At 44.7% G+C, this 72089-nt stretch overlaps 1 protein-coding gene across 1 annotated transcript; it reads right to left on the reverse strand.

Annotated features, from left to right (window-relative positions):
* Positions 1-701: 701 nt before the first annotated feature.
* Positions 702-51697, reverse strand: AHCY (adenosylhomocysteinase). The gene is made up of 10 exons (XM_054980910.1): positions 51582-51697; positions 47273-47463; positions 44936-45011; positions 41046-41198; positions 31293-31405; positions 24438-24645; positions 23480-23567; positions 22133-22250; positions 4047-4241; positions 702-1758 (listed from the first exon to the last, which is right to left on the reverse strand). Exons 1-10 carry the CDS (start codon positions 51607-51609, stop codon positions 1627-1629), a joined length of 1302 nt encoding a protein of 433 aa, XP_054836885.1. The 5' UTR covers positions 51610-51697; the 3' UTR covers positions 702-1626.
* Between the last annotated feature and the right edge of the window lie 20392 nt (positions 51698-72089).

Here is a 72089-nt window from a genome sequence, read left to right on the forward strand (position 1 = left end):
GAATTCAAAAGGGGGAAGTACCCCCTACCTTCAAGGGAGGGGTAGAATTTGTAGTCTTTACCTGCAACTGAGAGGATAGTTGCATACAGGGAATTTTGTAGCTGCACTGGAAGATGCTAACGCTGCAACAGAGAATTTGAGTATGAAGCACAAGAACCTATGCCCAGATCCTTGGTATTTTATTTTTTTATCTCGCTTTTCTTCTGTGGAACTGAAGGTGGCATATTTAATATTTCCAGACAGTCTTTCATGCAGGCAGTGATCTGACCTAGATTGCTTTAGCGTAGTAAGGTTGCTGTACCATGTGCTGCCAAGACCATGTCAGTGGGTACCCAGCAGCTAAGATTAATGTGTAGGTTTGTTTTTTCAAATCCATATTTTGTGGGGATGAGCACTTTCTTGCAAGAAAGCAAAATACCCAGTCTCTGCCAAATTAGTCAATGCCTGACTTGAACAATTTAGTGTAATAATCCCCATATGGTCACTCTTTAGAATTCATAGCTACAGGGTACAATTTTAAGGGAACAGAACAACTGGTTTCATATATTCATAAAATGTTACTGGGTACTGTACACACTCAGGATGTATATCCACCAGCCAAGAGAGCCCTTGAACAGTTGCATGATACAGAAGACACAGCATAACGATAAAACACTTCTTCCCAAAATGGTTCTCATAATAAAAACAAGGTTACCAGTGCAGATTTTTAACAAACTCAATTTATGACATTAGGACAAGGTACAAGATACAAAAGCTAGGCCACAAAGCTAGGCCACAACAGACATTCCCCACTGGTATGTTCAGAGAACTAACATTACGTAAGTGTTTCCCCACCTCCAACCTGTCCCTTGGCTTTTGGAACCAGTCTCATTACACATGAAGAAGTTGCTGCCAGAGATTATCTTTTGAGATACTTCTACAGATGTTCTTACTAGGATGAGCAAGCCAAAGTGGAACCGCATTGCAACAAAAACTAGCATGCAATGTCTACAATTAGGTATATACAGTGATTTATTAAGATGTTCCCAGCTGAGGTGGATTTAGGGGTGCAAGGTCCCCTTACTGTCCTGGGAACCTGGGGCTTACCTTTGTTGTGTCCCCAGCATGATTCACCCCCGCGCAATGACATCACGTCCAGGTGACATCATCTTGCAGGAGCACATGCACACTTTGCAACAGGCCAATTTGGGCTTCAAACTGGCCCCATTGGGGACCCAAATTGACCCGCTGCAAAGCACGCGTGCACTCTCAGGGCAGCATCATGCCACCCCCTGGGAGCATGCCAGAGAGGCCCGTTCCCATGCCCTTCTCCCTCGCTGACCAGGTGAGTGGTGGTGGGAGGTGGAGGGTGAAAGCAGACTTCTCCCATCCCCACCAGGGAAATGGGATTGCTAGGTGGATTTGACCTGGCACCATGATGAGAATAATCTAGATTGAGGCGTACAGAAATACACAGTCCTTGCCCCCCATGTGGAGGGGAGGGGGAGAGACCTGTGGCAAAGAGAAGTGCTATGAAGTGTGCCTACACATGACAAGGGGAGGAGCTGTTCTCTGAACCCCAGCGGGGAAGCAAGTACTTCGGATTTCTGTCTCTGCATCTTGAGATCTTTGGTCCCCACTAGCTGCTCAGTATCTGTAATGCTCTGGTTTGAAGGGACCATCCTTTGGTAGACCCAGGTACTTGGCCTGCTTATCACTCAGTTTTGTCAGTTTCACACACAACTTATCCAGATGAGCAGCGGCTACAGCTTCATCCAGCTAAAAGAAAAGAATAGGGGGGAAATTAAAACCATTCATAGTTCATTAAAGGAAATCATAGTTCATTAGACCCATTCAGTATAACCGATTAAAAACTGATTAAATTAGTACATATATGCACATAAACAGAATATAGTTGTAGGAAAGACACTTTTAATGCAGCAGGTGCCATCTTAGAACAGGCATTACCTCTTGGGCAAGAGAAAAGCAACACAGTTTTCTAAACCGCCTTTTACCACCCAGACTTTTCCCAAGCCACTGATTTTTTTAAAAAAAAGATGCTGCATAATTGACCACAAGAATTTATTTTAACCCCAAGGCTTTTAATTGATAAAAAAATTAAGACTAGGGAGAAAAACAGTTAAGCCAAAGTAATAGCAAGAAATAGCAAGAACGCTGGTTTGCAATGCTGTGCTCTATGAGCCTGGACTGTATGCATCCTGTAAGAGCCCTGCAAAAGCTCATAAAACATTACTTGATGCAAAGTTCAGTATCGTGAGAGTATCAGCTTGCTTTTTTTTTCTTTCAAAAAAGGGGAGTTTTCAATACTAAATTCTAAACTGTTCTTCTAAAATTCTTAGAAGTCTTTCATTCTACAAAGTCAGCCACAAAAGTAATACCTAAGCCACGAAAGTAACATCTAAGAGAAGTCTCAGAAGCTTGAAATGGGCAGGAAAGTAGAAGTGTAGGGCAGGTGAGCGGAGTAAAGATGGAGTCTCGCTGCTTCATGGTTTAAGTGAGCAAAAAGCAATTTGAAAACACAGCTCCTGAATCACACAGCCTTCCTGTAGAAACAGACCTGTTCCTCAGTGTGTAGGACTATCCCCCCATGAATGTCTGCCATCGTGTAACAACTCAACACACACACCAGGGGAAGTTGCACCAGCTCTTATCAAATCTTGCCAGGCTTCAGGGCTTTTCTATTTTTAACAAAAGGCACTAGAAGCTGAAAAGCCGTTCAAGCAAGTACATGTAATATAGTTCCGCTCAGGTTTATCCTACTTCCTACGATCATTTCTGAATCTGGCCAAATTTCAAAGAACAGTGAAGCACCGCTTGAGCATTAAACAATTACTATCTTGTTGAATTTATTGGCTTGTTTTGGAAAATTGAGAACAGATGACTTCAAAAAAAATTATGACATTTCTCTTCTGTCTCCAGAACAAAGAATCCACTTTTATTTCTCATAATTAAGGAGAACAATAAAGGAAATATAGAGCAAAAGTAAGTCAAGTTTAGAGATTTTGCAGATACACGCTAGACACCTGAACAATTAGGAACAGATTGTGACTGGCTTTGCTCAGATGTTCAAGGACTGGTACAATCTCTCTGAGGTCCTTGCACTGGGGGCAAGCCTCAGTCAGGCTCCAAAAGGACTGTGAAAGGAAGGTGCACACTGGAGCCACATCACTCCTCTCTTTCATTTGACACACAAGAAAAATGTTCCTGGAAACAATTCCCCAGAAAAGTACAAACCACAGAAGTGTTATGTGTCTCACAAAAGCAGAGTAACCTCAAAAGCAAAAATAAATCTTATAAGCAGCCCTTCAAAATGCTGAAGGCTAGGTAGTCCAAGATTAATCCATCCATAGGATCACGTCCATTAAGGCATAAACTGGACCACAAGGCTAGTTCCACCAATGCAGGTACAAGATTTGTCAGATAATTTACTTTTTCTATGGGTACTCAATGCATAAGGGTAGCCAGCAAAGACATGCCGCATAAACAGCCTTTCCAGGTAACCCAAAACATTTTATTCTTAGGGTAAAATGGAACATCAATGATTGGATGCCACAATGTGCAATTTAGCCTCAAAAAACAAACAAGGGAAACATATTTAGATTTGGGCAGTAGCACTAAGTAATAAGAGAGAGAGACTCTTTTGTCTCACTATACTACTTCCCAATTAGAAAATAGAGTCTCTTCTAGGTTGCTAGTTAAAAAACAAACTAGAAAAGGCACACAATATGTTCCTGTTGGGGCTAAAACAAACCTCAGGAGAAAGGTAATTTTCAAAGAATTGGCATGGGATGGAGAATGGTTCATTTTAATTTTATTTACTCCATTTATACTTTGCCTTTCTCCCCAGTCAGGACCCAAAGCTGCTTAACATGGTTCTCTCCTCCATTTTATCCTCACAAAAACACTGTGTGGTAGGTTAGGCTGAGAGTGTGTGACTGGCCCAAGGTCCCCCAGCAATCTTCCACAGCACAGAGGGGATTTGAACCCTGATCTCCAACACTAACCATTACAACATGCTGACTCTCCAATCCTTTAGTGCAACTCACCTTTTTCGGCAGGATATGGACACCTACTGCATATTTGCCAGGATTTGTCCAAAGCTCTATCTGTGCCAGCACCTGGTTGGTAAATGAGTTGCTCATGACAAAGCTAGGATGACCCATGGCACACCCCAAGTTCACCAGCCTGCCTTCTGCGAGAAGTATGATGTGGCGGCCATTTTTCAGTGTATAGCGGTCCACCTGAAAGGAAATAAAAATGAGACCTTTGTAATGTCTAAATAGTGAGTCAAGTAAAGGTGCCAGCAGGATTACTAAACTTCCAGCTGATGGGCATAACAAGGGATAACTTCTGAGAACAGCGATGGGACTAACAGGCATAATCCTTTAATAATTTTTTAAATTAAACTTCTGCAGTACATGGAACATACTCCTGGAAAACGTCTTCAAATGATTTTATTTATTTAGTACATTTGTATCCCACCCTTCCTCCAAGGAGCACTGGGTAGCATACATCATTGTCCTTTCCTCAGTTTTACTCTCACAACAATCCTGTGAAATAAGTTAGGTTGAGAGGTGACTGGCCCAAAGTCATCCAGAGTGTAGTCTAACATGCTAACCACTGCACCACACTGGCATATATCATATATATAAATATAATACACACACACATAATGCTCCTGCAACCTCACCCGTTACTGACAGAAACCAAGGCATGAAGGCTGCTAATATTTTGTCGTTGCCTAGCAATGGCCACTGAGATGGCATATGTATTTAAAGCTACAGGTGCTGCTTCTATTGTTGGGGGTGGGGTTTAAAACTCCTAATTTTTTTTTAAAGATTTCAGAGTTTGCTGCAATCTTAGGGCTTTTTAAAGATTTGTCTTATCTGTTCATGGCTCCAATCTCCAGATTTAAGCATCTACAGATTAGGCAACATTGAGAATTAGATATATTAATGGAACATCACAGCACAAGACCATACGGCCTGCCAGTGCCATATGGGAGAAAAAGCAAATGGTTGCAGAAAAGATTTTCCTTCCTGTGCATAGTCCCTCAAATGTAAGAGCAAAATTCTCAGTGCAGCTTAACTCAAGACAAGTGCAATTTTAAAAAAGCTCTCTCTTCAAAAGGGAGAGATAGACTTCTGATATAGGCGTTCACTTGTTACTGGGGGAAAAAAGTTAATCAGCTCACAAGACTAAGAGGGGACCTCATCAGGCAGAAACTGAAAAATCATTCCACATGTTACAACCCATGCTTCAAAAGAATCCTAGAAATTATCTCTGAAAAAGTCAGCTTATTTCTAATTGAATGGATCCTGGCCAGAACTACAGTATAACAAATGGATGGAAGACTAAACTCACAGAACCCTAGTGAAACTACTAGAGGAAGCATGGGGAGACATGGGACTTGATGGTTTAGATCCTGCAGAGTGAAAAAAACACCTTTCCTTGACAAGAGAAACAGTCCATTCTTATGAAGATCTTGCACTGGACAGTGCATTGGAGAAAATCAGTCAGAAGCCCCACAGTGGTGTTGTAGCTTTTAGCGTTTCATCTTTCCTTCATTGACATGTGCTACCCACAAGGAGGTAAGAAAAATATTTTGATCTTCAACCCATAGGACAATTAATGTGATGGAAAAAGAATCTATGCCTATGGACAGCCCAGTGGAGGCAATATAGCCACTATGGCAATGACAGTCTGTGTGGTACAGTGGTTACAGCATCACATTAGGACTGGGGTGAAATCCCTACTTTGGTTCAATGTTACTATATGAATTTCCTGGGGATCACCACCTTACAGCACAGCCAACATATTCTGGTGGTCTCTGGCCCCAAGGACATTCTGCTACCCTCAACTAGGGCCAGGACCTTTTCTATCCTGGTACCAGCCTGATGGAACTCCCTCTCTGATGAGACCAGGGCCCTGCAGGACTTATTACAGTTCCACCGGATCTGTAATACAGAGTGTATGGCCTACCTGGTCGGCCTCTAAGCTGCGGCCTTGGTCCGCTGTTTATCTGAAACGTCTATGACCTGCCTGCCCTACCCCCTCTGAATGCTGAATAGATGTACAGTATAATATATTCACTACTGTTGGATATGGTTTTAAATTGTGTTTTGTACATGCAATGTATTGTTAATTTTGTGCTATCTTTATTGTTATTGTAGTCTAACAATGTTGTTACCTGCCCTGAGGCTGTTCACGGGAAGGGTGGATTAGAAATTTAATAAATTAAATTTAATTAATTAAATTAAAGACCAGCAAGATTGTCAGGGTATAAGCTTTTGTGAGTCAAAGCTCCTTTTGTCAGATAAAAGAAGGAATGGAGACTCCCAGGCCTTTATAAAGGCTATATAAAGGGATATGCCCTGACCAGGATGCCCAGGCTAGCCCAGTCTCATCAGATCTAGGAAGCTAAGTAGAGTCAGCACTGGTTAGTATTTGGATGGGAGATCAGCAATGAAGACCAGGGTCACTATGCAGAGGGAGGCAATGGCAAACCACCTCCGTTAGTCCTTTGCCTTGAAAATCCCAGCAGGGGTTGCCATAAATTGGCTGCAACTTGACAACACTTTACACACACATAAAGGGATATTAAGGCTCAGGGATCTAGTCCTACTTATATCTAATGAAGAAAGCTTTGACTCTCAAATGCTTATACCGTGAAAATCTTGTTTATCTTTAAGGTGCTACTGTTTTGTAGGCGGTGCTTCATAATCATGATACTATGATAACCATCCAATACAGATGGTTTGGTAAACAATGTACATATCCTGGGTTGTAAGAACAGTTCCTGTTACTTTTGTTAATCTGTTTATGATTAATTTTGCCTTAGTCCTACTGGTAAAAGTCCAAATATTCTGATTAAAGATAAAATGAAGTAAACAATAAATCTGTCCATTGGCGTCTATATATGTACTAAACCAGGTGCTGTGAAAATGCTATATAGAGTTGCTTGCACAGCTAGACATGTTCAGAGATGGGAAAAGTAGATGTAATCTTAGCAGGGGGTTGCAGTGCAGTAATGGATCCCAGCAGACCAGATGGACCACAAAAAAGGCGGGGGGACAGATCATGCATAACAAAGGCTAATTAAATCCGTGAGACTGAGCAGACAGGCAGGTTTAGCAGATTAATGGGAAAATTTTAATCTAGAAGAGTTTTACTTTCTATTCAATCTCTGGAAACAAAAATAGCATTCAAAAATTAATTACACCCTCACTTGTATTTGCATTGAAAATAGAGCCACAGGCCAAGCTATTCACCTGAATCAGCAATAGAGGGGCTGGATAATGGCAACATACAGCAATAGGGTTTGTAGCCCCCATCAACAACAAAAAAAGAGCATTTGAAGCTAAAAAATATGATCCATCAGGTTCGGCTTTGCATCTGGATGCCATCTGTGGCTCAAATTATTCTCCATTTTTGTTGGTGCATCATCAGCGCTCCCTTTGGGAAAAACAGACCATGCTGCAATAGGAACTCTCCAGTTAAATTACTGAGGCTATACTTCATAAGTGTCTGCCTTTGAAAAATGTTCAGACATTGTAACTGGTTTAAAAGGGGCCAAACTACACACTCAATCATTACTTTCCCAAAGGTTAAAGCTCTGGTTTCCAGATTGAACTTAACCAAGGAACTTACAGAATCCTTCTCCACGTCATGTACACATTCTACAACTATCTATGGATGTCTTGTGCAAAATGACACCGGCAAACTGAACTATGGTTCCATCCACATAGCAATGATTCCATGTTGTGTAATCAATGGCACTGCAGAGGTATTTGCAGTGGCCATACAGCATCCACACAGGGTGTTTTCTCTATGCTTTCCTCGGTCATCCCCTCACTCTCTCCCATTCTCCACACTCCCATTTCCCATCCTCCCAGAGGGCTTTAAAGCTGGCAAAAACTCTTTTGGTGGTGGTGCAGGGGAGGGGAATGGAGGGTGTGATCAGAAGACAACAAGAAAATGGTGCCAATATGGACAAAGAATTTGAAAGTGTGCACCTTCCCATCTACAGTGTGTGCAAGCCCAATTTTACTACAACCTTTCAGGAAAGACTGGCATAAAGCAAGTTTGGGAAACAGCAAAGCCAAGCAGAGGGAAAATCTGAAAGGTGGACAACATCATATAAACATGCCAAAAAATCCTGCTCTAGCTTGCATGCCAAACCAGAGCAAAACCCTTTTGAGAAAGCAACCTATGTACTGTAGCTGAAGCTGAGTTAGGACTGGAGGAAAGAGTAAATGGGGGCTTTTCCCAGCTAGGAAGAACGTCATCGGAACATAAATATCCCGCTTCTCTTCTGACGGCTCCTCCTTTTCCAACTCATCCCATGATTTTTATCTCCTGCTTTATTAGAGAAGTAGCAAAAAGGTTTATGCGGAAAGAAGGCAGAGAGCTTCCGTGAGAAAGAGACAAGTGATCTCTGGGTGTCTCAAATATTTTTATTATTATTATGAAGCTCGGATTAATATGGTAGATTTGAGGTCTGATTTGTTGCTGGGGCTTTAAACAGTGCAATCCTAAACAGAGTTACTCCAGTCTAAGACCATTGAAATCCTCTGCTTAGGATTGCAATGTAAGTTTAGTTAAGGACAACAGTTTTAAATCTGAATGGGACAGGTTACTGGAAGATAAGCTGATGTGTTCAATGTCACCGCTGATGCATTAAACATACTAGGGAGCTGAGATTACAATTGCTTGATTAAAAGGCATCTGAAAGAGCTAGATTATAATAGTACACTTATAAGATCTTGTAGGGCTTGTTCATCCTTTGCCATTGGAACATGACCTTCTTAAAGATGCCAGAGTATTTCTGGATTCTGACTGTACTGATATACAGAAGGGCTTTTATGTTGGCCCATCAGAATGCTTTTCCTTCAGGATTTATGACAGGAAGATGCTCTAATACATCATTCACTGATAGGCTATGTGCTTGCGAACTAGAGAAAATTGATTCTATTGACCACATCCTTGAACATCCTCAGTTTTCAGATGCCAGAAATGAGTTGATATTTCCTTCGATTGGAGAGAATCTTGTTTCTGTGGAGGCTACCCTCTCATGGTTGTTAAGTAGCTGGGTACAACAAATCATGCTGCAGGTTGCAAAATATTTGATAGTAGTGATAGCTCATAGGACTTCTAAACCCCTTTAGGAGTCTACTTGTGTTTTATGTTCTGTTTCTGTGGTTGAATGAACAGTAATGCAAGTAAGTAATATGGTAGATTGAAAACCACAGGATAAATCTCAGGCAACTTTGCAGCTGCAGCACTGTGAGAATATTGTTTCTTTCCAGCTTTTGGAACATAAAAGAACAGGATTGTAGTTAATTTCCTCTGAAAATGTGAGCAGTTTTCTTTTTTCCTCCCCCTTTCATACTCGATTGTTTATTAGACATTATACCATCTTTATTTCATTACTCTTTAATTTTGCAATCTAATTTTTATTTCATGGTTCTCTAATTGTGTATGTGGAGAAATGTGTTCCATTTTGGGTCTACAAAAACCCCACCTTCATTTATTGGAGTATCTCTGCCAGCACAAGGATAGGAAAGATGGCTGTGGTTCTGAAGCATCTCCAGTCCATTGATGGCTCCTCCCAAAGCACCCAACACTGAATATGTCAATAGTCTGGGCTAGAAGAAAACAGTCAAACGTCCATCTCACACCAGGAATGTGCCACTTTGGAGGGGACAGAAACTTGGGGGTGCCAAATAATATTTCTTCCTGATAAGGACAGGGAAAGAAGGAATGACTTGAGGGGGGTGGGGTAGTCTGAGAGAGGTAATAAATTCCCCAAACAGGGTGTGTGGGGGTTTCATTTTGGCTGATAACTGGAGAAAGGCGCTTGCTCGCCAGAGCTCCATCTTGATGGCTGCCATTGCCTCATGAAGCTAACAAATGGCTGGCAGCCCAGACAAAGACTCCAATGTAATGGAAAGCTGTTAAAATTCTATTAACTTCTAGGTTTAAAGAGCCCGCTTTAGAATAAGTCCAGCTAGGGCAAGAGAAAGAGGTAGGGTATAAATGAAGTAGACAAATAATAAAACTAAAGACAGAGGGAGCAGATAAAAGGAAAGTTGGTTTGGTGAGTGCAAAGGTGAGAAAGAAGCAGAGAACGAGGAGAGGATGTGGGAGTTACCAGGAGGAAAAAGAAAATAGTATGAGGAAGGCCATACGGGGGGAAATAAAGCAGCCCCCACAAGTCAAAGGCCAAACCATGCCTTGATGTTACATGAATAAGCTTTGAAGAAATTTCAGGTTTGGTTGCATAATGCCTCTTTACTTATTCTATCTTCCTGTCTTACTTTGGGCACATTTCTTGCTTTGGCTTTAACAGGACACCATAGTTTGTCTTTGTAATCAAACCTCTGAACTACGTTTGGTGCTTTCCCTGAAAATCTGGATTCTAACCTATGGTTTGTTCCCTGTGTGTCAGTTCACATATAACAGCAAACTGGTTTGCCATGAACGCAAACTAGTAAATTAGCTCTGTATGCCCAAGCAGATGAAGGTAGGCAAGAGAAAGATTGTCCAAGCCTGAAACTTCTTCATGCAATGCTAAACCATGGTTTGATCTTACCTATTAAAACAGGCCAGTGGGCTTAAGAGGTGTCATTTCAAAACTTAGGGGATTTAAAATGGGGGGGCTGTCATACATGCAGAACTGTAGAAAAATGGTAAGATACTTAGTATCAAAATATTTTATTTAAGTGTACTGACTATAGAAATGTCTCATAAAAATTATAAGCAGATGGCAGTCTACACTGGCAATAATTAAATATCTGTGTAAAAATGATAAATGTTTGGGAAATGTAAGGACCAAGAAATTCTTTTCACATGTGGTAGTCTTACAAATATATAGAACTTGGGGGTGGGGGAGAGTGACAGATTGCACTTTGTAAAAGCTTAGAAGTGCTATACAAACAGCTGTAGGACTGTGAAGGGTTAATGCTTCACAGAAACAGAGAGCCTTGAGTGACAGGCTACTCCAAGGAATCTGGTTGGGTAGCATGATCTGAACAGATAAAGACTTCTGAACTGGATGCTGGGGAAAAGGGAGTCTGATTTCAGCTGTAGCTGAGAGGAGACGAGTACTGACAGTTTGGAGATTCAGCCCTGATTGGGAGTCATTGAACATAGACCTGAGAACTGGGGGAAAGTTGGCAAGGAAGTCTGGGAAGTAGGCACAGACTCCCATATGGGCCAAAGAAAAAGGATAGATCTTCTAGAGAGAGGAGAATTTCCCTACCCAGTCAAACAGGGAGTTAGCTCTGAAGAGTGAACAGATGCCTGGTCTGGTGTGGTTAGAAACTGCCTGTGAAGACCTTAAGAGTCAGTTAAAAACTCAAGATGAGTACTGGTGTTTCAAGAGAAGGGTTTTTTTGGGTATTGGAAAGAGAGTAAGAAACTCTCATTAGTCTGAAACGTAAGAACTAAAGTCTGTGCACGTACTGATTTTACCTCAGGGTTATCTATATTGAGTTGCCTCAGGAATTTTCAACCCCTGATTTCACCTGACCTTTCCCCTCTAAGTTAAATAAAATATTTTGTTATTTTTGAATTTAACAACGCCTCTAGTGTTATTTAAGTCGCTTAAATCAAAATGGGGTGCCTCATAGGGGAAAATGGTGTTGATCAGATAACAGAGTATGAGAGATGCCCTTTGGTCTATAACTTCAGTGGGGCTGGAAAGGAGTTGAAAAACTAGCATTGCTAGAATGAATTACCCATTTGTTGATTTCCACTAAATTATACTTAGGTAGGTGGATTCCTACCTAAGAGGCATCTAAAGGACAATGTAAGAACAGTATTGGATATTCTGAATATTTAAAAAAACATAAAAGACAAGTTGCTTTGATTTTCCTAGACGCCGAGAAGGCCTTTGACAACTTAAACTGGAATTTTTTGTTAAAGATATTGGAAGATATGGACTTTAGGGACAATTTTATTAAATGGACTAAGTCACTTTACACAACCCAGACTGCCTGGATAGTCATGAATGGAGAGTCAACCAAACCATGTGGAATACAAAGAGGCACAAGACAAGGTTGCACATTGTCACCTTTGTTATTTATACTGATGTTTGAAGTTTTGAATAGGGACATAAGACAAGATGAGAGGATTCGAGGTGTTAAGGAGAAACAGGAGAACTACAAACTGAGAGCCTTTGTAGATGATTTGGTGTTGATTTTGGAGGACCCTTTGAAAGGAATTGAAACTCTAATGACAAAATTGAAAGAATTTGGTGCAGTGACCGGTTTTAAGGTTAATAAGCAGAAAACCAAAGTCTTAACTGAAAATATGAAAATACAAGATCAAATGAAACTTGAGAGCAAAACAAGGTTTAAAGTTGAGAAAGGTAAAATACTTGGGTATTACTTTGTCAAATATGAATTGTATGTTATTCCAAAATAACTATATTAAGACTTGGAAAGAAATTAAAAGGCATATGCTAAGATGGGATAAAATTCAATTATCACTGTTGGGAAGAATAGCTACAAAATGAATGTCTTACTTAGAATGTTATTTCTAATTCAGACAATTTCTGTACTGACAACAGAGGTACCATTTAAGCAGTGGCAGAAGGATATATCGAGATTTATATGGCAAGGCAAAAAGCCAAGGGTTAAATTTAAGGTTCTACAGGATGCAAAAGAAAGAGGAGGTTTGGGCCTCCCAGATTTGAGATTTTATTTTGCGGCTAACTGTTTGGTTTGGATGAAGGAATGGATACTGATAAAAAATAGATTACTAGTGGACCTGGAAGGGCATGATCTAAAATTTGGGTGGCATGGGTATTTATGGTATAACAAAGTTAAAACCAATGCAGAGTTTAATAATCATTATGTAAGGCATGCAATCCTGAGAGTATAGAATAAATACAAATTTAGGTTTTGTTCAAAAATACCTCTCTGGCTGTCATCGCAAGAAGCTCATTTTAGAAGGGAAATGGTTAGTCCACCTAAATGGTTAACTTATCAGGATTTATTGGAATTCTCTCAGGACCAAGTTAAAATTAAATCAAGAGAGGACTTAGCAGCAGAAGGGCACGCCTGTCAGTGGTTTCCATATATGCAAATTTTGGAGAGATTCAAACTAGACAAGAGTCATTATGACTTTGAGAAAACTAAAACTGAATTTGAAATAGCCCTTTGTACAAATGATGAACATGTTATTTCTAAAATGTATAAACTTTTGTTGAGGTTTGAAATGGAAGAAGAGCAAGTAAAAGAATGTATTATTAAATGGGCGAAAAACTGTGAACATGATTAGACATGGGTGCAAATCCAAGACATTTAACGAACCAGCGGTTCGCGGTTCGGTGCTGATGACGATCCCGAGATCGCGAACCGCAACGAGCATTTCCCGTTACCGAACCGGTTCGCGGTTCGCAGTTCGTTGGGCACAGAACAGCCCTCGGGGCACTTACAGAGCCCATATTCTTGAGGAGTCTTTTGCAGGCTCTCCCCTACAGCCATCACCCAAGTTTGGACAAGATTGCAAAAGGGATCTTGGAGTTATACCCTCTCCAATCCAAGGCCCCCAGGAAACTCCCACTCGACACAATTACAGCCACCGGTTGACGTTGGCCCAGTGTACAGAAGGTGGGTAGCGGGCACAGGGAGGCGGCAACGAGCCATCTCCCCTTTAGGGGGCGGGGGGTCTGGCTTCTCTCTGGCGGCACCCCCCGTGTGCCTGCCCAACAGGCCAAAGAGGAGCGTGCTGATATTCCCGGCATGTGTGGGAGAGGACATGTCATTCGGACGCGGGCCTGATCCCCCAGCAAGCGACGTTCCTCACTCGAGGGTCCCACTGAGGAACAGTGCGGCAGCAGCTGACAGCACACACCTTCCTGCCTTGCTGGGAAGGACGGGAGGGAGAGGAGATGTCTTTTGGAGGGGAAGTGGGAAGATCCACCAACAGCAGCGAGGCCTCCTCCGAAGCTCCCACTGAGCTACTCTGTGGCGGCAGCCGACAGTACCCACCTTCCTGCCTTGCCAGAAAGGACGGGAGAGGAGATGTCGTTTGGAGGGGTCGGAGTGCTCCAGAAAGGGACAGGTCGAAAGAGGGTCTGTGAAGTCAGAAGATCCTAACAGCTGCGAGGCCTCCTCCGAGGATCCCACTGAGGAACTCTGCAGCAGCAGCCAGCATCAACCACCTTCTTGCCTTTGCGGAAAGGATGGATTAGGACAGGACTGGAGAGGTTGTTGGGAGGGGACTCAGTGTTCCGCAGAGGGCAAGGTGAGAAGAGAGACCGTGTACTTGTGTGGGAGAGGAGGGCTGAGGCCAAGGCTTCCTGGCCGCATTGCGCAGCAGGACCGGGACGGAGGGATCCCACATCCACCCTGAAGGAGTGTGCAGACTGTTGTGGCAGAGGCTTGTCCGCTCCCCCGTGTCACAGTGAAGGCTGTCGCCAGCATCACTCACCTTCCTGCCTTCGCAGAAAGGATGTGAATGGTTGTGGCAGCATTACCCATTCACCCCTGCCCAGAGGGGATCACCGCTGCTGTTGGCAGGGGCCACTGTGACATACAATTTTATGTGCAACAGCAGTTGATCTGTCCCTCGTGGCCCAAAGCCGAAGCATCATACAGCACCCACCGTCCGGCCTTCATGGAAAGGGTGTGACGGCGAGGGACCCATTCCCCCCTGCTCAGAGGGGGCAGCAGGTGCCCATGGAAAGGGGGGGGTACCGTGCAGTGCCATGCTAACACCAGCAACAGCAGCAGAGCTGCCCCTCGTGCCCAAAAGCAGCAGCGGCAGACCTCAACCAGATCCATAGAGGGAGAGGTGTGAAGAGGGAACGGGAACTTGTCTGGGAGAGGAGGGCAAAGGGTAACCAGCCATGGAAGCAGCCCCGAGAACTGAGGGAGGTTTGAGCCTGGTGTGGATGAGCTGGGCCAGCTACAACCCCAGGGTGGCTCAAAGTCCGGGTAGGTCCAGGTCCACGGGAGGGTGCCCCTGTAGGTTGAGGTTCACCTTGATGAACGTCAACATGTCCACCAGGTCCGGGTGCAGACGTGCGCATCTGGGACGGAGGAGGTCTCACAGGTGGGAGAACAACCGCTCGCTCTGCACGCTGGTGGGAGGGCAGGACAGGATGTTTGTTGCCACAATGGACAGATCCGGCCATCGGTCAGATTTCCTTGCCCAATACTGCAACAGGTTGGCAGGGGACGGCTCGGTGGGCTCAGAAAGGTACTCGCGCACCATGGCCCCCGCCGAGTCCTCCACTGAGAGGGACGCACCCGCTGTGCAGCAGCCAACCATGCAGCCCACCGACGAGGTGCAGAGATCGAATGTGTCCATTGGGGTGGCTCTTCCCTGGCATGGCTCTCTTCCCACCTCCTCCCCCTCCCCCTCCTCCACTGCCTGCCCCTCACTTCTGCCCAGTTCCTTCTCCCCGTCCTCTGTCTCTGGAAACAGACCACCGCTCTGTGGAGCTCCTTTTTCCAGGGCTACATCTGACCTGCCTGCATGGCAATGCTGCCCTTGATGCGGGGGTCACAGAGGGAGGCAAGTTGGTATGGTGCCTCCCAGCGTAGAGGATGCAGGCATTCAGCAACGCAGGCCTGGATCCTCCGGACAAATTCCCGGACCCTGGGGAGCAGCTCTTGCCCTTGCTCTTGTTGTGGGGGTAATAATAACACTTTGTAAGCCGCTCTGAGTGGGCATTAAGTTGTCCTGAAGGGCGGTATATAAATCGAATGTTGTTGTTGTTGTTGTTGTTGTTGCTGCTGCTGCTGCTGCTGGAGCTCCTGGGCCAGAAACTGGTCTACACCGGGGATCAGAGGGAGGAACTGACCCAGGCTGGCCTGGTAGGAGCACAAGAGCTCAGTGGCATCCTTGAAGGGTTTCAGGATCTGGGACATCTGGGCAAGGACTCTCTAGTCCATGGAGCTGAGGCTCAACCCCTCTCCCCTCCTCAGCACATCTGAAGAGGACTGGATGTCTTGCAATCCTTCTGCTCCACCAGATGACAACATGTCGTAGGTGGAGTTCCAGCGGGTTGACAGGTCCTGGAAGAGTTGGTGCTCGGGGTCCCCTGCTTCCCCCCGCCTCTGGATCAGCTCACAGAAGAGTTTATGCTGCAGGAGAAGTGGGAAGTGATGTGACGGCAGCTGTCCAGCAGATTGCGCGGCCACAAGGTTCCCTTGTCCCAGCTGTCCCTCAGCTTGCTCCCCAGCCCGAGTACGTCCCGCATCACAAGGTGCAGCTTGTGCGCCATGCACACCAGGCCCGGGAGGGATGCCTCTTTCAGGGCTGCCAACATGTTGGCTCCCGCGTCCGTGACCATGAAGCCATGGACAAACCCTTCCACCTCAGATGTCCACTCCCTCAGAGCCGCCTTGATGGTGGCGGCGATGTTCTTCCCGGTGTGGATCTCGTCCATCCTCCAGGCCTGAAGAAGAACTGCCCTGTAGCCCGGTGTCAAGCTGGGCACCTTTTTACAGCTGACAAATCTTGGCCTCGGGAGGCAGAGGTCCTCTGGTTGCCACCAGCGGGCGGTGATGGCAAGGTACCCGTGATGGCAGCCGCTCCACAGGTCAGCCATGAAGTGCACTGTTTTGCCTTGGGCGGCCAACAGGTCTCTGCGCACCATGTCTCGCACTGCCTTGTACAGGGTGGGCACGACTCGATGCCCAACAGTGTGCCGTGACGGCATGGTGAACCATGGGGCAAAGTGCTGGAGCAGCAGTTGGAAGCCCACGCCGTCCACAACAAATAGGGGAAGCCTTGCAGGGCAATCGTCTAAGCCACCACACGAACACCCGCCTGCTGAGCCCTTGACCTCACCCTTTTCAGCAGAGCCACCCCCGACCCCAATGGAACAACTTCCCCCAGGGCGGCCTGCCTGACCCTTCTGCTCCCACCAGCCGCACCCTCGAGGCAAGGCTTCTTGCTCGGGGTGCATTCCGGAGACCCTCCCATCGATCCCAGATCAGACGAGCTGGTGGCCCTCGGTCTCCCCCTGACGGATGTTACGCTGGCTGAGGACGGAGACCACAGGCTCGGGTGGTGCCTCTTCAGGGCCGAAGATGACAGTTGCTTCAGGTCATTTCCCCTGCGCACCAGGCCCTCTCACACACACAGCACCGCACCACGCGGGAGTCAGTACGAAGGGACTGAAAGTGCCTCCAAACACTGAGGTTGAACCGTGGCCCACTAACGGTTCCAGGGGAGGGAGGACGAAGGGTTGCTGCTGGATGTGCCACAGAGCTGGCAATGGAAGACGGAGTGATGGGTGGACTGCAGGCAAGGACAGCACCACCGGTAGTTTGGGATGGGGATGGGCTGGATGTTTCTTCAAACCCCAACCATTCCTCCAAGGATCCCTGGACCTCCTCCTCCCCCAAAATTTTCAGGAGCTCCTCTTCCGCTGCCGGCAAGACCTCTTTGGACTCCTCCACAGCCGCAACTGGTGATTTTGGGGGAGAAGGAGTCTCTGCTGCTCCAAAGTCCTGCACAGCACTGCTTCCTGTGCTGCAATCGGGACAATCTCTGCACTTCCCCCCACGACCACTCTTGCCCCCCACCCGAAGCCTCGTCGTGACAGCAAACAACAATTGAGAAGAACGGAGATGACACTGTGAAACCTCAGCCGAGGTGCCCACCGAGCTTGGCCCCAGGGCCTGGCAGCAGCCCTGGCACCAGAGGGAGGGAGGAACTAGAGCCCTAGCCCACCACTCCCACAGACCTGAACAGATCAGGTACTGATCAAAAATCAATGTGAGCCCTCAGCCGAGGTGCCCACTGAGCTTGGCCCCAGAGCCAGGCAGCAGCCCTGGAACCAGAGGAGATACATCCCTATCCCCCAAATCCAAGCTGAATTAGTCTCTCTTCCCAAAGGCTAGCAAGTGGCAAGCAAGAGCTATGTCCCACTCCACTGCTCGCTGAAAGTGAAACCCAGCCTGGTAGCCCACGGCTATTTATAACCACAGGTCCCATTGAACAACGCAGGAGGTCTGTGTTTGGCCGTCAGAGCTGCCTATCAGGGTTTGCAGGGATGAGATTGGAGTGCCTGTGGCTACAGGACACCCCCTTCCCCCCCGGGTGTCTTCTCTCAACTTGTAACCGCTTTGCAGCTCCGTGGTTGGAAGGAAGACCTGCTGATAAAGGTAAGCTGGGCTTCCATTCGGGTTTCCAGGGCGACAGAAGGACCGCAGACAGAGTTCAGGTATTCCCCCGGCTCCGTTGCCAGGGGAATTGATTGCTGGCGCCTGAGTGTCTGCCTTCTCGAACTGCAGCCAAACACACCAAACCAGGCTTTTACCAACCACTGGTGCGTTGGCCGTGGCCGATAGCGAACCGCCGGATCGCGTTCGCGCCATTGCCATTTTCGTGGGTTTTTGAAGTTCGTAATGTGGTTCTTGCCCATCTCTATACATGATATATTAATGGAGCAATGGGAAAATATGTGAACAAGAGGGCTGAAATTTACATTAAGCTCCATTATTAAAGACATTTTTTTACAAAAGGATGTATCATTGGTATATGACTCCTGAAAAATTGGTTAGAATGTATAAGGGGGCGTCAAATGTATGTTGGATATGCGCTAAACAAGAAGGGACATTTTTCATACGTGGTGGACATGTAAGAAACCAAAGAGGTTTTGGTCGTAGATACAATCATCGATGCAGAAGATTTAAACTTCAGCTGAAACCAGAGACTCTGCTGTTGGGAATAATGGACAGCCAGTTGGAAAAAAGTTTTAGAACACTGTTTTTATACTTTATTACAGCAGCAAGAGTACTTTATGAACAAAAGTGGAAAACTACAACATTGCCTACAGTGGAGGAATGGTTGACAAAAGTTTTGGAGTTTGCATTAATGGCAAAACTTACTGGATTAATTAGAGAAAGGACATTAGTTAACTTCTTGACTGAATGGAAACCATTAATAGACTTTTTGCATGAAATGGGTAACAAGGATTTATTGACATCTGGATTTATGGATTAAGAAACATGAACAATAGAAAAAAGAGGGTTTTTGTGACTAACTTAGGCTCTAGAAATGATATATACTTCTTGCAGAGAAAATCAGAACTCAACTTGTAATGTAATTTAGGGGGTTTCTGTTTTCTTTTTTTTCCTCTTAATTTTATAGATATATGTATTGTTAGTGTGTCATGTTTAGAATTGTGTGTTTTTTTCTTATTCTCTATGTTTATTGTTTATTATGTTATGGTGTATAGTTTATAGTTTAAATAAAGAAAATGCAAACTAAATTATGCTTTGCACAGCACTGGAAGAAAAAAAAGCAAGCTTAATTCCTAAATGGACTAACAAATCCAAGAACACTGCTGTAGTGTTATAGTGGACAGAACACTGGAGTAGAATCTGAAAGACCCAGGTCCCAAATCCCCACACTGGCATGGAAATTCACTGGGTAACTTTGGGCAAGTCATTCTTCTGCCGTTTAACCTTCTTCACGGGTTAAAACAAAAGATGACAGAACCCTGTGTGCCATCCTGTGTTCCCCAGCAAAAAGCTTGAATTAAAAATGCAACAAATGCCTTGTTGAAACCTCTCCTTCCAAATTTGCACATCCTGTACATACAGAAGCAATGCTAAACAGTTGGCCACAACTGTGATGCAGCAGTTAAAATATGATGCACACAATACCCACTGTTGCTTATTTTGTCCCTTGTGCAAATGGTGCAGTTGCACATTTGCCATCAACATGCAAGATAGGAATTCACACGGAACAGGCTCTGGACAGCTTCCAGGATCAAGGAAGCGCTTCCTTGGTCACAAGACATTGCTGGGTTTTCCTATTCTTCCCCTTTCAAGTGGGCAGCACAAAGAGCAAAGCAGGAATTCAGCAGAGAAAAGTCAGTGGGTGAAATCAGCTTTTATCATTAATGCAATGCAGGGTACAAGAGAAGGAATAATAGCAGCATGCGTGCACTCTACCATTCTGATCAGCAAAGCTTAATGTCATAGCAGAGATGAGACTGAATCAGCTACTTCCTAGATCACAGCTCATTATCTTTGCCACTGCATAAGCTCTGCGGAAAGCAAACTCTACGAACCCCATAATTATGCAGTCTTGGATTTCAAAATGGATGCCGTCATGTGATTGGAACAGGATAAAGATAGCACTATCCTACCAGAACAGATTTTTTTTTATCTTACTGAAGTCTCAGAAATTGCAAAACGTGTAATTGCTTTTCCCGTACAAAATCAGGGAAAAAACCTACTGCATGTCTATTTATGACCCTTCAAATGCTCACAAGTTCACTATATAAACCTTTTTATTAAAAAGTTTTTATAATTTTTTAAATTTAATGTCTAATTTAGAATCTGCATAACTTTTATACTATGCACTTTCTTTTCTTTAAATAATTTTTTTTAAAGTTCACTATATAAAATTTACCTGCTCCTTAAAAGTAGGAACAGATTGCTTCACTCATTATAGCAGATAAGATTTTTGAAAACTAATAGTCCCTGCTGGCAATAAATAAATCAATAAATAAAAAGCCAACAACCTAAAAGAAGACTGAAAGCAGTTTGAAAAGATATTTTTAAGTGAATAAGGCCTAGGAGGAGCGGGGGGAACTCACAGCCTGATCCCATCAAAGTACACTCTGTTCTTAGGAATTCTATGGTGCTGGTTCCAATCAGATATTGTTACCCTCTGATTACTCATGATTGTTGACACTGAACACCAGGGTTTTAAAAGTGGTAGGGCGGTTTCTAACGTTAGGGGTAGGAGCTGTTCCTGATGTGTTTTTATTTTTATCAAGTTCTCAGCAGCTGGTTAGTGCTGTTTGACTTGGGGAAAAGTCCTACATATTCACTTCAAAAAACTATGACAAGGTGTCTCTGAAAGGCTCCAGGCTTGCAGCCACCTATAAGCAAATGAAAACTAGTAGCTTTTCCCATTGGGAAAGGACAAGTTAGAAGAAATGCAGGTTCACTCCATAAAACGCAAAGGCTTTTGCCGTGACAGGATAGAGTAACCATGCCTGTGAATCTGCTAAAAAAAGCAAGACAACCGAGAACAACTACAACAAAACAGAATTGTTTGCCAGGCTGGTTTCAGACAGATAATACAAGCCAGGCAAGCACTCTCAACAGGCATCTGTTCCATTTCTGAATAAGTTAGACCATGTCTAAAATGCAAAGAGCTAAAAACATTTAACTGAAGGTGTGAGGATTAACAAGTTTAGCTATGCTGCTGCAGGGCTTGATTTGCACCGTTTAGTGTTTTAGTCTGTGCCAAGAACAATAAATAAAGGCTTTGATGGTTGCTATCCCCCCCCCTGAAAAGGCTTATTCACTCGCACCATCTGGTCAGGCGACTGGTCCTTCAAGCTGGGAATTCTGGTTTCTCACAGCAACCTCTTCTCAAAAAGAAAAGGAGTGGGGACACCTCTTCCAGAAAAGAAAACATTAAACCAAGAAGAGGGGGATTTCAAGGAAAAGTCAGAGATTCAGGTTTTACAAAAACTGCTAGCCACATGCAAGCACTCAAGCTGCCAGAGCTTCAACAACTGAAAAAGGGTGTCTTGCTTCTTCCAGTAGGACTGCAATTATGCAGCTAAAAGAGAAATTAATAGGAATTTCAAACCTCAGTCCATTCATTTTTATGCAAGAAAAAATTTGTTTACCCCGTGATCTGCTGATTCGAATTTCTAAAAAGAGTTGTTTCTATTAACATCACTTACCTCAAAGATGATTTAGTTTGTGTAATTACTTTCCAGAACTATAGCCAGAAATTTTTACTACTCCCTCCTATGGTAGCCACCTTCTAATCTGAAGAAGCAGACCATAATTTTATGAGCCTGATTCTGCACTGCACTTCTTCTATCCTCCAGGTCATATGGGTGCAGGAAAAGGAACCACCAGTTCACTATGACAGGGCAGTGCCAGTCCCCAATTATACAGGCTGCTAGACACTTTGGGACATGCACAGCACAGCACCCTTCTCTTTACTCTTCCCTTGATAAGGAAAGAGTAGGTGCAAGACATCCCTCTGCAATGTCCACAGATACATAAAGATGTAGACCCATCATCTCTTATGGTGGGCAGTCACCCTCTTCTATGACTTGGTCCTCCTAAGAACCAATTTTTCGACATTAGAACAAAGATCACAGCTCAAGATGACTCACCTGAGGTTTAATGTTCACAGTTTCCACTGCATTTTCATTCAGCCACTTCACATCGAGTTCCACATCAAAATGCCCAATGTTACATACAATGGAATCATCTTTCATCTGCTCAAAATGCCTAGAATGAAATTTTAAAAGCTCTTTTTCAGGAACAGCAATTCATTTTATCCTACAGTCAAAGAACTAGGACTATTTTCCTGAAGAACGCTACAGTTGGGGTAGAGCTATAACTCACCCACTCCAATTAGCAGCTTCACTGTAACTTAATATCCCATTATGAGGCTGAAATATACTGTGTCATGCAGAGTAAACCCATATATATGGGATCTGCGCATATATATAGTCCATTATTCCCAACACAATATTACTCAAAAACCTGTGCATTAGTGGTACTGGGAAGATGAGGTTACGTTCACCCTCACACATCATAGCAGTTTCTAACCTCCTTCCATGATCTATTCACTCAAGCTGTCTTTGTTGCCAATGCCTGTCCCAATTATATGTTTTCGGTCATGGATGGAAACCAGTAAAACCTTCAGGTTCTTTCTAGTTCAAGGCTCAGCTATAAATATATTTAAACTCAATAAACAGTAAGCTTGAAATCCTACTTGGGCCAAATTTGTCCCAAATGCCACCAGTCACTGATGATTAGGTTAAGAAATATCTGTTCTACAAGTTCCTGTTTTATAACTGAATGGATTTCATGAGACATGCTGCTCGCTCAGTCACCTGATCAATGCTTCTTTTTTATTAATAAGGGCAATGGCTTCATAACTGCCTCAGGAATTACACTAGATCAAGATGGGTAGCCGTGTTAGTCTGTCTATAGCAGTAGACAAGATCAAGAGTCCAGTAGCACCTATAAAACTCACAAAACTTGAGCTTTTATGAGTCACAGCTCACTTCTTCAGATACTGTGATTCATGAAAGCTCATACTTACCAAAAATGTTGTTAGTCTTATAGGTGCTACTAGACTCTTGCTCTTTTCTACTGTATTTTTAGGGGTGCAAGAGGAGAAGAGGGACTGGGATGCAGTTCTTAATGCTACATTCTGGAATAACTTCTGTGACTTAAAGGGTTCTGGAAAGATATATGTAAAAAAATTAAAGCCAGCACAGATCACATTATTTTCATACACAATACAGTGCTTGAAATGTATTCCTCTGAGGCCAGCTGTTGAGAATGGCAAATACTTAAACCATTCGCAGTGACATACATCACTGAAAGGCCATTTAAAAAGTTACTCTCAGTGAAATCACTTCCACAATTCCTTTGCACATCTCTCTGACATAACACACATATGGAGAATGGCACGCAGCTTAAAACTTTTCAAAGGTATTCAGTACCTTCCCTGTATGATATCTGTACATCCAGTAGTGGTAACAAAAATGTTGCCTTCTTTGCAGGCCTCTTCCATTGTCGTAACTTCATAACCTGAATGGGTAAAGAAAATGTGCAACAGATAATTCCCTTCATTCATGGGTCTTTCCAGACCTTATGCTTCTGCTCGCTCGCGCTCGCTCTCTTGCGCTCACTCTCTCGCGCTCTCTCTCTCGCGCTCGCTCTCTCGCGCTCGCTCTCTCTTGCGCGCTCGCTCTCTCTCTGTCTCTCGCGCGCTCTCTCTCTGTCTCTCTCTCTCTCTCACTCACACTCACACACACACACACACACACACACACACACAGAGAGAGAGAGAGAGAGAGAGTGTAAGAGTGTGTATCACACAACCTATATGATTATGTTGCTAACACTGCATCGGTTCAGATTTATCCTGTGTTTCAGGCTCTATTTATTTAGATATTTATACACTATTTCATGAAGTGCTTTATTGCCTTTCACTGTCACAAGGCAGACACCTCAAGGCAAACTCATGCCTGCTCTTCTATAAATTCTTGAATATATACTGCACCCTTCTTCCAATTGGGGTCACACCATTTTATCTCAACAACCCTGTAAGGTATGCTAAGCTGAGACAGTGCCACACAAAATCTCAGCATGAATGCTTATAAAACTTTTGAAGGCAAGGGTGGAATCTGTGTTCAACACATCTCAGAAACCAATTCTCTTTCAGTACTTGCAGAGCACCTTTTTTCCACTTTGTTCCTATGTACTACGGATTAAAGACAGGGATTCCAGGACCTAATATCCTGGGTGTGTTTTGGCTGCAGATCTAGTCCGAGCCTTCTCTTTCAACCCTCATCATAGTGCTTGAAGGAAATTCAGAGGCATGCAAAGTGTACACCTTCCTGTCTCTCCAGCAAGCTCCCTAGAACCACCTAGCAAATGTAGTCTTCCACTTCTCACCTTCCATGGCTGCTTGCAGAGCATTGATGGGATCAATTTCTGTGATGATGACCCTGGCACCAAAGTTTCTCAGGGCTTGAGCGCAGCCCTTGCCAACATCGCCATAACCTGCCACAATGGCCACTTTCCCAGCAATCATGACATCTGTAGCACGCTTAATGCCATCAATAAGCGATTCTCTGCAGCCATAAAGGTTATCAAACTTACTCTAGGGAGGAAAACAAGAATTTAGAGAAAAGTAAAACAATGTCTTTAAATAGTTTATATTTTGAGTATCTCTTGAAAGACAAAAACTCTGCCAGTAGCATAAGGGTTCAATCCAACCAGATTTTCTGCAGATGAGAAAGGAAGGGGGGATCCAAATTTGACCATGCTGGGGATTATGGGACCTGCCTGGACAAAAGCCACATGGGACAGGGGCTGTAGAAAGGAGGGGAAGTAAGTGAGATTTAATGAAAAAGTTGGCCTGATCCAACTCTAAATTCCTAATTCCCGTCGTCAAAAGCTTTCTGTTAGTTAATATCATGTTACATTCCTAATTTAAAAAAAAAACAGAAGTGTCCAAATTTATCTGGCAAGGGAAAACACCAAGAATCAAACTGAAAACACTCCAGGATCTGAAAGAGAATGCCAGTTTTGCTTTACCGGACTGGAAAATATATTATAAAGCATGTTCCTTAGTGTGGATGAGTGGATTCTTCTAGAAAATCAAAGACTTTTGGCACTAGAAGGACATGACTTACAGTTAGGATGGCACGCATTTCTATGGTATGGAAAAGCTAACGGGCACAAGTATTTTAAGAACCGTCTGATTAGAAAATCCCTTTTAACAGTATGGGAAAGAACTGTACTGCTAATCTACTCTAAAATTCCACAATGGGTATCACTTCTAGAAGTGTTCTCACAGCCAAATGTATTTTCTTTAGACAGGACTATTAGATATAAAGACCTTCTAGATGATAAAGGAATATTAAAAACAAAAGAGGAATTACAGAGACAAGGCATTAATTTAGATTGGTGGTCAAGGGCCCAGATAGAATCCAGATACAATAAAGATAAAAAATTGGGTTTCCACTTAGAACAAAATGCTTTTGAAAAACTGTTATGTGATTCTGATGAAAAACTGATAAAAGATGCATGTATTTTTAATGCAAATGAGGAAGAAAAATGAGGGGGTAGAAGAATGTAAGACTAAATGGACACAATTTAGGCTATAGCATTGATTTGATGCAATGGAATAAAATATGGAAAGTGAATGTTAAAATAACTAAGTTAGTGGCATTTAAAGAGAATTTATATAAGATGTTTTATAGATGGTACTTAACACCGGATAGACTTGCCAAAATGTATAAAAATAAAAATATGTCAAATAATTACTGAAAATGTGGGAAACATACAGGAACATTTTATCATATGTGGTGGACTTGTATTGTAATTTGCTACTAATAATCACAGTTAAATGATTGGTAAGGTGAAATGTGTAAATAAATAGAATGCTGATTCAAGCAGTCTGTTTGACTTTTTTTACTGTCTCCTTTCTACCCCTCCTTTCCCCTGCCCCCGCTGCTATGAGAAAACCAATAAAATATCTATAAAAAATAAAAAAACAGAAGTTATTCAAACCCTAGATACCTTCTTGGAACTACTCACACTTTCCAAAGGAAGAACACCTTACAATTTAATTTTTCGTATACAAATTAATTTATGCCTTATAAAAGCCTGGTTCAATGCTATACTATGATGTTAGCCTGGACCCAAGAAAATGAGGGTCTCAGGGCAAGGAAGAAAAGTCACTTTCTCAGTACCAATTTCCAACGGTCTAAGTAGGCAAGCCTTTAACCGTTACATTCCAACCAAAGCATGGAATTCAATATGAAGTTGGCTGAATTTAAATTAGCCTTAATTAATTTGTTTCTGAAGAACAGGGTGAACTTGAACAAAAAGTCTTGCTCTGCAAATTAACCACACTCATTTGGCCTCATATTCAAGTTCACAGGATTGGTGCCAAGCAAGCAGGGGGGGAAACGACAGCATTCTAACACCACTGTAAGCTTTCATCTCAGACTATAGAAATTACCCTTTGACAGAAGGTGAGTAGAAGGAACACTCAGGTTGAATTTAAGGCTCCTGCTGCAATATGAACAGACAGTGGAGACCATGACAGCATATAGAATCCTCAAGCCAGCCCCCCCCAAATTTGAATTTTGTGTTTTGATACTAGACACCAGTTTTCCCCAGCGTTATCTGCATCTGGGTACTTTTGCAATTTTGAGAAAGGGTAGTGGTTGTCCACCACAAAACGGCTGCTACGGGCAGCGATCATAGAACTTCGGGGACAGCTATATCCAAATAGGTGCTCCCTGCTGAACAAATGGTGCTGCCTCCTGGGCTCTTCTGAAGCATCTCCTGCTCCAATGAGGTAAAAGAAAGCTTGGCTCTTTGCTTTGGAGAAGAAGCTAATGGGCACCATGGCATTCACAGGCACCACACTGGGGAATCACTGCTGTTCACACACCAGTTTTCTGTCACAATCTCATATTGCCACAGGAGACAATACTTGCAGGGAGACACGGAGGAACAAATCTTGATTTATTGTCGAAGGCTTTCACGGCCGGAGAACGATGGTTGTTGGGGGTTTTCCGGGCTGTATTGCCGTGGTCTTGGCATTGTAGTTCCTGACGTTTCGCCAGCAGCTGTGGCTGGCATCTTCAGAGGTGTAGCACCAAAAGACAGAGATCTCTCAGTGTCACAGTGTGGAAAAGATGTAGGTCATTTGTATCTACTCAGGAGGGGTGGGGTTGAGCTGAGTCATTCTGTAAGAGTTTCCCAGGGTGTGGAATGCTAATGGCGGGAGGCTTCACTGTAACCTGAGGAGGTTCTTTTGCATATGGATTGGTGCTTGATGTGCTAATCTTCTCTGCAGGGCTATTGTCGGGTGTGGAGTGTTTTGTTGGCCTGGTGTTTTTCAGAACTGGAGCCCATGCTCTGTTCATTCTTAAGGTTTCTTCTTTCCTGTTGAAGTTTTGCTTATGCTTGTGAATTTCAATGGCTTCCCTGTGCAGTCTGACAAAGTAGTTGGAAGTGTTGTCCAGTATTTTGGTGTCCTGGAATAAGATACTGTGCCCTGTTTGAGTTAGGCTATGTTCAGCCACTGCTGATTTTTCAGGCTGTCCAAGTCTGCAGTGTCTTTCATGTTCTTTTATTCTTGTCTGGATGCTACGCTTTGTGGTCCCGATGTAAACTTGTCCACAGCTGCAGGGTATACGGTATACTCCTGCAGAGGTGAGGGGGTCTCTGCTGTCTTTTGCTGATCGTAGCATCTGTTGTATTTTTCGGGTGGGTCTGAATACTGCTTGAAGGTTATGCTTTTCCATAAGCTTTCCCATCTGATCAGTAATTCCTTTGATATATGGCAAAAACACTTTTCCTGTAGGTGACTGTTTTTCCTTGGTTGTTTGATTCATCCTGGGTTTGATTGCTCTTCGGATTTCATTTCTGGAGTAGCCATTTGCCTGAAGTGCGTGGTTTAGATGATTAATTTCCTCATTGAGAAAGCACGGCTCACATATCCGTCTTGCACGATCCACTAATGTTTTCATTATGCCTCTTTTCTGTCGGGGGTGGTGATTGGAGTTTTTGTGTAAGTACCGATCAGTGTGAGTTGGTTTCCTGTAGACCTTGTGACCTAACTGAAAGTTTGCTTTGCGGATGACCAAGGTATCCAGGAATGAGAGTTTTCCCTCACTTTCTTTCTCCATTGTGAATTGTATGTTCAGGTGGATGTTGTTGAGATGATTCAAAAACTCCCTCAATTCTTCCTCCCCATGGCTCCAAATGATGAATGTATCATCCACAAACCGGAACCATACACTAGGTTTGTGGGGTGCTGATTCTAGAGCTGTTTTTTCAAAATGTTCCATGTAGAAGTTTGCTATAACTGGGCTGAGTGGGCTCCCCATGGCCACCCCATCCATCTGTTCATAGAATTCGTTGTCCCATTGGAAGTAACTGGTTGTCAGACAATGATGGAATAAGGCTGTTACATCCTCTGGGAAAATCTGATTAATCAGTGCAATAGTGTCTTTTACTGGAACCTTGGTAAACAGGGATACAACATCAAAACTGACAAGTATGTCTTGTGGATTGAGTTTCAGAGAACTGATTTTGTTGATGAAATCTGCTGAATCTTTGATGTAAGACGAGGTTTTCCCGATGTGGTCCTGCAGGAGATCTGCCAGATGTCTAGCTAATTCATATGTCGGTGAACCAATGGCACTCACAATGGGTCGGAGTGGGACTGAATCTTTATGTATTTTGGGGAGTCCATATAGTCTAGGTGGCTGTGCTTCAGTCTTGCATAGTTTTCTGTGCGTGTCGGGATGTAGTGAGGAATTCTTGATCAGCGCATTTGTTAGCCTGGTGATTTTGCAAGTGGGATCTCGTTTTAGTTTTTTGTAGGTGGAGGGGTCCAGGAGTTCCTTAATCTTCTTTTTGTATTCCTCCGTTTTCATGATCACTGTAGCATTGCCTTTATCAGCTGGTAGAATGATGATGTCTGGATCTGCATTGAGGGTCTTGATGGCATTTCTCTCCTTGCGTGTTATATTGCTGGTGGGAAGCTTTGCCTTTCGTAGAATCCTGGCTGTCTCTCCTCTTATTTCCTCAGCTTCCTCTTCAGGTAGATGACGGATGGCAGCTTCTACATTTGCAATGATGTCTTCCACAGGAATTCTGGTGGGGGTGACTGCAAAGTTTCCTCCCTTTGCCAAGATGGAGGTTTCTTCTGGTGAGAGTTGACGGTCTGTCAGATTGATGACAATGCGTGCATTGTCGAGCATTGGGCTTGTCTGTCTTTTTTCCTGTAGTTTGTTAAACTTCTGCTTCTGTCTGGATGTGTGGTTGGTAAACACTTGTTCCATCTTCCTGTAGGTGAGATTATCGACCTTGTCCCAATCCTGACTTCTCATTTTATGGCTGGTGTTGATATGCAAGCAAAATAGCTCCTTGTCTGTGGCAGCAAGTTCTCTGCGGGTAGTGTGGATTCTCTCACGTAAGAGGGCCTGTTCTAGACGGTCATAAATGCGGTTCGCCTGTGTGGTTTTGAAGATTCTTTTAGTTGTGAGAAAAGATGGAATGGTTCTTGTGTCCCTGCAGCGTAGAAGAAAGGTCAAAGAACAGAGTAGATGTGCTTTCTTGTTCCGAAGTGTTTCCAATCTTCGGGTCTGTTGGAATGTTTCCTCCCCGTAGAGGTGTTCGATGTATTGTCGAAGGCTTTCACGGCCGGAGAACGATGGTTGTTGGTTATTGCACTGATTAATCAGATGGTTGTTGGTTATTGCACTGATTAATCAGATTTTCCCAGAGGATGTAACAGCCTTATTCCATCATTGTCTGACAACCAGTTACTTCCAATGGGACAACGAATTCTATGAACAGATGGATGGGGTGGCCATGGGGAGCCCACTCAGCCCAGTTATAGCAAACTTCTACATGGAACATTTTGAAAAAACAGCTCTAGAATCAGCACCCCACAAACCCAGTGTATGGTTCCGGTTTGTGGATGATACATTCATCATTTGGAGCCATGGGGAGGAAGAATTGAGGGAGTTTTTGAATCATCTCAACAACATCCACCTGAACATACAATTCACAATGGAGAAAGAAAGTGAGGGAAAACTCTCATTCCTGGATACCTTGGTCATCCGCAAAGCAAACTTTCAGTTAGGTCACAAGGTCTACAGGAAACCAACTCACACTGATCGGTACTTACACAAAAACTCCAATCACCACCCCCGACAGAAAAGAGGCATAATGAAAACATTAGTGGATCGTGCAAGACGGATATGTGAGCCGTGCTTTCTCAATGAGGAAATTAATCATCTAAACCACGCACTTCAGGCAAATGGCTACTCCAGAAATGAAATCCGAAGAGCAATCAAACCCAGGATGAATCAAACAACCAAGGAAAAACAGTCACCTACAGGAAAAGTGTTTTTGCCATATATCAAAGGAATTACTGATCAGATGGGAAAGCTTATGGAAAAGCATAACCTTCAAGCAGTATTCAGACCCACCCGAAAAATACAACAGATGCTACGATCAGCAAAAGACAGCAGAGACCCCCTCACCTCTGCAGGAGTATACCGTATACCCTGCAGCTGTGGACAAGTTTACATCGGGACCACAAAGCGTAGCATCCAGACAAGAATAAAAGAACATGAAAGACACTGCAGACTTGGACAGCCTGAAAAATCAGCAGTGGCTGAACATAGCCTAACTCAAACAGGGCACAGTATCTTATTCCAGGACACCAAAATACTGGACAACACTTCCAACTACTTTGTCAGACTGCACAGGGAAGCCATTGAAATTCACAAGCATAAGCAAAACTTCAACAGGAAAGAAGAAACCTTAAGAATGAACAGAGCATGGGCTCCAGTTCTGAAAAACACCAGGCCAACAAAACACTCCACACCCGACAATAGCCCTGCAGAGAAGATTAGCACATCAAGCACCAATCCATATGCAAAAGAACCTCCTCAGGTTACAGTGAAGCCTCCCGCCATTAGCATTCCACACCCTGGGAAACTCTTACAGAATGACTCAGCTCAACCCCACCCCTCCTGAGTAGATACAAATGACCTACATCTTTTCCACACTGTGACACTGAGAGATCTCTGTCTTTTGGTGCTACACCTCTGAAGATGCCAGCCACAGCTGCTGGCGAAACGTCAGGAACTACAATGCCAAGACCACGGCAATACAGCCCGGAAAACCCCCAACAACCATCAAATCTTGATTTATTAGGAAGACAACTAGCTGGAGAGGGGGGAGGAAGAATTTTGGATGCCTTACCTTGGTGACAGAGTCGTTAACATTGATGGCTGGCAACTTCAGAGTCCCATTGGCCTGCATTTTATAGAGGTTATGGACCCCAGTAGTAGTCTCCTCAGAGACTCCTTTGATTCCTGCAAGAAGGAATTGAACAGATCTAACATGTGACACGTCATAACCACAAACCCCAAAATTTAATGCAAATATGCCTAAGTAAGTTCCTTTAGAAAAATTCCTTGGGAAGGTGAAGACCAGATTACTTTTTCACATTCGATAAAACCTAAAGTATTTCCATTTGTTTCTGAGTGTTCCTTTCAGTGCAAGCCTTTTAAATAAAGAACTTTCCAAGTATGAAGTTCATGAGCAGAAAAATTCCACGGGAGCCTACAAGGGAGGGAAGTAGCAGGGAAAACAACCAACAACGTTAGCTAAGAACTTGAACCACACCTTCCTCATCCACATCCAATAGACGTGGTGACTGGCAAACAAAAAGTGCTTAAGTTGACTGAAAAAGTACCCATCAGACACTGGGGATATGAAGACAGTGTCAGGGATGCTGGGAATGATTAATATGAGAGAAGAAGGGATCCATGGAGACAGACAAGCCAAGAGATTGGTTTTCATATGTTCGGGATAGATATGGGTGGTGAAACATGGACCTGGAGATGATTTTTTTTTTAATCAGTGGGCCTGTAGCCCAGCAGCAGCCCAGCACCTGCACTGCCAAGGTGATACAATCCTTGTACAGGGACTCTAATCATCTTGTAAAGAAAGGCATTAATCTAAATTTACCTGAAATATGAACATTGCATAACTTACCATGACAAAGACAGAAAACATGGGAGTCATATTGAAAAAGAGCACTACAAAGCTCACTGCACACCACAGCATGTGCAGATGGAAGAGGCATGAATTACTGCCAGTTCCACGGATGCACCCAAGCACGTTTTCAAGTCTGTGAACGAAAATTTATGGGACCCATTTTAACAAGAACACCTTCTGCTGACGGAATAGCCACAGAGCAGTTTTCCAGACAGACCTTAAGTGCAATTTACTTCTCACATTTACAGTTATATCATTGGAATAATTTTAGAGGCTTCCCATCATGCTTCTCCTAATTTATGGGATAAAAGTTGGGAATGTATATTGCCATCACCATTCACTTTATAGTGCTCTTCTTTCACAATAGCAACCATTTCTCTGCTTATGAGTTATAATATCTAGCCTCATATGTAGGAATCAGCAGAAAGGAAGGAGTATTAACATAGGAATCCCATGGAGTGAAGCTAGAAGAGGAGAGAGTTTAGCTTGCACCAGAGGTTTCACACTCCCCAGGCATCTGGTTTCCTACTGCAACAAAAATGAATCATCAAAACATTATTAAATTTCCACTGGAAAAAAAAACTGAAACATTTTATATGGAGATAATGAGTAGCACCCAATGAACTGTGAGGAGGGCTTTCAATAGAGAACTTTCATGCTTTCCTCTTCTGCTATAAACCATTACACCCTCCTTCCTGAAATGTTCTCCCTACCCACTCACCGGAGTTGATAGGCCCTCCAGGAATAACACTGGGTGAAACATGGGAGTCTGCCGTGGAAGATGGTCAAAAAATGGCAAAAAAAAGGTCACGCTCCTCCTTCCACTGTTGAAAGACCCACTAGATGGATACAACCCTATGATTTCTTTTCAAGCAGTACCAAATCAAAACATAAGGGGCTGTTAAAAAAGTGTGATTTATGTGATCATAGGAAGATATCTGAATCCTGAAAGCTGCCTTATACAGACAGACTTGTTGGTCCCCCATCTCTATGCCCTTCTCAGAGGGGACAGCAGCTCAGCAGGCAAAGAAAGGTCTTTCTCAAGTGCCTGCTGTCTGGGACCCTTTAACAAAAAGCCAGGGATTGAACACAAACCATTCTGTATGCAAAGCATATGTTCTACCACCAAATCACAACTTCTAGGTTAATTACACTAGGAACTACAACACAGTCTGAGGTCTAAGCTGACATGTTGGGCAGTATACGAAATATTTGGGGCAGTGGGCCTTGCTGTAGGTTTCATAGTTAGACATAATTTTCCTCTGGCGGTAACATATGCCATTACAGATCATGACATTCCAGAGCATGCACAAACCCCTGGATCAGTGGAAGTGATCATTAGCAGCAGTAGTGATTGCCTTGAGCTTGGACAGGAGGGAAAACAGCTGGTATTATTCTGGTGGTGGTGACTAAGCAAAGGGGAGCTGGGCAAAAAAATCAATCCACCTTCTTATGGATACATGGAACAACTGTTGATGTCACAATAGCTCCATTATATGTATGCTACTGCAGAGAACCTGTGACCCCTGGGAAGACCCCAGAAGACCCCACAACACACACACACACACAGAGCGTTAAGGAAACAAAAGACAAAATGTGATTTCATTTCTGCACTCATCATGTCCCGTGTACAGATATTAAAGCTGCAAAGGGCTATGGGAAATAACAATAGACCCATTTTCCAGAATCACCTAACTCTACCACATGGATGAAAGTTTGATCTTTACAATATCAACAAACACTTCTAGAGTTTGTATAGGAAGAGGCTGTGGCTAATCAGTTAAAGATCAGGGAGACCCTGCAGAGCCTCTGTCAGCCTGAGTAGACAATGGTATAGCATTTTTTAAATGTTGGGCTTTTTTAAAGCATAAAGCTAACTGAGAGACCCTACTGACAACAAAAAGGACCAAACTCTAGGGTTAACCTCATAACCTTGGGAATGTTGCATATTTTCCCATGTAGTTTATAAAAGCTCTACCTGTCAAATAGCACAAAACTTCACAAAAATCTGAAAGAACACTTTTTAAGATCAATAATTCAAAGGTGTCATAAAATCAGTAAGTCTTACCCCAAGATGGGACAGAGACGAGTGGTGCTACTGTAGCACTACTGTTCAACAACAATTGTAGCAGTTGCAATAGAGAGTTAAGTCTAATGCAAATAGCCAAAATCAAAGACCTAAATGGCATTAACCACTGATATACGGTCTTTTTATTAACTGCATGCTACAGGAGCGGCAGTGTCTCTAGACGTTATGCACATAATGGTGTGATGGCACCATTAATCTTCAAGGAAAATAGGGTCATATCACTTCCAAGGGCACTTTCCTCCTCTGTAAATTATCTGGGAAAGGTGGAGCCAGTACAAAGCTGGAACTTACAAGCCTTTGAAGGTTTGTTTTTTTTAATGCTCTCTGGGCATTCTATGGTCTGAGGTAGTATCATAAGGCTTCTCAAGATAGAAAGATCGACACCAGATATTCTTGTCTGAAGGCAGCTTCATAAATCTGCTTCCAGTCAAACCACATTAAGTCTTGTCCAATGTTTACAGAAACCACACTGAATGTTTACTAGTAAATTGTTATATTCAAGGACACAGACCAAGCAAGCATTAACGGAGAGCACCAAAATCTTGCAAACACAGTGCATCAATATAAGGGGGCAAGTATGCCAGATTCCTGAGGTCAGATCCAGATTTCAAAACAGGTCTAGTGCTAGCAGCCTGTGACAAATCTGACCTGTTCTTGCCAGAGCCAGTTACAGAAGACTCATAACAGTTTAACTAGCATTTGGTAATGGAGATTATCTCCTACAGCTATGTTGCCAGATGAGTGTAATGCCATGCATAATTCCAGAAGCGAAAAGGGCAGATTGTTTATCCTGTTGGTAAGTTTATCATGAAATCGGTTATCTTAAACATGCAAAACCTCTGTCAGATAATTAGGAGAGCTGAAAACACATTCAAGCTCCACAACGGGCCAGGGTGGTGTAGTAGATAGTGTGTCTGACTACAATCCGGGAGACCCAGGTTTGTGTCCCTCCTCTGCTATGGAAGTTTGCTAGCAGATCTTAGGCCAGTATCTCAACTTAATATACATCACAAGGTTGCTCTAGGAAAGAATGATGTAAACCACCTCTCTTTCCCCACTGGCATACACAAAGTAAATAAAATAAATGAAATCAGCAATAGTTTCCAAGTCCATAACTTTATGTCCTCGTTTATAGAAGATGAGCATCAGAAGAGACATGCTACACATATCTCATGGGTAGAGAATTTGTGAGAACAGCCTACATGCTTACTACAAAGTAAAGCAACCCTATAGAAGTAGGATTACAAAGATGAAGCAAAAACAAAAGGGAGAAAAGAGTACGTGTAGAATTGCCAATGAAAATAAAATAAATCTTCCTTATTAAAGGAAATGAATTTTATAAATTACCCACCCACACACACACTTCATTTTTGTCTGTAGAATAATGTCAGAATTTATGATGAAGGAATGCATAGGTGCAATGGTGTAAATTCAGCATTAAAAAGAAAAATTGAGAAAAGAGTGGTAGGGCACAATCCAAAAAGAGCAAGAGCACAGAGCTATAAGACTAAATGCAGGAAAGTTTGCTTCCTTCCCTCTACCAAAAGGGAATATATATTGGGGGCCAAGATGTGGGGCCAAGAAACAGAGGAAATCTATTGCTTTTGTAACCTTTCTGAGAGCTTTTCAGAGGCTACTGTCCAGTCACAGTTAGAAATGAAATGCTAGATGGATCTACAAACAGATGTAGCTCTTGTGATGCCCACTTTCACACAATTAGACCTAGAAGTAACGCGCCATGTGGGAACAAATCACAGTAATGGTTGTTGGGGGTTTTCCGGGCTGTCTTGCCGTGGTCTTGGCATTGTAGTTCCTGACGTTTCGCCAGCAGCTGTGGCTGGCATCTTCAGAGGTGTAGCACCAAAAGACAGAGATCTCTCAGTGTCACAGTGTGGAAAAGATGTAGGTCATTTGTATCTACTCAGGAGGGGTGGGGTTGAGCTGAGTCATTCTGTAAGAGTTTCCCAGGGTGTGGAATGCTAATGGCGGGAGGCTTCACTGTATCCTGAGGCGGTTCTTTTGCATATGGATTGGTGCTTGATGTGCTAATCTTCTCTGCAGGGCTATTGTCGGGTGTGGAGTGTTTTGTTGGCCTGGTGTTTTTCAGAACTGGAGCCCATGCTCTGTTCATTCTTAAGGTTTCTTCTTTCCTGTTGAAGTTTTGCTTATGCTTGTGAATTTCAATGGCTTCCCTGTGCAGTCTGACAAAGTAGTTGGAAGTGTTGTCCAGTATTTTGGTGTCCTGGAATAAGATACTGTGCCCTGTTTGAGTTAGGCTATGTTCAGCCACTGCTGATTTTTCAGGCTGTCCAAGTCTGCAGTGTCTGCAGAACATGAAAGACACTTTCCTTTCCTTTCCTTCCTTTCCTTCAACAGGAAAGAAGAAACCTTAAGAATGAACAGAGCATGGGCTCCAGTTCTGAAAAACACCAGGCCAACAAAACACTCCACACCCGACAATAGCCCTGCAGAGAAGATTAGCACATCAAGCACCAATCCATATGCAAAAGAACCGCCTCAGGATACAGTGAAGCCTCCCGCCATTAGCATTCCACACCCTGGGAAACTCTTACAGAATGACTCAGCTCAACCCCACCCCTCCTGAGTAGATACAAATGACCTACATCTTTTCCACACTGTGACACTGAGAGATCTCTGTCTTTTGGTGCTACACCTCTGAAGATGCCAGCCACAGCTGCTGGCGAAACGTCAGGAACTACAATGCCAAGACCACGGCAAGACAGCCCGGAAAACCCCCAACAACCATCGTTCTCCGGCCGTGAAAGCCTTCGACAATACATCAAATCACAGTAAGTTGTATGGCTCATACCACATGCAACTCTTAGTACTAGACATTTTTTTAAAAAATGTCTGGATATAGCTTGATAAGTATGGCTTATGGAATGGAAATTTTTGCCCAATTTATTAATCAATCCCCAACCCATGTCCCTCTTCAGCTGAAACAAATGCTGCATAGCATTATCTTTGCAGTTGATTTTGTTTTGCTGCCCTTAAGAAATGTATCTTTCAGTACAGTAGAAAGTGCAATATCCCCCTCTAGTGGGCCTTTTATAACACTTTTCAATAAGGCTGACTGGATAACCCAGGCTAGCCTGCTTATCAGTAATCTCTCTATGGGAGATGCAATGGCAGCCAGGAAAGGCAGTTTAAAAAGACAGAACCACCAGCAGGGCAAAGGCTTTGCTATACACTGGAGCTGTGCGAAGGGGCTGTGAAATGTCAGAAGGGAAACTTCAGCCCATTTTATCCTCTCCTGGTCCAAGCTCATCTCTGGAAGGCAGTTCCAGCCCATTTCCATTCCTCACTGCCCTCTAATTGCGATCCCACAGAATTTTAAACTGGAGAGGCGAAATTCACAGAGCCTTCTGAGAGGCAGAGATGAAATTAACAAATCCTCTGAGGAGTGATCTCCGCTGGCTCTGCTTTTTAAATTACACTTCCTGGCTAACAATGCATCTCCCTACACTTGATGAACACATGCCAAGGCATCTCATACAGAGACTTCAGATCTCAGAGGCCCAGCAGGGTCAGCATTGGTTAGTAATTCAATAGGAAACCACCAAGTCAGATCACAGTTGCCAGGCAATGGCAAAATACATCTGTTAGTCTCTTGCCTTGAAAACCCCACTGGAGTTGCCATAAATTGGCTACAGCTTAATGATACTTTCCACCACTACCACGGAATTTCATATCCTATCTACATTGGCACACTCTCTTAAAAGACCCCTCTTTCTGTTTGAAATTGTAATTATTCTTGAAGTGTGCATTCCACAAACATGGCTTACACCATCCTTCAAGAATACCAATTGTTGGTTCCCTGTTTATCATGCCCCTCACTCCCCACTGCATTAAAACTTGCCAGTTGTTAATTATACATATATACGTATGGGACGTTAACAAGCCTGTGTTTCTGGCAAGGAAAAAATTCAATGGGAAGGACTGCAAGTGATCTCACTGGTGTGTTTGAAATCTCCTGCTTCTTAATAAACACAAAATCCATATAGTAAAAATCCGACATGCCTACAGTCTCTGCTACTTAAGCAGTTATATGTGTGGTTAAGGGCACCTCTGATTTATGGAGCCAGTTAAAATTATCCATAAAGCATCTAGCAAATTGCACCAGAAAGACTATTCTATGGCAGGGCCTTCTCCCACTTCACAAGTGCAGAAACTGAGTGATATTAGCTTCCTAAGAATCATAGATTCATAGGGTTGAAAGGGACCTCTGGGGTCATCCAGCCAACCACCACACAACGCAGGAAATTCACCACCACCATCACCACCCCAACTGCCCCAGTGACCCCTGCTCCATGCCCAGAAGATGGCAAAACACCTCCAGGATCCCTAGCCAAACTGGCCTGTGGAAAATTGCTACCTGGCCCCAGAATGGCGACCGGCATTATCCTGGGCATGTAAGAAGGACCACGAGAACTAACCACTGATGTAACCCATTCTGCCCTCCTCTTCATGATCTGCCCAGGTTCATAGAATCAGCATTGCTGTCAGATGGCCATCTAGCCTCTGCTTAAAAACCTCCAAAGGAGAGCCCAACACCTCCCAAGGAAGCCTGTTCCACTGAGGGACCACTCTAACTGTCAGGAAGTTCTTCCTAATCAAAGCTTCATTTTTATTATGGCGTGAAGAGAGATCTGAATGTATGGGCATAGTGCTTGGTGGGGTCTGAACGTATGAAGGCTTCAGTGCTCTGCACAGCTTTTTGTTCTTCCACAACATTAGCAGAAGTGGAGTTATGCAGCATAAATACATGAGAATTTGCTTAACTTGCAAAATGCATACAGGTTGTCCCACAATAGAAGGGAAATCAGCAGAAATCACTACCCTTAAGGGGGAGACCCTTAAGTCTTTGGAACTGACTGATTGGCTCTAAGCCAGACTAGAGTTTAAACTATATGAAAATCACAAGTGCTTTGCTAGTTTTGTCAATTTTTTTAACGAGGTATTGCTCATAGGACAGATAAGTATGGAGATTATATTTTTATGATGCAGAGGCATCAAGACTTGATTGAGCCACATATTGGAGTGTGCAATGAGCATCTCAGTTTTCATTCATTTCATGCAAAGTCTTTCTTCTGTTGACAATAAGATCTGGAATATCCTGCTCATAGGGGGAAAGCTCTTGCATAAAAAAGGCTCAAGGGAGCTGTGCAATCACTGAACTAATCCACAAAGAACAAGTCTGAGAAAACTCACCTTCCCAACAAAGCAGAAGCAAAGGTAGCCTTCCTTTCCTTTCCTTGGTATTTAGCCCGCCCTCCCTGCAAGCGGGCTCTTCCTCCTAAGAATACCTCCCTCAGCCCTGCAACAGCCCTGCCCTCCCTCTACCAACAGTGCTTTGAGTCCAAAGCAAAAATAAAAACCTCTTTGAAAATATCATTCTTCTCAGACATGAATCTGAATTCATAAACAGGCTTGGTGGGTTAGCTGCCTTGGTGGCCTTTTGAGGGCAGAAATGCGGGGTAAAAACATTCCATGATATCAATTTACTAGCTGCCTTATTTATGATAAGCGTACAATTACAGAATAAACAGCACTTATTCTGTAGGACTCATGTTGAACCAACAACAAAAAATCCAAAATATAAACTCTGAATTCATAAGTGGAAAAACTTTGTACCTGATTTTTTTCCTCCATCATTCAGAAGCAGATTCGATGTTTTCCACTTAATGAAGCACTTACACCAAGACAAAAGGGGGGGAAATCCACCAGTTCCTCCTCCTTTTGCAGAACCCTGTTTCACCTGCCCTCATGCTGGTCCCAGGGGCCAACAAACTCCAGGGAACACAGCAGACTGTAGTGGGAGGGGAACATAGGAATGTTTACTTCTAGAAACCCTGTTCCCTTTGCACTTGATAGGATCCAGCCTTTATTATTTATGCCACCATATGCCCTTCTCTTGCAACTGGGTTGGAGGGCAGAGCATCTAATTAAAAGCCCCAGAGTTCTGCCTGAAGGTTTAGGATGACATATAGAATCATAGGGTTGGAAGGGACCTCTAGGGTCATCTAGTCCAATCCCCTCCACAATGCAGGAAATTCACAACTACCCCCCCCTACTGCCCCAGTAACCCCTGCTCCATGACCAGAAGATGGCCAAACACCATCAGGATCCCTAGCCAAACTGGCCTGTGGAAAATTGCTACCTGGCCCAAGGTGGCGACCGGCATTATCCTGGGCATGTAAGAAGGACCACGAGAACTAAACACTGATGTAACCCATTCTGCCCTCCCCCTCATGATCTGCCCAAGTTCACAGAATCAGCATTGCTGTCAGATGACCTCCAAAGAAGGAGAGCCCACCACCTCCCAAGGAATCCTGTTCAACTGAGGGACCGCTCTGTCAGGAAGTTTGATTTAATTTCAAGCCATTGGTTCTGGTCCGAGCTTCTGAGGCAGTGGAAAACAACTCTGCGCCATCTGCTATATGACATATTAATTACAAGACAGAAAAACATCTACGTCTCAACTTGTCACAAGACATTCTCAACACACATTATACTTACCAGATATCATTGCAAAAAAGAGTTCTCATCACCACCTTTTTTATACCCTCCTCCCCTCCACCACATACAAGCAACACCTCCAGGAAGAAGCCCAGATACGCAATACACCAATGCACAATCTTTCCCTCAGTTCAAGAGAGAAGAATGACGAACTGGGTAATCAGTACATAAAGCCTCTGCATAGCATACTTGGCTCAAACTTAATGACAAGAGCATAACAACAATTAAGAGAGCATGCCTGCTTCACTCCCACCATCACCCAAATGACTACGCCCAAGATGTAGTTTGCAAACAAATGTTTACAGAGGATGCAACATAGTTACCTTTCAAGAGCTGTGGATGTTTGGTATGAACCAAGTTGGTGAGGTCCCCGCCATCGTCTAGAATCATATTCAAGGGCTGTCCATCCTTAAAAAAGAGCGTCTGTTCGATGCACCAGATGTACTCCTCATCTGTTTCCCCTTTCCATGCAAACACTAGGCCCAAATCAAACAAAGAAGTTCATTAGAGCAGTTTTAGAGCTAAATGAATGAAGATGATATCCTGATAGTTAGCAGCAATCTTCCTTCAGACAACAAGGAACCCATCTCTGCACAGCGGAAAAAAAACCCCAATGCAATCAAGTAAAGAGAAAAGGATATTTATCTCCAAATCATGCATTTTAAGACCTTTATCAAAATCCATCGGCTTCTCCTGGATGCAAATCATAATACTATTTAACGTGCATTACCAAGATACTAATTTCTTTAAAAACTCTGTCTCAAGAAACTTAGCATCTGAAATTTGACACAGGAGATGAAGGAGGAGGAACATGTGAGCATATACAAGAATGTCCAGTTATGCGTTCTTTGTTTCAGAAGACTGTTGAGGACTAAGAAGTTGGTGCCTGAGGTCTCACCGACAAGGTGGATTGTGAGCGGGGGTATGCAGGAAAGGTGTGGTGGGGGGCATGGCTATTCAAATCAAAACAGCTTCAGTCCTCAGCTTTCACAAGCAAGTAATTCAAAGAGAAATTGGGAATTCCAGAGGTAGCAACATCCCCTTGCTCTTTCCTAACCATAATTCATCAAAATACAACATGCCTATACATGTATGTCCACCTTTTGGGAAAAGCTACACTCTAACACTGTATGTAGCTTTCTCTTTTACTCAACGACCTAATAAGACCTAGCAAGAAAAAAAAATCCTTAGTGTTTATTTTAACCTAGATTGGCTAAACTACCTCTGTCTATCCAGATCTCCTCTTGTATTGTTCTATCTAAATTTCCTTCTCTAAACTAATACAGAGCATTGTTCTGCTTAGTGTAGAATTAAAATTTAACTAGTAATATACTGCTGTATCTGAAAAATCCAAATATTAGTGTATATTCAACTTCTTGTCCCTTTAGTTACAAATTACTTTGCAATATGTAGACATGATTCAACACATAACTGACTGAAGAGTAAAACTTTATGAAGGCTGAACTAAGTCTACCAACCATTATGTTTATATTGACATTACTGAAGAAACAAACATGATTCCTTTCTCTTCTGATAAAGTGCATACCTGTGGCTTTGATCCTTATCTCTGGTAACAGATGTCTCTTGGCTTTTAGTTGCAAATACTTATGCGTTCACAGAGATACAAGGCAACATTGTTGTAACCAAGAGAGCCAGAGAAACCTAAAGAATCAATTAATGCTGTGTTTTGATTAATATCCATGATGCCATACTGATGTTAGCTCCCCAATGGTATTTCATAGATGTATAAATTAATTAAAAGCATGGGTAAAAAGATGTGATTCAGGATGGCATCTAAAAGAAAGTAAAGTAGGTTCCAGGTGAGCCTCAAATGGGAGCTTCAGGCAGGTAGCCGTGTTGGACCGTAATAGAAGAGCAAGATTTGGGTCCAGTAGCACCTTAAAGGGAAGTGCATTCCAAAGGCAAGGAGCAACTGCAGAAAATGCCCTGTCTCTGTCACCTGCCTCTTATCTCTAAGGCAAGGACACAGAGAGGAGGGCTTTTCTGAATTGGCAGGCTGGATACTATCAGAGGAGACAGTCCTTCAGATTCCCTGGCCTCAAGCCATTTTGGACCCTAAACGTAAGAACCAGCACTTTGACGTGCCTAGAAACAGGTGAGTAACCACTACAGATCCTCCAGTAGCCTTGCTGCTGCATTTTCTGAAGTTCCTGAAATATTTTCAAAAGGCAGACCCACATACGGTAATCTAACTTGGATGTCATCAGAGCATGGATCACTGTGGATAGATCACACTTCTCAAGGAATGGCTGGAGCTGGTAAAAAGTGCTACAAGCCACAGAGGAGACTCAAGCCTCCAACCATAGGCCACGATCCAGTACCACCCTCAAGCTATAAGCCTGCTCTTTCAAGGGAGTGCAATCTCCTCCAGGACAGGTTGGCCCTGCAGCTCCCGAGCAGCTTCTCCATTGACTAGCAGCACCTGTCTTGTCTGGACAGGTTCAGTTTATTTTCCCTCATCCATCCAATTAAATTCTCCAGGCACCTATTTAGGTCTGTCACAGACCCACTTGGCTTAGCTGTTAAGAAGAAGCAGAGCTGGGTTCATCCATATATTGGTTGCGCCCAGATGACCTCCTCCAGCAGTTTCATGTAGTTATTAAATAGCATGGTGGATAAGGTGTAACCCTGTGGGACCCTATAGCATAAATGCTATGGGGCTGAGCAACAGTCCCCCAGCACCACCTTCTGGAACTGACTGGTCACGTAAGACCAGAACCACCAACGTATGGTGCCTCCTACTTCCAACCCAGCCAGCTTCTCCAGGATACCACAGTCAAGGGTATCAAAAGAAGCTGAGTTGACCAGGATAATGAACAGGAATGCACTTCCCTATCATTTTCCCAATAGGGTGACAAAGACCATTTCCACCTCAAAGCCAGGCCTGAATCCATGTTGAAATGGGTCTCAAACACCTTGCCCAAGAACAGAATATTAGCCACTGTGCAGTAGTTCATTTGGGCCCAGGAATGCCTTCTTCAGGAGGCGTCTCAAAACTACTTTTTTCAAAGTGGGTGGAACTACACCCTCCCACAGAGAGGCATTTATTACCCTCTGAACCCAGTCAACCAAACCAGCCTGGCATGATACTATTAGCCAGGAGGGGCAAGACTGGATGCGATAGGCCACACACTTTGAAGCCGCCTGTCCACTTCATCAGGCCTCACCAATGGAAAGTCATCTTATAACTAGGACTAGACTGCGCTCCAACAATGTCCGCAGATTGAACCAGTCCAACTGTGGTGTCTTCGTCCCCGCTCCCTACGTTCCACCATAGCAGCTTCATTCATATGAACAGGGCCTTCTGCAGGCGCCACCTTGCACACGGGCAAAATCAAAAGCTGCCTGTACATGTGCATTCTCTGTGGTGGCCCCTGCCCTACGGAATGGCCTACCTGAAGATGTTAGGAAGGCTCCCGCTCTCCTGGCTTTCTGCAAACAATGCAAAACTGACTTATTCAGGACAGACTTTTACTCAGATAGGAGGGCTGCACTGCAAGGAAGTGATCCCAAAGAGATGCATAAGTAAATGGATAGAGAGTGGACTTCAGTCTTTACTGCTATTGCTGTAAGTATGATCCTAATGAGTAGTTCCTATGTTGATTAATATGTCAGAATTGCTTATGCCCTGTTTCACCATTTCTTCAACTCTGTATTGGAATCCTGCTGGTTTTAAATCTTTGCAAATTTGCATTTATATATCCTATGACACTGTTTATTGAAATGTCTTTGAAACTGACTGTACTGACTCGAACTGTGTAATCCACATTCAGTTTCAGTGAGCAAAACGGACTACAGATAAATAAAAATAAGTATTTAAAAAGTCATGGTGGATGCAAGCACTTTTATCTGCTAAATGCATTCCAAAGAAATCACAGTGCATCTTCCTTAATAAGGAAGCAAATAAAATTATTAACATCTTATGTTTTCACTCTAACTAACCTGAAAAAGCAGTGCGGCTTGTTTAGCCCAGTAACTCTAACAATTCCTGCTAGGGAGATTTATCTGTGCAATTTTGTCTCATCAGTGCCGCATTCAGGCTGCGAGCTCCCTTTCCACAGGAAAGCAAAACACATTTCTTCTGCTCTGATGCAAGCAGGACAGCCTGCTCCCTAGTATTATTTGATACTCACTGGACTGAGCAAACAAGTTAACAAGAAATTCAATTTAAAAGGTTTTTTTAAAAAATTACCAGGAACTCCAGTTTTGGCAATAGCTGCAGCAGCATGATCTTGAGTGGAGAAAATGTTGCAACTCGACCACTGCACCTGGAACAAATAACCCCAGACAAATACGTAAACACCAAGCTTTAATCCCCTCTCCAAATTAAAAATGAAACAGTTTGAAAAAAAATGGGAAGCAAATCTTTACCAAATACCAGACCAAGAAGCTAATGCCGTCTTTCAGGAAGCTTCATGGAAAGAAGGACAGCCCAATGAGACAAGCAACTGTAGGAAGTCTACCTATACAAGGCTTTTAGTATGTTTCCAGACAACCTTGTTTTATTTACAGAATTTTTGCACTGTTTTTCTACTGAAATAGCATTGAAAGGGAGCTTCTATATATGAATAAAAATAAACACAGAATAAAAGCATCAGACTTAAAAAAATGGCAGCTACCAGCAGCACAGCCATAGCCATAAAAATCAGGGAAAGTGTAAAACACAAGAGTAGGCAAAACAATGAGTCACTCTGAATAAATGTATCAAAAATATTCTAATGGAGTAACAAAGACTCTCATACAAGCAATAAAGAGGCAGTCAGTAAGAAGCATTCAATATACATGAATTGGCCAAAGCAGTAAAGAAGCAGTCAGTAATAAACATTCGATATACATAAATTAGCCAATCCTGCACTACCAACCACCGTAAGTGCACCTGTATAATAACCAAAAGTCAATGAAAAAGGAAGACGTCCTGAATGAAATCAATCCAGACTTGGTCCGACGGCTAGTATGCCATCTGTTACTCTGTCGAGATTCACTGATTTACTGTTTTGGTGCTTTGCAAGAAGTTACATTTGATTGTTGGTGGTAGAATTTCGCCCCTGATGACGTGATCCTCACGAAACAGCGGAACTCAGCCGGCCCTGTCTGTCGGGCGCAGCGAGCAGCTTTTTAGTAGCCCTTTGGATTGTTCTCCACCTGGCACCGAAGATCGGCTTACTAAATTGCATTTTGATTATATTGTTGGACTTACCTTCATCGGACCAAGTCTGGATTGATTTCATTCAGGACGTCTTCCTTTTTCATTGACTTCTGGTTATTATACAGGTGCACTTACAGTGGTTGGTAGTGCACGATTGGCTAATTTATGTATATCGAATGTTTATTACTGACTGCTTCTTTATTGCTTGTATGTGACTCATTGTTTTGCCTACTCTTGTGTTTTGCACTTTCCCTGGTTTCTATATGAGTAGGTTCCTCTCTTGTGCTATAGCCATAAAATCAGCAACAGTATGAAAACGATCCTGAAACAAAACAGGCACAAAAATCAGTACAAAAAGCAAAAGTAAAAACATGCAAGCAAACAAATAGCAGCATGTCAATGCATCAGTTTAACAAATACCCTCCTGAAAAAGACAGTTTACATGGCCAAGAATGAGACACAGAACTCCAAGACTAGGGATTACCACTAAAAAAGCTGCGTCCCACCAACCTCAGCTCTAGTAATATGAGATTGCATGGCACCAAAGGACAGCCCCTGATAGAGCGAGCTGTATTTGGGCTGAGTGCTCTCAATTCATTGAGATCAGCTGCAAAACCAATTTGGGATGCAGAGCTCAGGATAGTTTAAATGGTTCTTCCTTCACCATTTACCCCCCAAACCATCCTGTGAAATAGGCAAGGCAAAGAGAGTCACTTACCAGCTTCACATCATAGTGGGGATCTGAACTTGGATTTCCCAGAATGGGGGTTGGGGGGTGGGGGCAAGAACACGGGTAGCATCACAGGCGATGATATCACTTGCAGGGGAAACCAAGAAGTGATAGTAAATAGCTGTAGGAATCACATAAACTCTTAAGATAAATCTCTATGGTTTTACCATAGGGTTTCTGTAGGTTTCTAGAGCTACTTGCCATCAGTTCCTGCAATTCCTACAGCTACCCATCATCACTTCTGCCAGGTTTTAAAAAATTTTCCCCCGTCACCGCTTGGAGTAGTAAGCAGGCAACAAGAGCTCGGGGAAGGACTCCCTCACCCTGATCAGAGGGAAGGCATCCCTACCCAAACCCTGGACCATGTTCTGATCACTATATCACCACACTGGCTCACGAAACAGCAGTGATAGCTCTAAACATCATCTCGGTGTGTTTGCTCCCTTTGTCCTCAAGCACTTTTAGTAGCTAGCAGCATGTCTAAAAAGTTTCCACACAATTACACTAAACATGACATCTCTGAAGACAGGCGTTCTACTGTATTCTATAAAAAGACTCTATTCTTGGCAGTATATGATGTTTGATTCTACCTTGACCCACAACATTCAAGGGCTTATTTCTCACAAAAGTATTATGGGACCCTGTAACTTTACCTCAGCACCTAGCGCCACCAGAGTTTCAATTAGAACTGCGGTCTGCACAGTCATGTGTAGGCAACCAGCAATTCGAGCTCCTTTCAGTGGCTTTGTCGTAGAATACATCTCCCGCATCTTCATCAACCCCGGCATCTCATTCTCAGCAATCTCAAGGGCCTTGCGACCCCAGTCTGCAAGGCTGATGTCAGCTGCAAGCAGAGGGAGAAACAGGTGGTTAAAATACACATGCATGAAGCTATAGTTCATTCCAGCTTTCCTGTTAACACTGACAGCGCAACTGCTACAAAGCTATCAAAAACACACCAGGCAGCAGCTGGGAGAAAGAGGAGCAGACCTTCTTGATTACTTCTTAAAGATGGTTACACAACAGATTATGCTTCCACGGGCCTAATATTATGAAGCCTTTCTACATTCTGAATACATTTTCACAGCCATAACTCTGAGGTATGTTACCAACACTACAATCTCAGAGTTACAGCCTTCTAAATCCATTGACTTCAAGGTGTGTAAACTTTGCTTAGGATTGCATTGTCCCTACATTGCATAAAATGGCAGCCCGCACAAAAGAAGATTTGTTTCGTAGAGTTTCAACAGTGGTTTAGTTTATAATGTTATGTGGAATTGTCACATTCCAAAATAAAGAGAAACTTTTAAAGATATGGAGCTTTTGTCAGTTCTACAAGAACCAGTAGCTGAAATAAGTGCTCTTAATAAATATAGCTTATATTTTTTAACCCTAGATATTTAAAATCCCCCTTTTCAACAATTCTCTGACGTCTAGAGAAGTATTTGAAGGATAAGCACTATGCACGAGAGCCAGTGTGGCATAGTGGTTAGTGCCTCAGACTACGGCCTAAGAGGCACAGATTTAAATGCCCTCTGCCTCAGAAGCTTGTTGAGTAACCTTGGGCCAGTCACATAACCTGTGCCTAACTTACCTCACAGGGCTGTTGTGAGGATAAAGTGGAGGAGAGGAGAACAATTTAAGCCACTCTGGATCCCCATTGAGGAGAAAGGCAAGGTAGAAATGAAACTGTGATTATAAGTTTCTAACCTCCCTCTCAACAAACTGCTGGAGATAATGATGGAGCCATTGTTGTCCATGGTGTACACTTTTCTGTCCCTCATCTCTTTCTAAAGCGCAACAAAATTTTACCATTACAAAGATCTTATCTTTATAACTCTTCTGCAGACAACCATTGTTCGAGGATCTTGTTTGACTCAGGATAACAATGAAACAGAGTGAGTGCTAGGAATACTTGACCCTCACACAACTATTCTGACCATTCTTCTCAGGGAGCTATTGTTCTAAGATCATGCATGTATCTGCCTCCTTATGGCACTGCCTGAAATCCAAGTTTTAGGTTAAAGGCGCCTGCCTTCCTTGTGAAATTCCCAGCTGCACCTGGTTGGCCACTGCTGGAAACAGAATGGAGAGTTAAACAGACCTCTAGCTTGACCCAGCAAGGCTGTTCTTACTGCATTTTCACAGAATGTGCACTATTAATTGCATCTCCCTCCTTCAGCTATCCAAAGATTTCAGCACCCTTCTATTTTATTTATTTATTTATTTATTTTACCCCGCCCTCCACACAAGCGGGCTCAGGACAAGGTACAACATTGATTAAAATACAACTTAAAATCAATTATAAAAACAGATAAAATACTGTGCCCCTTTCGGGGCAACCAGCGGGAGTGGACTCTCCATACCCCTTGTAGAGGGAGACTGGTGGAAGGCTCAGTAATGATGGGCTAAAATTAGCCTCCACCATATGCCAGGTGGAACATCTCCGTCTTACAGGCCCGCCTAAATGATACAAGATCCTGGCGGGCCCGAGTGTCCTCAGACAGAGAGTTCCACCAGGTTGGGACCAGGACTGAAAAGGCCTCCTTGAATCTGCATCTCAAGGAGTTACAATAGCTAACCAAAGGTGAAGTCCATAACGAGAGGGAGGAAACAGATAGTAAAAATTCATTTTTACCCTTTCTTTGCTCTTCCATCTCTTCATAAATGGGATTTCAACTGAATTTTAGAAAAACAGAAAGCCATCACAGTTTCTGCCTTTAGGGGTTCCCAGTAACCGGAACAAAAGATTTGGATGCCATAAAGTCAGATCTTATGCAAATCCTGATGGCTTTTTGTTTAACAAAGGGGAAAAAAAGAATATTTGGAGTACTCAGTTGTGGAGGCCACAGGAGCTTTAGGTACATGGGATCGGGGGGGGGGGGGGTGTGCAGAAGAGTTCACACGGCCATACCAGAATTAAACACTACTTGGACCAATTTTAACCAACATCCTTTCATCACAATACCTACTCATTCCAACAGAACATGGTCAGGATTTAATGGTTAATCCCTTTCCGATCCCCTTATAGCTGACACTAGTATTTCATTAACCTAAGTAATTTGTCTCATCAGCAACTTCTGCAGTACTCTGTGGTTCAGATATCACCTTCAGTTGCCATTTCTTCTAGACAGACTCAAAAGCATCTAAGACTGAAGTCCTTCCAGAGACTTATTTCAGGGGTTCATGGGAACCAATCTAGGGGAGCTCCATCTCTGGTTAATTTTAAAGGGTTTCTGGGCAGCAAAGTAAAGTGCTGATGCGAGTCACTTAATAGATAAAAATGAGCCTCAACTAAAACTAGAGCAGGGAGTTGTTTTTAACCACCAAACCGTCAAGTTTTTTCAAGATGTCAATAGAAAATAGTGAGAAAGTTGTAACAACTTTCATGCACATTTGTGACTTCCACACTGGCATATTTTGACAAGACAGCTGTACAACTTAAGCACACATGGGACTCTTAAGACACACAAGAAAACTTTTAGCAACAGACTTCAGCAATTCAATTCTGCAGTGATTTATATGCTGGGTGGAACTTAGGCCTCGAAGCTTCTGCAATTTCCCAGCATACCAGTACTTTCACAATCCAGTTCTACTGTCCTTTCAGACACATGACAAGCCCCTATGTGACTATCAGTGCTTAACACGTCTCCTAACTAGTGTAAAGATAAAATGTCAGACCACGATCCAAGAGAAATAGGTTCAAACCCCCTTTTGGTCAGCAAATCTCAGGCTAGCCAGTCTCTCAGCACACTACTGCTATGAGGATAAAGCAGAGGAGAGCCACCATACCCACTCCTTCGAGGGACAGTGGGATAACAACGCAATGGATTAATACAACAATCTCGTTCACAAGCTAACAGTGAATGCACATGTAATCTGTGTTCAGTGTTATACTTGTTTTTTTTCTTCAGAAATGTGTTGAATAAGTCTCAAGTTATCTTCAGTGCATGCACAGCTGAATGTGCAGCTCAAAGGCCAGATTTATCCAGGTTCTGGTGTCCAGTTTGATCTGCAAAGTGAACACACTTTGATTCTCTTTAACAGATGCATGCATGCACAAGTGTTCCCTTTAACACATCAACAGGGCTAAATGTGGAGGCACTTCGGAGAAAGTCTAAACTAAGCATACAAATTAGAAAGTGAATGGATCTGGGAAAAGATAACTCTCGCTGAAATATCTAGAATCAGATTTCTTCCAATTCAGGAACAGACCCACATTTTCCCTTGGAGTCACTGCCCTTCTTTTTAGTGCAAAGGCCATTACAGTCATGGCTTTGCAAAATACCTGCTTTTACGCAACTGGACAAACCGAGTGTCTTTTTTATTTATTTTTAAAAGGGCAACTCTCAAATCTAACGTAGTTCTTGAAGCTCTACATTTCGAAACAGCCCAGCTTCTCTGTAACGCGGACTATTGATAGCACCCTCCAGCGCGCTTAACATAGCAAAGAGCCAGAGGCGGCTTGACAGCGTGGTCCCCAGAAGCATTAAGGGAAATGTAGTCACCACGTCTGCGAAACTAGAACACACACACCCTACCGGGGAATCCGAGGAACTACAACTCCCAGAAGCCGCTTCTCCTTCCAGAGCCCACATGGAGCTTGCTCAGAGGCTTACACGCGAGCGAGTCACGCCAAAGTCCGTTTGCACTACAGAAAGGGAAAATAAGCCTCCCCACGTACCAAATCAGAGTGAGCGTCAATGGATAGCTACTCTTCATGTTCAAGTCCCCAGTTCTCGGCGCGTACGTGGCTTTGAGTACAAAGAAACACGTCCTCAGAGGTGCAATTTAAAAAAAGAACCCTCCACGCCTGCCGAGTGAACCAGGCGGGAGACAGAGGCACCACCGCCTCGGCGTCCGCAATTCGCCATCAAGGCTGCAGAGGAAACAATCTACCTCTACAGGCCTCGCCGGGAGACAGTTCAGCAACACCGACGAGGCGAGAAAGAGGCCACTCACCAACTTTGTAGGGCAGCTTGTCCGACATGCTGGAGTTTTTTGCAGCGGGAGCGGGAGAACGCCGGAGTAAAAGAGGAAGGGGAGAAAAAGCGGCGGGCGGCAAAAAGCGGGCTTTAAAGAGCCTCGCCCCCTTTTTGGCAAGTACAGGCGGCCGTTTCCACCAATCGCCATGTAGGGCAGGAGGGGGCGTGGCCGTGGAATGCGCAGATGCTCCAGGCGCGCTTCGGTGCGGGTGAGCACCGCTGACGTCGTGGGTGGTGCCTGGGAAGGGCTCCTGCCCCGCCAGGTGCCCTTGGGCACCTTTCTCCTACAAGCGGTGCTTGGTGGACCCCTCCCTCGCTAACCGTCTTGCTGCTGCGCGCCCCCCTTCTTAATGACTCTGACTAGAGAAGGGAGCTCTGACTCTCCAAAGCTTACACTCGGAAAATCTTGTCAGTCTCTAAGGCGCCACTGTACTCAGATCCTGCTGTTCTAACGAGAGAGCGTTTCTGATGGGTAGCCGTGTTGGTCTCAGTCGAAGAGCAAGATCCCGGTCCAATAGCACTTTAAAGGCCAACTAGATTTTTAAGGTATGGTCTTTCAAGTCAAACCTCCCTGACTCTCGAAAGCTCTTATGTTTGAGATCTAGTTGGGTCTTTAAGGTGCTGTTGGACCCGGATCTTGCTTTTCTAACTATAATCAGGGAGGCTTTAAAAAAATAAAAGAAAGGGACCCTGAATGATCAAACATCTCTGACTTAAAAATAGTAGTTACCATATATCAAATTTTAATCACGATCATTGTGCTGTAAAAACGTAAGAGCAACCCTGCTGGATCGGATCAGTGAATCCCACAATTCCATTACTCATTGAGTAAAGAAATATTTCCTTTTGTGCGTCCTGCATCTATTGCCCATCAACTTTATTGGGCATTCCAGAGTTGTAGTATTATGGGAAAGGGAAAGTTTCAGACAGGTGGCCGTGTTGGTCTGCAGTGATGTCCAATGTCCAAACATGCAAAAAATTCATCTTTCCCCAGAAAGCCCACAGCTGTAATGGGGCATTTTTTAATGTGCAGATATAAAAACCAACCAGACACCATTTCAGTTCAACTACCTCAAGCGCAGAATCATAGAACCCCAAGAAGATCTGATGCTCTCAGACCAAATATCTGGAAAAACCCCTGTAAATGTGTCATGAGGAAAAGGCCCACATCTCTTATAGGAAACAACTTTCAGGAAATCCCTTTTGCCTTTTGCACTGGGCCCCAGAATCCTTCATGGACATACTGATTTCTGCAAGACTTCTTCCTGATATAATGCTCACTTTTGTACACCTGTATTGAAGCATGTTCTAAATATCCGCAAATGTATTACCTTAAGACATTAGATGTATCCCGGATGTAGGAACAAAGAACTCTGATGAACTTAGGGCCGAGACGCACATTATAACATGGCTTCCGAGGACTGTTTTGAGTGGAGAAAACTTGGGGGGGGGGGGTTAAGCATCAAGATTCCAGTCCAAACTGGGTCCTTGTGACCTTGATAGCATGGAACTCAAGAGCATATTTTTAGAATGTGTGATTCAGCAAAGCTATTTAATTAATGCTATCTGTATTTATATGGAGTTTGTTTTCTGTCATCACTCTTATATTGTTATATAAACTGCTTTTCAGAGAGACAGAACAGAGAGATCACCTGGAAACACCAAAACCAAAAATGTAGTAAAGTAGGGTTATCAGCCCCCTGGGGTGGTGGCGGATCCCCTGCTCCCAGCCCTCATCTTTCACCAGGCCAGTGGGAGGAAAAGGCACAGGAATCGGTGAAGAAATGCGCAACCTGTCACATCCACATCGCATGGGGAATGATACCCCTGTGGCCTCCCCACGTACCAAATCAGAGTGAGCGTCAATGGATAGCTACTCTTCATGTTCAAGTCCCCAGTTCTCAGCGCGTACGTGGCTTTGAGTACAAAGAAACACGTTCTCAGAGGTGCAATTTAAAAAAAGAACCCTCCACGCCTGCCGAGTGAACCAGGCGGGAGACAGAGGCACCACCGCCTCGGCGTCCGCAATTCGCCATCAAGGCTGCAGAGGAAGCAATCTACTTCTACAGGCCTCGCCGGGAGACAATTCAGCAGCACCGACGACTCCGCAATGTTTCCTCTAAGATGTGCAGTGCTGTGAGCCAAAAATGTATTTTGTGAGCTGAAACGTGCATAAAAATTTATTTTGTGAGCTGACTTGCATAAAATTTTTGAGAGCGCCTTTTTAGAAAAAAAATTGCAATCTACAAACATACAAACATTTGGCTACCACATAAATCAGTTTGTAGAAGCTTATAACCAAACCTTATAAATATCTGAGAATTAATTTTTAAACTGTATTTTAAGCATGTTTTTAAAGAATGTTTTATACATTACACCTGTAAACATAAGTCACATTTCATTACAGAGACTTTCAAATGTATCTTCTCTCTTCTTCCTTTCTCTGTTTTCAAGAACTTGAAAACACTGGTATTTTATTGATATTGAGCCAAAGGAGGCTGGAGCAGAGGGTTCACAGGAGTTAGCCGTGTTAATCTGTAGTAGCAAAATAGTAGAGTCCAGTAGCACCTTTAAGACTAACCAACTTTATTGTAGCATAAGCTTTTGAGAGCCACAGCTCTCTTCATCAGATGCATCTGATGAAGAGAGCTGTGGCTTTCGAAAGCTTATGCTACAGTGCCGATCGGTTTCGTTTTCTCAGCCATGCCGGACGCTCCTCTCGGTTGGTCCGGGAGGAAACGACCGGGCACCCTGACCGGGCGGCTGATCCGCAAGGATTAGCCCCCAGGACTCCCAGGGAGGGAGCCAGGGTCCGGGACGCGGCGGGAAGAACTCCCCGAAATCAATGCGGGGGGGGAATTGCCCGTTTGTCCCTATGGAGGCCGGCAGACGTGCGCGGCGCCTCGAGTGCCGCCGGGCAACGAGAAACGGCAAGTAAAAGAAACAGGCGGAAGCCTGTAAACAAGCGAATCCCTTCTGTTTTACAAGCGTTTGTGAAGGAGAGGTTGATCTGAAGAAGACTCGCTCTTCCCCTTCGTTGAGTTCCAGAATTTTGTTGGCGCCCCCCCCCCCCCAAATGGCAGCAAAGAAGCAAAGTCCCGCTCTCGGTAAGTCAATCTCGGCTACTTTGAAGGGGGAGTCGCTCGAAGAGTTGGTGCGCAGGGCGGTGGTGGAAGCCATAAAACCCTTTGTTGACAAGCTGAACGAAACTGATCAAAGGGTGGGCTTAATTGAAAGCGAGGTGAAAACCATTAAGGCAGCAGCGGGGGGGGGGGCAGAAAAGTCTGCTCTGGAAAGTGCGTCACTTGTGAAGGCTACAAAAAAGGAGCTGAAGTTGGTGGAGAACCAGCTGATCGGGCTACAGGTGGAACGAACGCAGACAATTTTGCGTCTCCAAAACGTGAAAGAGGAGGAAAATGAGGATCTGTGGGATTTGGTCTCGGAACTACTGGCGACACCCGCGAGGACGACTAAAGAAGAGGTTAAAAGCGCCATTTTGGAGGTCCGTCGGGCTTCTTCAAAATATGCAACAAAGCGACAGTTGCCTCGTGAGATCATTATTGACTTTTCATCTAAAAAGATTCGGGACACCATCCTATATAACTCATACAATGCGGATTTGGACTTTATGGGTTTGAAAGTCAAGATTTTGAAGGACGTTCCATTTCTAGTCCGGAAACGGCGTTTTAAATATAAAAAGTTTGCAGCTCTTCTGAGGGACCATGGAATAAAGTACAAATGGTTATTCCCGGAAGGAATATGGTTCAGATATAAAGATCAGGCCTATAAGATATTATCAGAAGATCAACTAAAGGATTTTGAGAATAAAAACCCAGAACTCTGCTGCACCAAGAACGAAGAAAAGGAGGAGCCGGAGGGGGGGGAGGAGGAGGAGAGCATCGCAACAGCAGTTGCACAGAGAGAACTGCGTCCGGGACCTAGAAGGGGGAGGAAAGTTTAATCAGAATTTGAAATGTTTATTCTCTGTATGATTAACCACTCCATCATTACTCTATGGAGCTATTTTTGTATTATGACAGTATGAAGGGAAACATTGAAGTGTAGTGTTTAGTGTTTGTAGTTCATTCCCCCCCTTTTTTCATTTTTTTCTTTTTCCACCCCCCTTTGTCCCTTCCCTCTCCCCTTTCCTTGTGATAGTCTGGTGTAGTGTCTTGTAGTTATGAAAATAAAAAAAATTTATAAAAAAAAAAAAGAAAGCTTATGCTACAGTGAAGTTGGTTAGTCTTAAAGGTGCTACTGGACACTTTACTATGGAGCAGAGGGGAGTCTGGGAGGAAAGCTACTCACGTGAAAAATGTACCAAGCCAAACAGAACTGAAAAAGAAGGGGGTGAAAGGACCAGATTATAAAATACAGGACAAACGTCTTCCCTGGCAGCAGAGTCAAGGAAGAGGGGATATGGGCAAGTCAAAGAGAATAGAGATACTGCCTCTGAATAGGATCCAAACTTTATTGGAGCAAGAAGGAAAGGAGAAGGGAGCCAAGATCCACAGCAAAGGGCCCAAGGATGATGCAACTTCTGGGTTTTGAAGCCAAGCTATCCTTGGTCCCTTGCCTTGCTCACGTGGGATTATTCCTCCCACCCCAGCCCCCTCCATCCACCATTGCCACTGAAGGAGACGCAAGGGAGAGTGGGTCTGTTTAGAATTTCACGTGCCTTCCTTCTCTCAGAATGCTAAACTTACAGTTCAACCCTCCTCAAGCCAAATTCAGAGGTGTTTGTTGGTGAGGCAGATCCTAAGATTTCCTGTTATGAAGAAGAAAGGAAAGGAGGGAGAATGAGAAAGAGACGGAGAGCTAGTTTTGTGCTTGCAACAAGCCACTGAAGGTGCATTTTACTTACATTTAAACAAAAGGTGTCAGCTTTATGCAGGCAAAAAAGGGGACAGAGATTGCTCAGAGAAATGCCCTGATGCTCAAACTCAAAGGTGGCAGAGGAAGAATTTCTTCTACATGTGCAGAAGGGGAGTAGGCTTGCCATTCTCCTGGTGGTGGCTGGAGATCTCCCTGAATTACAACTGATCTGTAGGCAACAGAGATCACTTTCCCTGGAGAAAATAGTTGCTTTGGGGGTGATCTCTATTGTACTATACCCTGCCAAGGTACCTCCCCTCCCCAAACTCTGCCTTCTCCAGGTTCCATGACCTAAATCTCTAGGAATTTCACATCCTTCACCAACAAGCCCTCAGTGTCACAGGACAAGCCTACCCCACTGCCATCCTGTGCCATCCTTCATTCCCGGGCCCTCATTGTCACAGGCCAGGCCTGCCCCAGTGCTATCCTGCGCCATCCTTCATCCCCGGGCCCTCAACGTCATGGATGAGGCCTGTCCCAGTGCCATCCAGTACCATCCTTCATTCCTAGGACCTCATTGTCACAGGCCAAGCCTGCCCCAGCGCCATCCTGCTCCATCCTTCATCCTGGGGCCTCAGTGTAGCAGGCCAGGCCTGCCCCAGCACCATCGGGTGCCATCCTTCACCCTGGGCCCTCAGCGGTGTAGGCCAAGCCTGCCCTGGCGCCATCCTTCACCCTGGGCCCTCAGAGGTGTGGGTCAAGCCTGCTCCAGTGCCATCCTGCCGCATCCTTACCGTTCAGAGGGCACCAGCTGAGCAGGAAGTCGAGGCCATCAGAGAGGAACCATCTCTGCGCTCAAGAAGCAATCATGTGCGCCAAGAGGTAATATTCTGTGCGCAATTGCGCACAGCGCACACTAGAGGGAACGCTGCCTTTGTAGGGCAGCTTGTTCGACATGCTGGAGTTTTTTGCAGCGGGAGCGGGAGAACGCCGGAGTAAAAGAGGAGGGGGAGAAAAAGTGGCGAGCAGCAAAAAGCGGGCTTTAAAGAGCCTCGCCCCCTTTTTGGCAAGTACAGGCGGCCGTTTCCACCAATCGCCATGTAGGGCAGGAGGGGGCGTGGCCGTGGAATGCGCAGATGCTCCAGGCGCGCTTCGGTGCGGGTGAGCACCGCTGACGTCGTGGGTGGTGCCTGGGAAGGGCTCCTGCCCCGCCAGGTGCCCTTGGGCACCTTTCTCCTACAAGCGGTGCTTGGTGGACCCCTCCCTCGCTAACCGTCTTGCTGCTGCGCGCCCCCCTTCTTAATGACTCTGACTAGAGAAGGGAGCTCTGACTCTCCAAAGCTTACACTCGGAAAATCTTGTCGGTCTCTAAGGCGCTGTGGGATTAGCAAATTTTTAGTGGAGACCTTGAATCAATAATGTAATTATGAATTAAGCTAGCAAGAGGAAAAGAATGGATTTTTATGTTTTAAAGTAACTGGTCTCTGCTCTTTAGCTACCCCCCCCCCTTTTCTCTAGTTGTTTATGACAGAAGAAATGTATGTCCTTGGGAATAGATAACTGAACATTCTTGGGATGCAGAGGCAGAGACAAAGGGAGAATTATAAGTTTCTCCTCCCTCCTTTTTGGAGGGAGAGAGTGTGTGTGAAAGTAACGAGTGGCTACTGTGAAGAATAAAGCTGTCGCGAGAGTGAGAAATGGAGAATAGCCTATCCACAGGTGTAAAGAGATCACGTTTTGTTTGAATGTGAGTTTCGTTTCTCCAAAATGATGTCATGAGCCCTTAAAAGAAGCATGTGCTCTTTTGTTCGGTGGTACATTCTAAGCTCATTTTGTAAGCTGGTACCCTATATTTGCAAATATACTCTGTTACAACAGCCCTTGTCTGTCTCATCTCTCTTTTGCTCAGAAGACTGGAAGGGGCAAAGGGAAAGAGCACTTTTTTGTGCAACAGCGCCACTGTACTCAGATCCTGCTGTTCTAACGAGAGAGCGTTTCTGATGGGTAGCCGTGTTGGTCTCAGTCAAAGAGCAAGATCCGGGTCCAATAGCACTTTAAAGACCAACTAGATTTTTAAGGTATGGTCTTTCAAGTCAAACCTCCCTCGAAAGCTCTATGTTTGAGATCTAGTTGGGTCTTTAAGGTGCTGTTGGACCCGGATCTTGCTTTTCTAACTATAATCAGGGAGGCTTTAAAAAAATAAAAGAAAGGGACCCTGAATGATCAAACATCTCTGACTTAAAAATAGTAGTTACCATATATCAAATTTTAATCACGATCATTGTGCTGTAAAAACGTAAGAGCAACCCTGCTGGATCGGATCAGTGAATCCCACAATTCCATTACTCATTGAGTAAGGAAGTATTTCCTTTTGTGCGTCCTGCATCTATTGCCCATCAACTTTATTGGAAACAACAAACCAGGGCTCAAAACAGTCAAGACCAAAGTATAATCCAATTTTACGTATTATAAAGTGCAAAAGTGCTACAATTTCATACATACATACAAGGAATTATACAATACAATTCAAAGGTGCATAAATACAGCGTCCAATTATTAATAATTAGAAAAAATACAAATCTTCAGTTGTCCGGAAAAAGTCCAACAGTTAAAGTGCAAATGCTACAATTAATAAAGAGAAATCGGTATGTGGGGGATTGTGCCAAAAATTGTACAGTAACAGTCCATAAAGTCAAAAATATATACAGGACAACGCCGACGGGGATTTGCAGGCAAATATCATTAACCCGTTTCGTGAACCCTTTTGTACACCTGTATTGAAGCATGTTCTAAATATCCGCAAATGTATTACCTTAAGACATTAGATGTATCCCGGATGTAGGAACAAAGAATTCTGATGAACTTAGGGCCGAGACGCACATTATAACATGGCTTCCGAGGACTGTTTTGAGTGGAGAAAACTGGGCGGGGGGGGGGGTTAAGCATCAAGATTCCAGTCCGAACTGGGTCCATGTGACCTTGATAGCATGGAACTCAAGAGCATATTTTTATAATGTGTGATTCAGCAAAGCTATTTAATTAATGCTACCTCTATTTATATGGGCTTTGTTTTCTGTCATCACTCTTATATTGTTATATAAACTGCTTTTCAGAGAGACAGAACAGAGAGATCACCTGGAAACACCAAAACCAAAAATGTAGTAAAGTAGGGTTATCAGCCCCCTGGAGTTGGTGGCGGATCCCCTGCTCCCAGCCCTCATCTTTCACCAGGCCAGTGGGAGGAAAAGGCACAGGAATCGGTGAAGAAATGCGCAACCTGTCACATCCACATCGCATGGGGAATGATACCCCTGTGGCCCCCATCCCTCACATTGACCTACAGGGGTCCTGGCAACCCTGGTTGCCAGCCTCCAGGTGGGCTCTGGAGATCTGGAATTACAACTGAACTCCAGCCAACAGAGATCAGTTTCCATGGAGAAAATGGCAGCTTTGGAGGGTGAACTCTAGGACATTATACCTCACTGAGGTCCCTCCCCCAGGCTCCACTCCCAAATCTCCAGGTATTTCCCAACCCAGAGTGGGCTACCCCATGTGAAAGAATTTTTTTTTTACTTTTCACCATTCAGCATTCTAATGTTATAGTCACATAATAGCCTCATTGATTCCCTGGGTGAACATACACATCCTCTTTTAGGCCTAGTTCTGATGTAAAGTTGTATTCAGCTGTTCCGCATCATGTAGAGATGACTGAATTGCTCCTTGTTAAAATAGATTTCTCCATGTAGAAAACTGGCACTTCAGGGTAGGGTTGCCAGGTACCCCTCACCTCTCGTCAGGAGGGTGGAGTACCTGGCACTTACCTTGTGTAGAGCACGAGGTCTTCATTTGCGCACGTGTGTGCTGTGGAGCCAGCGTGATGACGTCACTTCTGGAAGTGATGTCACCATGCCAGCCGCGTGAGCACTCCCACGTGCTGCACAGGGCTGATTTGGCCCGTTTGGGGCCTAAATTGGCCCCAAGCAAAGCAAGGAAACACTGCCACAGGCATCGTGACAACACCACTTCCAGAAGTGATGTCACCACGCTGGTTGGGAACACGCGCGCAGCACATGCTGTCCTGAGGTGTCTGCTGGTGGTGGGTAACCTCCAGAAGCGCGTCCCCTCCCGCCAATCGCTGGCCAATTAGTGGACGAGGGAGCAAATCCCCGGGAGTTTGCCTGCCACCAGTAGGCACCCAGTAAGCCTACTTTAGGGAGAAGGCTATGTTGGAACCTCAACCTCTGATTTTCTTGTATTGAAGACCTTTGTTGTATGAAGAAGCATTATGTTATATGAAACCACAATTTCTACAGCCAAGACAACAATTTTCCACTTTGGAGAGAACTAGGCCTAAAGTTTCCTGGCCCAGCCTTAATTTCTTTCAGTTGTCTTGGATAATTTCCAGTGGTTTCTCTAAGATATTAGTGAAACTGTTCAACATCTCTGCTTGCCCTACAATCTTACATGGCTTTTCAAGGGTGAAGGGCAAGACAGATTTAAAAGTGGGTATCTCAAGATACATCTGATGATAGGGCAAAGCAACATTACTTTAAGGTTAAATCTACAAGAGCATTCCTGGACCCTTCTTTTCACTGCTTTGTACATCCTTCTTTGGGCTTAGCCAGTTGGGAGAAGCATTTTTTAAGTCTGTAGAAACCATCAACAGCTCTGGTGGCAACAAACACTACCCTGTAACACTACCAGTGAGACAAGATTCTTAGACCTCATTCAAAAGTGACACCAGATAAGGAATGGCTGCTGCAGGCTAGGTCTCCCCGGGCAACTAGCAGTTAGGGATCACTGGGGATGGGGGACAGGGCATTTGCCAATGACATAATAACATCATCAGTGATGAGCTGATGTCACTTCTGGAAGTGATGTCATCATGTTGCCAGCCCATTAGAACCTCTCTGGTATTTGGACAAAAACTCTATGGGTTTTGCCCAAGTACCCGGGTTTCACCTGGTGATGTGATGGGAGTCACTTCCAGGCATACAGGAAGTGACACCAGCATAGGGTTCCTAGGAATTTGCCCCACCTCCCGCTGAGCCACCAGCAATTGGCAGGACTTTGCCTGCCACCAGCAGGCACTCTGGGAACACATGTGGTATGTACCCTCCTGGGGGGCGCAGCAACGTCACTTCTAGAAGTGATGTCATCATGACAACTGCGGGATCATTCCTGCACTTCGTTTGGGGCCAATATGGGTCCCAAACAGGTCGAATTGGCCCTGTACAGGGGCGCTCCCACAGCCAGTGTGATGACGTCACTTCCAGAAGTATCATCATCATGCAAATGCCAGGGCGTGCGCGCTTTGCACGTGCACAAAGCATGACCACCCAAGTGACATGAAGTGAGTGCCAGGTCCCCCCCTCTCATTGGGAGGGCATAGGGACCTGGCAACCCTACACCAGCATGTCACCAGTGAGGCCACTGCCTAGCTGGCAAATGCTCTGGCAGCTGATAGGTCTCCCCATTTCCTACCATTTCTTCCCCCACCAGCCGAGCAATGGAGAGTGGCTGCTGGCCGGGGGTGCAGAAATCTACAGAGTTACTCCAAAACTACTTTATATCTCTTTTTAAAGCATGCTGGCAGGAAAGTTTAATAAAAGTACAAAAAGGTTTGTCAGCTGGCCTGGAAAAAATTGTCCTATCCTTTTTATATAGCTTTAATAGGATGCTATTTACCTCCACCCCATGAGAAGATTCAGCTGCCCACACATTAAACCTTTATGAAAGGACCAGGACATTCTTCTCTAGGCCAGCTGCCAAGCCTGACTCCTTTGCAGCACAACAAATGTGCTCTTGTTCAGGTTTCCACATTGTCAGTTGGTACCACATGCCATCCTTCAGGGAAGGCTCCCTCTTGTGAAGATGCTGCATTTTCCCAGCTGATATCTGAGTGCTGAGAGAGTGCAAAGTCCAGCCTCTTCTCTTGTTCTTCCCCACTCAGAAGAATAACCTCGGTTACCACTTTGATGGACAAATAGTCAGTAGTTTCTGACTCTGTTGGGAGCATTGAGATTTCAGTTAATTGTGATACAATAGTAATGCCTGCAGGCTTCAGAATCCAGCTAGCACAGCACTCCTCTGTTCTGAGAAGGTTGCCAGGTTGCACTCGGGCTCTCTTTAAATATCCCAGTGCATTAAGAGAGTATGCAGTCACTCTCTCCTCTTCCTCCACTGCTTCCCTTGTCTATCCCCCTACCCACCTGCTTTTGTGCAATGCCAGCTTGCTTGCATTAGGCTTAGCTGCCGCCTCTGTCATTCCTTGGGATATTTAAAGAGACAGATTCTCCAGGTTGCAAAGCAGCAGCCCTATTCCTGCCCAAGTTTTACATCTCCACTTATCAGTAATCTGTTGCCATATTGCATAGTGTAGTAGCATGTCTGTTAGGTAACTTGGGAGGAAGGGTCAGATAGGAGTGGTATGTGCCTGCTCACACAGAATCTGATGCTTGAATTGAGCAGTGAGCAGGTACTGTACTCTGTGTGTGACACCACTGATACCTGCAGTCCTTCATCTTTAAAAAAAATAGTACAAGGATCGTGGGAAATAGTGTCATCTTATTATTGGTTTAAACTTTACACACCTACTGTCATATATGTCTGTCTACATATCTGCCATGACATGAGTATTTTTCTGTATACTGTGCTCGGTACTGATCCTCTGAGAGTATATGAAGTTGCCTGTTCAGTAACTGCAGCTAGAATTTTATTTGCGTCCTACTGGAAACGACAAGCAATACCTAAACAGGAGGAACTAATAGAGAAGAGAATGGAAACTGCAGAAATGGACAAATTAACTTCTATGTTGAATGGACAAGTGGAAGAAGACTTTTTTACACCTTGGAATCCCTTTTACGAATGGATAAATAATAAATGTACAGAATAGAATCCAACAAGATGGCAATAATGTATGACATATCAGAACTTACAGTTATAATTCTATTAAGATTAATTAGAAGACTTGGAGGACTAGAATGTTGATATAAGCAAGCCTACTGAAATTGTACTGAAAACTTTATTGCTCCTATTATCTTATATCTATTTTCTTTTTTATCTGGAAAAATAATAAAAAACATAATAAAAAGAAGAAGTTGCCTGTTCAGCCGGGAGTTGCTTATCTTACAAGTACCTACTGCGGTGTCTACTTTCGTTTTTGCAGCCGCTTGAGGATGTGTCCGTGAGAGCTGGCTTGCGCCTGGGAACTGAAATGATTTCATTTTTTGCTTCTCTCCTCCAATTCTCCTTTGCTCCTATCTCAAAACCCCTTCCCACCCCTTCCTGGCAGTTTCGTGCCAGAATCCTAACCATCCATATCCTACAGGCGGGAACCTGCCGTAGATTGACCCGGCCTTGACACCTGAACAAGCGGCCCAACTAGCCGCCCTCTGTGAGGGGGTCCAGGGGGTGTTCTCTCGGTGGCCCGGAGTGACCAACCTCCTAGAGCACGCCATCCCTACGGAACCCGGCCAAACTGCGCGGGCCACCTGGAGACCAGTGCCCCGTAAACAGTGGGAGGCCGTGGAGAGGGAGACTGAGGAAATGCTGCGGCTGGGCATCATCGAACCCTCGCAGAGCGCGTGGCGGAGCCCCATTGTGCTAGTGCCAAAACCGGATGGCTCCACCCGCTTCTGTGTGGACTAACGTGAGCTCAACCGCGTTGCCCGGTTCGATGTCTATCCCATGCCTCGGGCTGATGTGCTGGTCGAGCACTTGGGGGCCGCTCGTTTCCTATCAGCCCTGGACCTGACTAAGGGATACTGGCAGGTCGCGGTGCGGGCTGAAGACCGGGAGAAGACAGCGTTTGCGACCCCATGGGGTCTGTTCCAGTTCAAGCGGATGCCCTTCGGCTTCCACGGGGCAGCCACCATGTTTCAGCATCTAGTGGACCGGGTCCTAGGTTACTGCAGGTCCTTCGCCCTCACCTACATTGATGACATTATTATCTTTAGCCCTAGTTGGGAGGAGCATCTGCGGCACCTAGACCTCGTTCTCCGGGCCCTCCGGGAGGCCGGCCTCAGGGCCAACCCTAAGAAGAGCAGGCTAGGGTTCCAGGAGTTACAATATTTGGGCTTTGTCATAGGCAGGGGCAGGCTCCGTCCTCCTCCCAATAAGGTGACATCCCTGGCGGATATCCCACAGCCCACTATAAAGAAGCAGGTGCGCCGTTTCCTGGGGCTCCTGGGCTACCACGGATGGTTCATACCCCACTTCGCGTCCAGGGCAGCTCCGCAGACGGACTGCCTCAAGAAAGGGATGAGGAGCCGCGTGGATTGGACCCTTGCAAGGGACAGTGCCTTCCAAGACTTGAAGATGGTTCTATCCCATGGGACCGCCCTATGGAACCCAGACTTTAACAAGCCCTTCACCCTGGCCACGGACGCTTCCGAGACCGGCCTGGGAGCTGTCCTCACGTAGGAAAGAGACGGAGCCCCGGTACCCATGCTCTTCCTGAGCCGCAAGTTGCAGCCCCCAGAGCAGCGTTATGCCACCGTGGGAAGGGAGGCACTTGCGGTCAAGTGGGCTGTGAGGGCCCTGCAATATTACCTCACCAACAACCCCTTTACCCTGGTGACCGACCACACCTCCTTGCAGTGGCTACACCTGATGAAGGACCATAACCCGAGGGTACTGAGGTGGTACCTCTCCCTGCTTCCCTTCAAATTTTCCATCCAGTACCGGGCCGGCTCGCAGCACTTGGACGCGGACTTTATGTCACGGCTGTTCAAGCCGGACCCAGCAGAACCGATGTCCCGGCTAATAGGGGGTGTGTGTCCGGGGTCTACAGCCCAGCCCCCGGACTTACCTGGAGGAAAGGACGGGAGACCACCAGGAGACAGCAGCCCAGGTGCCTCAGCAGGCAGCCAGGCCCAGTACCCACCAGCCACAGGGGGAAGGGAAGAGACACCCAAGCCCCAGCCAGCCACAGGGGGAAGGGAAGAGACACCCAAGCCCCAGCCAGCCACAGGGGGAAGGGAAGGGACACCCAAGCCCCAGCCAGCCACAGGGGGAAGGGAAGAGACACCCAAGCCCCAGCCAGCCACAGGGGGAAGGGAAGGGACACCCAAGCCCCAGCCAGCCACAGGGAGAAGGGAAGGGACACCCAAGCCCCAGCCAGCCACAGGGAGAAGGGAAGGGACACCCAAGCCCCAGCCAGCCACAGGGAGAAGGGAAGAGACACCCAAGCCTCAGAGGGTTAGAAGGGGCAGGTGGAGACCAGCCAGCCCCACTCTCCAGTGGGAGTCCAGGGAGCCAGCAGGGGGCCAAGCTGAAGCCTTACCAGCCAGGGAGGAGAAGCAGCCTCAGCAGCTCAGAGCCATGCCCCAGCCTGCAGCCCTGCTGGAAAGCATTAACCTGGCACAGGGGATGCTAGGAGCTAAGCAGCTTCAGGTAGAGCTGCCTGAGGCATTCTGTGAGAGGAGATGGACAGCCAGCCAGGGAGGCTCAGCTGTGCGTGCTTTCAGCCATCACATCAGCCAGGGAGGCTGGTCAACCAGCCAACGACGCACAGGTGGACTGGCTCAGTGCTTCCAGCCAAACGAGCCCAGGTGCAGCTGCCTAGGCCAGCTAGGGCCCTGGGTGGAAGGCAGCAGGAGGGCGTGGTTAGCAGGCAAAGCCTGGCTAGGCTGAAGGGATAAAAGGGAAGCACACCCACAGGGTGGGGTGGGGTTTGAGTAGGAGTAATGGAGTGGAGTTGGAGCAGAGCAAAGCAAGAGCAAAGGCAAGGAGGAGAGTGGATGAAGGAGGAGGAGATGGCAGAGACCCAGGGGAGTGAGTGGCACAGGTTGAGCGGGCCAGCGAGTGGAGTGAGAGGGAGTCTGGGTGATGTATACCGCCCCTCCATCCACAGAGCAGGGTCCTGCAGAATCCCTGGTTCCCCTTTGATGTCAGGAGCAGACAGCCCAGCGCCCCGCCCAGTGGTGGCCGCGGCAAGCCCTGACAACTACAATCCCAGAGTTACAGCCTTCTAAATCCATTGACTTCAAGGTGTGTAAACTTTGCTTAGGACTGCACATTGTCTCTACATTGCATAAAATGGCAGCCCGCACAAAAGAAGAGAAACTTTTAAAGATATGGAGCTTTTGTCAGTTCTACAAGAACCAGTAGCTGAAATAAGTGCTCTTAATAAATACAGCTTGTATTTTTTTACCTTAGATATTTAAAATCCCCTTTTTCAACAATTCTCTGATGTCTGGAGAAATACTTGAAGGATAAGCACTATGCACGAGAGCCAGTGTGGCATAGTGGTTAGTGCCTCAGACTACGGCCTAAGAGGCCCAGATTTAAATGCCCTTTGCCTCAGAAGCTTGTTGAGGGGCCAGTCACACAAACTGTACTTAACTTACCTCACAGGGCTGTTGTGAGGATAAAGTGGAGGAGAGGAGAACAATTTAAGCCACTCTGGATCCCCACTGAGGAGAAAGGCAAGGTAGAAATGAAATTGTGACTATCCTACTATCAGCCTCCCAAAGGAAAATTTTGTTTTTCACTTAAGTTTCTAACCTCCCTCTCAACAAACTGCTGGAGATAATGATGGAGCCATTGTTGTCCATGGTGTACACTTTTCTGTCCCTCATCTCTTTCTAAAGCGCAACAAAATTTTACCATTACAAAGATCTTATCTTTATAACTCTTCTGCAGACAACCATTGTTCGAAGAGCTTGTTTGACTCAGGATAACAATGAAACAGAGTGAGTGCTAGGAATACCTGACCCTCACACAACTGTCCTTACCATTCTTCCCAGGGAGCTATTGTTCTAAGATCATGCATGTATCTGCCTCACTATGGCACTGCCTGAAATCCAAGTTTTAGGTTAAAGGCGCCTGCCTTCCTTGTGAAATTCCCAGCTGCACCTGGTTGGCCACTGCTGGAAACAGAATGGAGAATTAAACAGACCTCTAGCTTGACCCAGCAAGGCTGTTCTTACAGCATTTTCACAGAATGTGCACTATTAATTGCATCTCCCTCCTTCAGCTATCCAAAGATTTCAGCACCCTTCTATTTCATTTATTTATTTATTTTATTTTACCCCGCCCTCCACACAAGCGGGCTCAGGGTGAGGTACAACATTGATTAAAATACAACTTAAAATCAATTATAAAAACAGATAAAATACTGTGCCCCTTTCGGGGCAACCAGCGGGAGTGGACTCTCCATACCCCTTGTAGAGGGAGACTGGTGGAAAGCTCAGTAATGATGGGCTAAAATTAGCCTCCACCATGTGCCTGGCAGAACATCCCTGTCTTACAGACCTGCCTAAACGATACAAGATCCTGGCGGGCGGGCCCGAGTGTCCTCAGGCAGAGAGTTCCACCAGGTTGGGGCCAGGACCGAAAAGACCTCCTTGAATCTGCATCTCAAGGAATTACAATAGCTAACCAAAGGTGAAGTCCATAATGAGAGGGAGGAAACAGATAGTAAAAATTCATTTTTACCCTTTCTTTGCTCTTCCATCTCTTCATAAATGGGATTTCAACTGAATTTTAGAAAAACAGAAAGCCATCACAGTTTCTGCCTTTAGGGGTTCCCAGTAACCGGAACAAAAGATTTGGATGCCATAAAGTCAGATCTTATGCAAATCCTGATGGCTTTTTGTTTAACAAAGGGGAAAAAAAGAATATTTGGAGTACTCAGTTGTGGAGGCCACAGGAGCTTTAGGTACATGGGATCGGGGGGGGGGGGTGTGCAGAAGAGTTCACACGGCCATACCAGAATTAAACACTACTTGGACCAATTTTAACCAACATCCTTTCATCACAATACCTACTCATTCCAACAGAACATGGTCAGGATTTAATGGTTAATCCCTTTCCGATCCCCTTATAGCTGACACTAGTATTTCATTAACCTAAGTAATTTGTCTCATCAGCAACTTCTGCAGTACTCTGTGGTTCAGATATCACCTTCAGTTGCCATTTCTTCTAGACAGACTCAAAAGCATCTAAGACTGAAGTCCTTCCAGAGACTTATTTCAGGGGTTCATGGGAACCAATCTAGGGGAGCTCCATCTCTGGTTAATTTTAAAGGGTTTCTGGGCAGCAAAGTAAAGTGCTGATGCGAGTCACTTAATAGATAAAAATGAGCCTCAACTAAAACTAGAGCAGGGAGTTGTTTTTAACCACCAAACCGTCAAGTTTTTTCAAGATGTCAATAGAAAATAGTGAGAAAGTTGTAACAACTTTCATGCACATTTGTGACTTCCACACTGGCATATTTTGACAAGACAGCTGTACAACTTAAGCACACATGGGACTCTTAAGACACACAAGAAAACTTTTAGCAACAGACTTCAGCAATTCAATTCTGCAGTGATTTATATGCTGGGTGGAACTTAGGCCTCGAAGCTTCTGCAATTTCCCAGCATACCAGTACTTTCACAATCCAGTTCTACTGTCCTTTCAGACACATGACAAGCCCCTATGTGACTATCAGTGCTTAACACGTCTCCTAACTAGTGTAAAGATAAAATGTCAGACCACGATCCAAGAGAAATAGGTTCAAACCCCCTTTTGGTCAGCAAATCTCAGGCTAGCCAGTCTCTCAGCACACTACTGCTATGAGGATAAAGCAGAGGAGAGCCACCATACCCACTCCTTCGAGGGACAGTGGGATAACAACGCAATGGATTAATACAACAATCTCGTTCACAAGCTAACAGTGAATGCACATGTAATCTGTGTTCAGTGTTATACTTGTTTTTTTTCTTCAGAAATGTGTTGAATAAGTCTCAAGTTATCTTCAGTGCATGCACAGCTGAATGTGCAGCTCAAAGGCCAGATTTATCCAGGTTCTGGTGTCCAGTTTGATCTGCAAAGTGAACACACTTTGATTCTCTTTAACAGATGCATGCATGCACAAGTGTTCCCTTTAACACATCAACAGGGCTAAATGTGGAGGCACTTCGGAGAAAGTCTAAACTAAGCATACAAATTAGAAAGTGAATGGATCTGGGAAAAGATAACTCTCGCTGAAATATCTAGAATCAGATTTCTTCCAATTCAGGAACAGACCCACATTTTCCCTTGGAGTCACTGCCCTTCTTTTTAGTGCAAAGGCCATTACAGTCATGGCTTTGCAAAATACCTGCTTTTACGCAACTGGACAAACCGAGTGTCTTTTTTATTTATTTTTAAAAGGGCAACTCTCAAATCTAACGTAGTTCTTGAAGCTCTACATTTCGAAACAGCCCAGCTTCTCTGTAACGCGGACTATTGATAGCACCCTCCAGCGCGCTTAACATAGCAAAGAGCCAGAGGCGGCTTGACAGCGTGGTCCCCAGAAGCATTAAGGGAAATGTAGTCACCACGTCTGCGAAACTAGAACACACACACCCTACCGGGGAATCCGAGGAACTACAACTCCCAGAAGCCGCTTCTCCTTCCAGAGCCCACATGGAGCTTGCTCAGAGGCTTACACGCGAGCGAGTCACGCCAAAGTCCGTTTGCACTACAGAAAGGGAAAATAAGCCTCCCCACGTACCAAATCAGAGTGAGCGTCAATGGATAGCTACTCTTCATGTTCAAGTCCCCAGTTCTCGGCGCGTACGTGGCTTTGAGTACAAAGAAACACGTCCTCAGAGGTGCAATTTAAAAAAAGAACCCTCCACGCCTGCCGAGTGAACCAGGCGGGAGACAGAGGCACCACCGCCTCGGCGTCCGCAATTCGCCATCAAGGCTGCAGAGGAAACAATCTACCTCTACAGGCCTCGCCGGGAGACAGTTCAGCAACACCGACGAGGCGAGAAAGAGGCCACTCACCAACTTTGTAGGGCAGCTTGTCCGACATGCTGGAGTTTTTTGCAGCGGGAGCGGGAGAACGCCGGAGTAAAAGAGGAAGGGGAGAAAAAGCGGCGGGCGGCAAAAAGCGGGCTTTAAAGAGCCTCGCCCCCTTTTTGGCAAGTACAGGCGGCCGTTTCCACCAATCGCCATGTAGGGCAGGAGGGGGCGTGGCCGTGGAATGCGCAGATGCTCCAGGCGCGCTTCGGTGCGGGTGAGCACCGCTGACGTCGTGGGTGGTGCCTGGGAAGGGCTCCTGCCCCGCCAGGTGCCCTTGGGCACCTTTCTCCTACAAGCGGTGCTTGGTGGACCCCTCCCTCGCTAACCGTCTTGCTGCTGCGCGCCCCCCTTCTTAATGACTCTGACTAGAGAAGGGAGCTCTGACTCTCCAAAGCTTACACTCGGAAAATCTTGTCAGTCTCTAAGGCGCCACTGTACTCAGATCCTGCTGTTCTAACGAGAGAGCGTTTCTGATGGGTAGCCGTGTTGGTCTCAGTCGAAGAGCAAGATCCCGGTCCAATAGCACTTTAAAGGCCAACTAGATTTTTAAGGTATGGTCTTTCAAGTCAAACCTCCCTGACTCTCGAAAGCTCTTATGTTTGAGATCTAGTTGGGTCTTTAAGGTGCTGTTGGACCCGGATCTTGCTTTTCTAACTATAATCAGGGAGGCTTTAAAAAAATAAAAGAAAGGGACCCTGAATGATCAAACATCTCTGACTTAAAAATAGTAGTTACCATATATCAAATTTTAATCACGATCATTGTGCTGTAAAAACGTAAGAGCAACCCTGCTGGATCGGATCAGTGAATCCCACAATTCCATTACTCATTGAGTAAAGAAATATTTCCTTTTGTGCGTCCTGCATCTATTGCCCATCAACTTTATTGGGCATTCCAGAGTTGTAGTATTATGGGAAAGGGAAAGTTTCAGACAGGTGGCCGTGTTGGTCTGCAGTGATGTCCAATGTCCAAACATGCAAAAAATTCATCTTTCCCCAGAAAGCCCACAGCTGTAATGGGGCATTTTTTAATGTGCAGATATAAAAACCATCCAGACACCATTTCAGTTCAACTCCCTCAAGTGCAGAATCATAGAACCCCAAGAAGATCTGATGCTCGCAGACCAAATATCTGGAAAAACCCCTGTAAATGTGTCATGAGGAAAAGGCCCACATCTCTTATCATAGGAAACAACTTTCAGGAAGTCCCTTTTGCCTTTTGCACTGGGCCCCAGAATCCTTCATGGACATACTGATTTCTGCAAGACTTCTTCCCGATATAATGCTCACGTTTGTACACCTGTATTGAAGCATGTTCTAAATATCCGCAAATGTATTACCTTAAGACATTGGATGTATCCCAGATGTAGGAACAAAGAACTCTGATGAACGTAGGACCGAGACGCACATTATAACATGGCCTCCGAGGACTGTTTTGAGTGGAGAAAACTTGGGGGGGGGGGGGGTTTAAGCATCAAGATTCCAGTCCAAACTGGGTCCATGTGACCTTGATAGCATGGAACTCAAGAGCATATTTTTATAATGTGTGATTCAGCAAAGCTATTTAATTAATGCTATCTCTATTTATATGGGCTTTGTTTTCTGTCATCACTCTTATATTGTTATATAAACTGCTTTTCAGAGAGACAGAACAGAGAGATCACCTGGAAACACCAAAACCAAAAATGTAGTAAAGTAGGGTTATCAGCCCCTGGGGTGGTGGCGGATCCCCTGCTCCCAGCCCTCATCTTTCACCAGGCCAGTGGGAGGAAAAGGCACAGGAATCGGTGAAGAAATGCGCAACCTGTCACATCCACATCGCATGGGGAATGATACCCCTGTGGCCCCCATCCCTCACATTGACCTACAGGGGTCCTGGCAACCCTGGT

This window comes from Eublepharis macularius, chromosome 5 (assembly GCF_028583425.1).
Source record: "Eublepharis macularius isolate TG4126 chromosome 5, MPM_Emac_v1.0, whole genome shotgun sequence".
In the NCBI taxonomy this organism is placed as follows: Eukaryota; Metazoa; Chordata; class Lepidosauria; order Squamata; family Eublepharidae; genus Eublepharis; species Eublepharis macularius.

Excerpts from the sequence above, each read along its gene's own strand:
- AHCY (XM_054980910.1), bottom strand. The coding sequence starts at position 51,609 with ATGTCGGACAAGCTGCCCTACAAAGTTG. Across the intron at positions 41,199-44,935 it reads TGCCAAAACTGGAGTTCCTG|TGTTTGCATGGAAAGGGGAA; the intron begins GTAATTTTTTAA and ends ATTTGGGCCTAG. Across the intron at positions 4,242-22,132 it reads CTGTGAACATTAAACCTCAG|GTGGACCGCTATACACTGAA; the intron begins GTGAGTCATCTT and ends ATTTCCTTTCAG.